The 72089-nt window shown below is 40.6% G+C and overlaps 1 long non-coding RNA gene across 1 annotated transcript; it reads right to left on the bottom strand.

The window, feature by feature from the left end:
- Nucleotides 1–39062: 39062 nt before the first annotated feature.
- Nucleotides 39063–47064, bottom strand: LOC115600560. The gene is made up of 2 exons (XR_003989047.1): nucleotides 46841–47064; nucleotides 39063–40494 (listed from the first exon to the last, which is right to left on the bottom strand). It is a non-coding gene; the product is annotated as an uncharacterized LOC115600560 (long non-coding RNA).
- Nucleotides 47065–72089: the final 25025 nt, after the last annotated feature.

Raw genomic sequence — 72089 nt, 5'->3', positions numbered from 1 at the left:
AATGCCATCCCAAAAGCTAATGTTTAAAAGTAGTCTTTGTAATGGAAATGACAAGGCAGTCCCCGATGTCAGAGCAGAGCGATTCATGAATGAGCATGAAAGTTCCATAGATTTCAATGGAAATATTCGTTTGTCATTTACAAAGCTGAACAACTAATGACAAAGAGAACATAACAGCTTTGAGTCCCCCCACACCTTATTGGAACTTTGCTGTAGTCACTTGTGTTATCTGGAGATAGGTTTGTGTTTGAAAAGACTTTCAAGGTCATATAGTAGCTCCGTGTGACTTTTCCAGGTTAAATGCCACAACAGATTTTAGAAAAGACTATTTGCAAGCACAATATTGTTTAGCTTATCTATGAGCCACTAAGAGAATTATATTTGTATTACTGTAATGTTTTCCGTATACTATAAAGGAAAGGAGTAATATTTGTTTTGCATCTTGAAAATGCAATGTTCATACACAATGATATATACATAATACTAGCTTTAAGTCCGAATTCCTTCTTTGCAAAATTAGATGTAATCAATCGGATATTTAACAAGGAATCATGTTAACTTCAGGCTTGATAGTATGGGTTGCTTAAAGTGGGGGATGAATAATTTTAACTCTTAATAAATTCCACTCTTTTCAGTTGTAGTTTGTCCTTTATCAACCCTGTTGCATAGAAATCAGTTATTTACATGAGAGACTAAATGAAACGCTGTAATACAGATGAGAATTGTGTAACTCAGGCTGATTAAAGGGGGAGTTTTCTGTTATGTGAAAAGACAATCTAAATGACCTTCTTGCTGTACACCCTGGAGGAGGCTTTGCAGTTAAGAATTACAAGCAAAAAAAAAAATCTCTTTCGAAAAATCTTGAAGGAGCTTTTTATATTATCAAAAGCAGCTACACCAGTATTGATTTCCATAATTATACATGCACTACAACCACTTGTGGGACTTAATCTGACTAATCTGTCCTGTGATTTTGAGCTGCAATTCTAAAATCTCATAAATATTTTGCTCTATTGTAAACGGTGAAGGAGAACAGAAATACCAACATTTGTCAACAACCTCTTCGGTATGGAAGGGTTATTTCATTTATGCTCCCTTAACCGCCAGCCTGAGGTCTGCTTTGCAAAAACTTAGGTCTACACTGAACTTCATATACTATTTTCTCTAACATCAACATAGGTTCAAATCTGGTATAAAATCATTCGAACCTCACACTAATTTACACTGACACTACTTTGCAGTGTTCCAGCATAAAATTTACTTTACCTGTTATATCAACTCCCTCTACATTACCAAAGCTGAGAGACACTTTTGCAGTGGAAGCAAAATGAATGCCTTGCTACCTCAATGTGTAGCACCTGATTTATTTATCACAGGTGCTAGATAAATTAGAAGCAAATTTGTTCATATTAACCATTAAAGTTAAATCTTTGGTTAGAGACCAGAAATAGAAAGTGTTAATTTAAGAAGTTTGTCTGAAGTTTCTTAATGAGAGAACAAACTGTGGTCTGCTGATGAAAGTGATACTGTCCTTGTGAGTACAGAACTCCCTTGGACGATGAACGGACTGTCATCACAGAGGTCACATCTGCAGAATGAGCACCTACTGTGCCATTAATTTGATATAAACTAAACATACGTGACATAGTTCTTCATCCTCAGCAAGGACTTGCGATTGGAAAGACATTATTAATGTACAAAGCTCTTGTTTACGACTGTTGTTCAAATGCCAGTTAGACAAATCAGTCAACCAACCTCCTTTATCCTTCTTTGCCTTTTGCTGTTGCTGCTGACCTGCTGATGAGAAAGAAAGAGACAGTCACTCAGGGTAAACAAAAGAGACTTTCTGATAGGTACAAACTTCCTCTTTTCTTTTGTTTTCCAATGATGATAGAGAGTTTTGTCTTGAGTCTGTGTGTCAGTAGCTGCAGACATGCTGAGAAGTTGTGTTTGGCTGTCACAATTAATGGCCGAGATGTTTACTGATCTAAAATCCAGAGACCTTAGGCAGTGGCATAACCTGCAGGAAAACAGAGCTAAAAGCAGAAAGCAGTTTCTGAAAAGTTATAATAAATGGATGAGTTTATAATGCTTACATAGATAAGGAGAAATAAAAACCCATAAAGCATGTAGAACTGATGTGAAGCTAATTAGAAATATTTTAATACAGTGAGGATTGCAGATCACAGAAGAACAGATTTCTGGTGGGAGAAACACTCTATTTAAAGGTAGGACCAGTTCTTGAGGTTTGATTTTTTCATCCTTTCAAACTATAAAGAAGATTTGGTGTACCAGAGCTGAATCTGGTGTCAGAAGTTTGAGAATAGGATGTGATAAGAGGACCATTGATTTTTCTCTCTGCAGAGCTTTCCTTTGACTTTGATTGGAAGTAGAAGTCCTGTTTTACTAGAAAGTTTGATCTTGTTTTGGTGCAAGAAAACAAACCAGTTGTGGTGGGTTCTAAGAATTCTCGTTAATTACTTTAATGTTTTGATCACTCCTGTGCACATACAACATTCAAAAATCATTCATGATTGTACTCAGTGTTTGGCAGATATTTGGTCTTGAAGGAAAACTTTCCATTAAATTTTTCTATCTCTTTTAAAACTCACTGTTGTTCCTTAATATCAAGAGCTAGGAAGTCAAAGTGTAGAGGAAAGGGAACAAGAGTATTTATGGTAGCAAACAAATATATTGTCAGAAAATATCCCTAAGATAAAATTAGAGTTTCTAAGGATTCTATTCTCCACTTTAAAATTCGTTGCCAATGCTATCACCCTAGTTGGTATCAGATCTAAAATAGCCTCTCCTAGGTAGCTTCAGTCATGCAACACAAGAACAATGAACCCATCCCGCTCCAAGAATTCCACAAATGTTCCCTGTCCTTCAGTCTTGTTTTTCTGGTATCTGAGAATATTAAATCCTTCAATCACATATTAGTTTTGTTAAGAAAATAAATATAACATGTATTTAAAAGCATAAGAAAGAGGTTTGTTCATCATTTCCTTCTCACTAGTTATACACAGATGATTCTTACCTAACTGTTCCTTTTTTTCTGCTTGCTTTTTATATTTCTGGAATAAGTATACTAATTTCTCAGACACTTAGAGGGCATCCCATTATTATTATCCATATGCAGCTCAAAAGCTTCCCCTTTTTTCTGCCCAGGTGTTAACCATCAAAGCCTAAAGTCATTAGGCTTTCCCTTTCTCTTTCCTTTTCCCCTTCCCTTTTCACTCATATGATCGCTTCTTTTCACATTCAGAGGCTTTTATCACCTGTTCCTCTCAAAAGTAATTAAGGGCACCTTTGTTAATTCTGTAAGATGATGTTTGAGGGTATTCTTTCTGTTCTCTGAGAGGCATCTTCCCACTATCCTTCCCTCACAGGATGCTATTGCTTGATGACAGAGGCTGTTACAGAACTGCCAACACCATCGGTGGAGCCAGAGCTCCAGAATTTATCAGTGCTGGCCTGAGAAACTATCTCTAAGGTGGAAATATCAGAATGCGCACATGCTCTTTGGCTCCCCATGCTCACAGATCCCTTCTGCTGTGCTTAGGGTCATTAGCGGTTTTACCAGAGAACTGAGCAGATGTGGCAAACCTTCAGTGATACTTTGGGCTGGGACACAAGACAGTAATACCCTACCCTTGACTAATGGTCAGTTTGGCAGAGAGTTTTCTCCACACCCCTTAAAAGACTCTACTTTTTGGGTGGCATCTGCTCACATTCAGGCATTTGTGGCTCTAAAGGGGGCCAAAGATAAGACTCTTTTTTTCCTGATAAAACAGGTGATGGTTCCTTTGTCCAAGAAAACAAAAACAGTAAAAAAATCTTTTGACTGAAGTAGCTTCAAGCGCGTACTTTGAGAGAAAATTACTTTCCCACACATGCTGTGCTCTCTCTCCTATACTGCTAACAAAATCACAGTTCTTGATGCACACAGCCCAAGGATATTTTCATGAATAACTCATAAAAAGCACAATAAGCCTCCTGACAAAAGTAACGTGTGTTTTCTAATATAACCAAATAGCTTGACTTTTTAATGTTTTGCATTTGCCACTGAAGCCCTGTAAGCAGTACTAATTATTGCCAGTAGGCAAGGTATTTATGATCAGAGAATTTCAAATTTACATGCAATTTCCTTGTGGATAACTGACATAAAAAAGAACAGATATTTGGAGAGTGTAGTATTCTAATGTGGTTATGTTCAAGATAGGACATATAAATACAATACGTCTCCTTTGTTTATTTGTTTTAAATATATAGTTCCAAATATGTATAAAGCTATTTGACATAAAAGATCAAAGATTCAGTGGTAAAGATCTGTCTAGCTTCCTGGGCCTCCATTCTGGTCATCCAGAGACATAGGGTACTGCTTCAAAAGTCATTTTTCATCCAACAGTTGAAGACATACACTCAAAGGCAGCAGGCTGCCCTCTTTTTGTGTCATCAGCAAAAGAAAGGAAAAGCCTTTTCTTTCACTTCTCAAATGTCAAAAAATAGGTGTTTTTCTATGCAAATTAGGATGACTTTTGCTGGCATTAGTAATACTTCACAGGGACAAAGCTGATCAAGATTTCTGCAGTTTTACAAAATAGCAGTATAAATGCCACAAAGAACAGAATAAGGACAGAGGTTTGATCACACCACACAACCCCCCAAAATACTCTCTCATTGAAGTATTGAATGAATCACAGCTTTATCCAGAGTCCAGTGGTGCCACCTCACCCTGTCAGCGTGCCATCTTGCAAATGCAGACCATGTCAACCCCAAATCTGATTCTATTGTATATTTTTATGCACATTCGTGTGCAAAACAACAGCACCACGAGCTGCAGCCCACACTGTTGCTACTGATAGTTCTAGCTGCTGTGTGTTTCTGAATGCAACTAAAGGGAGAAGCACACTGTTTTAACAGCAAATGAAAACTTGACATGTTCTGTACCAGTCCTCCTTGAGAAGAACTGCTAGCCTGGCTGCATAAAAACCTCCTGGAGACTCCTCTTTTCATTGATGACTGCTCCAGGCTGGCAAAGGACAGAGCGCTGCAGGGTAATGCAGACCTCCTTTCTCCTTGAAGATCTGCATGCTGCTGGGCAGCCTGTGATACTGGCATCACAGCTGATGTCTTCAGAGATCCCCTGGTCAGGCATAAAAAGTGTTCATCTGATAGAGCTTCTCAACTTAGTGGTAACAGTGTGAGCCTTCAAGGGAGATATCAAGAGGGTAATGGAGGCAGCAGCCGGTCATATTTTAGTCTTGCAAGGCCTGTGTTTATGCTTCATATCGTCTGTGTCACAAGTGTTGCCAGAGGTGGTAAAAAAAAGTAATCAAGATAACCCCCCTAAGAGATTGGGAGAAGACATATTGCAAAGCTGATTTTGAGAATGGTTTGGGAGATCTTTCAAACCTATTTTGAATGCACAGGAAAAAACATGTTATTCAACAGTAGCACAATTAGTGAATCCTAAATCTCTTCAGTCTAGCATTATTGCCCGTCTGTGTCTTATGCCTGCAGCCCAGTAAATGTGATGGTTTGGCATTACTAGTAGCATTATTTTTGTATTGGCCTAACGCTGCATGGTCTCAAGACTTTTCTGGCTATACCTAGCCTAAGCTATTGTAACATGCCTAGCCATGACAGCAGCTGTCTTGCAAGCAGGTAAGCATAGCCTCAGTTTGATGTAGTTTCTCTTCAGATTATGGTGACAGCAGGTTGATATTTTGTGTGGACTGAACCATCCATGACTGTGCAGTAAAATGTGGTGTGGCAGACTGCAGAGACAGGATGGTGCCGGAGGTCCCAGCGCAGATCACAGCAGTTGTTCAGGGGTTGCTAAGGCATGTGGCCTTGCGTTGGTTGGGTAAAGACAGTTTTAGAGACAACAAAGAAAACAGAAAAACTGAATTACTGGGAACCAGCGTGGGGAAAAACGAGCATGTAGGCAAGACTTGGCTAAGAAAACCTATAAAAATAAACTCAGTGGACCCAAGGCCAAGAAGGAAGATGTTATCAACATCAATGTCTTTATCCTCCCAACACAGAGGAGGAAACCCCCATCATTACCATCACACCCCCTCCCAGCAAAAACCCAGGACACTGATGACTCCCTGTACCAACGCCCAACAAGAATAAAACTGTGAACCATGGGACTTAGGGAATCATTTGAAGGGTGAGCATAACAGCACAAAGATATGGAAAGTACTAGGAAGTGTTTCTATATTCAATTCTAACTGCATTGAGGCTTTTCAGTATTAAATCACACCATTTTGACTGGCACAAGCGTGCTGCAGATATAACACTACAGATTCTGCAGATTCATCCCAAACTTAAGACATTTTCTCTGACACTCTTTTTCTTTTTGGTATTAATGAGAGTGTTTTGATGGTGATTTGTCACTTTCTAATAAGTATGCTGAAGTAAGATGTAGACAATAAACTACGAAAAAATACCATAATTATATAATAGGTTCCCAAATTAAGACAATTAATATCTATTGATTTCTACTCCTGTTCTTTGCACTGAGATTTGACTTGCCCTCCATTTATAAAAAAGACAAAATAGCTTTTCCAAAGTTCTTTATCTTTTCTCAACAACGTTTTGCAATGTTTTCATTTTAAGCAAAACTATCTGCTCTTTGAGACCAAAACATACTCTCATTCTGAGCACAATAATGAGTTGTCTGTATCTTAGATCACATGAGATCTAAATTGTAAATAAAAGATATGTCATCTTCATTTATCATTTTCTGACTGCAATGTGACTTGTTCAAAGGCATCATAGAATTATAGAATCATAGAATAGTAAGGGTTGGAAAGGATCTTAAGATCATCTAGTTCCAACTCCCCTGCCATGGGCAGGGACACCTTGCCCTAAACCGTGTGGTCCAAGGCTCTGTCCAACCTGGCCTTGAACACCGCCAGGGATGGAGCATCCACAACCTCTCTGGGCAACCCATTCCAGTGCTTCACCACCCTCACTGTAAAGAACTTCTTCCTTATAGCTAATCTAAACTTCCCCTGTTTAAGTTTGAACCCATTACCCCTTGTCCTACCACTACAGTCCCTAAGGAAGAGTCCTTCCCCAGCGTCCTTATAGATCCCCTTCAGATACTGAAAGGCTGCTATGAGGTCTCCACGCAGCCTTCTCTTCTCCAGGCTGAACGGCCCCAACTTTCTCAGCCTGTCTTCATACGGGAGGTGCTCCAGCTCTCTTTATCATCCTCGTGGCCCTCCTCTGGACTCGCTCCAACAGCTCCATGTCCTTTTTATGTTGAGGACACCAGAACTGTAAGCAGTACTCCAAGGAGGTCTCACAAGAGCAGAGTAGAGGGGCAGGATCACCTCCTTCGACCTGCTGGTCACGCTTCTTTTGATGCAGCCCAGGATACGATTGGCTTTCTGGGCTGCAAGCGCACACTGCTGGCTCATGTTAAGCTTCTCGTCAACCAACACTCCCAAGTCCTTCTCTGCAGGGCTGCTCTGAATCTCTTCTCCGCCCAACCTGTAGCAGTGCCTAGGATTGCCCCGACCCAGGCGTAGGACCTTGCACTTGGCTTGGTTAAACTTCATAAGGTTGGCATCGGCCCACCTCACAAGCATGTCAAGGTCCCTCTGGACGGCATGCCCTCCCTCCAGCGTATCAACCGAACCACACAGCTTGGTGTCGTCGGCAAACTTGCTGAGGGCGCACTCAATCCCACTGTCCATGTCGCCGACAAAGATGTTGAACAGGACCGGTCCCAACACCGATCCCTGAGGGACACCACTCGTTACAGGTTTCCAACTGGACATCGAGCCATTTACCACAACTCTTTGCGTGCGGCCATCCAGCCAGTTTTTTATCCACTGAGTGGTCCATCTATCAAATTGATGTCTCTCCAATTTAGAGAAAAGGATGTCGTGCGGGACAGTGTCGAATGCTTTGCACAAGTCCAGGTAGATGACGTCAACTGCTCTGCCCCTGTCCATCAGTTCCGTGGCTCCATCGTAGAAGGCCACCAAATTGGTCAGGCAGGATTTCCCCTTAGAGAAGCCATGTTGGCTGTCACCAACCACCTCATTGTTTTTCATGTGCCTTAGCGTGTTTTCCAGGAGAAACTGCTCCAAGATTTTGCCAAGCACAGAGGTGAGGCTGACTGGTCTGTAGTTCCTTGGGTCTTTCATATTTCCCTTCTTGAAAACGGGGGTTATATTACCCTTCTTCCAGTCATCGGGAACTTCGCCTGACTGCCAGGATTTTTCGAATATGATGGACAGTGGTTTATCAACTTCGTTCGCCAGCTCCTTCAGGACCCATGGATGGATTTAATCAGGTCCCATGGACTTGTGCACGTTCAAGTTCTTAAGCTGGTCTCAAACCTGATCCTCTCCTACAGTGGGCCTAAGGTCTTCATTTTCACAGTCCCTGCATCTGCTTTCCAAGACTTTCATGGTGTGGTCAGAGCATTTGCTGGTGAAGACTGAGGCAAAGAAGTCATTAAGAACCTCAGCCATCTCCAAATCCATGGCAGCCAGTTCTCTCAATAGCTCCCAGAGAGGGCCCACATTGTCCCTAGTCTGTCTTTTATTTGCTACGTACCTATAGAATCCTTTCCTGTTATCTTTTACATCCCTTGCCAAACTTAATTCTAGCTGGGCCTTAGCTTTCCTAACCTGGTCCCTAGCTTCCCGGGCAATGCTCCTATATTCTTCCCAGGCCGCCTGTCCTCGCTTCCTCCTTCTATAAGCTTCTTTTTTCCCCTCTAAGTTTCCTCAGCAGCTCCTTGTCCATGCATGGAGGTCTCCTGGCCCTCCTGCTGCACTTTCTTCTGATTGGAATGCAACACTCCTGAGCACGTAGCAGGTGATCCTTGAATATCGACCAGCAGTCTTGGGCCCCCCTGCCCTCTAGGACTTTATCCCATGGAACCTTACTAAGGAGGTTCCTGAAGAGGCCAAAGTCTGCTTTCTTGAAGTCCAGGGCAGTGAGCTTGCTGCCTGCTCTTCTCACTGTCCTGAGGATCTCAAACTCAACCATCTAGTGATCACTAGAGTCAAGGCTGCCCTGGGGCGTCACATTTCCAACCAGTCCCTCCCTGTTGGTGAGCACGAGGTCCAGAATGGCACCTCTCCTTGTCGGCTCCTCTATTGCTTGAAAGAGGAAGTTGTCTTCCATACAATTGAGGAACCTCCTGGATTGCTTGTGCTGGGCCGTACCGTCCCTCCAACAGATGTCAGGATGTTTGAAGCCCCCCATGAGGACAAGGGCCTGCGGGCATAAGGCTGCTCCTATCTGTCTGTAGAGCACTTCATCCACAGAGTCCTCTTGATCAGGCAGCCTGTAACAGATCCCCACCGTAATGTCCCCCATTACTGTTTTCCCTTTGATCCTGACCCACAAACACTCTGTTGACTCATCAGTCATGAGTTCCATACTCTCTAGCCTATCACTGACATAAATAGCAACGCCCCCTCCCCATCTGCCTGGCCTGTCTTTTCTAAATAGCCTGTAACCTTCCATTCTGACACTCCAGTCATAGGAGCCATCCCACCATGTTTGTGTGATACCAATGACATCATATCCCTGTAGCCTTGCACACATCTCTAATTCCTCTTGCTTGTTCCCCGTACTACGGGCATTTGTATAGAGGCACCTTAGCTGAGCTCCGAAAGAAGCCGACCCAATGGCTGGAGCAGCTGGAACATCTCTACATCACTCCAAGCACTTATTACAGGTGCTGGCAACTGACCAGGAGTGTTGGGATGGATCAATGCTCCCCTCCCCCAACACATCTAGTTTAAAGTTTTCTTGACCAGCCTGGCAAGCCTCCTACCAAAACAGCTCTTCCCCTTCTTTGTCAGACCAGCTCCACCAGCCTCCAGTAGATCTGGCCTCCCAAATAGAACCCCATGTTCTAAACAGCCAAACCCCTGACTATGGCATCACCCTTCTAACCATTTATTAGCCTGCCAAATGAGCCTAGCTTTTTTAAGGTCCTCCCCTTTGTCCTGGAGAATCGATGAAAAAACTATCTATCTGAGCTCCACAGCCCCTAACCATCAGGGCTCTGTAGTCCTCCTTAATGTTCTCCAGGCTACTGCTATCTATATCCCTAGCACCCACATGGACCACTAGAAGGGGGTAATAGTCAGCAGGACTTACTAGAGCAGGCAGCCTCTCAGCAACATCCCTGATCCGAGCCCCCGGCAGGCAACACACCTCCCTTGAGACTGGATCAGGCCAGTAGATGAGTGCCTCTGTGCCTTTCAAAGTAGAGTCCCCTAGTACTATGACCCGCTGCTTTTTCCTGGAGGCACCAGTAGTGATCCTCTTTACTGGTGCATCAGCAGGATGCGCATTAGGTGTGGTGGGTGCTTTCTCGTTAGCCCCCTGCAGAACTGTGAAGTGGTTCTAGGTGGGGACATCAGGTTTAAGTGGAAGTCCCTTGTTGTTAATTGTCCTCTTCCTCCTTTTTTTGTTGCTTTTTCTTATAACTAATTCCCAGCTTCCTGGGTTGCTGCCCTCCTTCTTTCCTATATGAGCAATGCTGGGCGTTTGCAGCCCCTGTACAGTTTGGGCCTGGAGCAAGCAGCCCAGCTTCCTCTCAGCTTCCCTGGCATCTTTTAGCTCACCAACAGCCTCCCGCAGCTCAGCCACCTGCTGCAGGAAGACCTCCACTAGGGCGCACCGGGTGCAGCCCTGTCCATTGTGCACCCTTGCCTCAAGAGACCAGTTGAGGCACTTTCTACACTCCGAGGTCTGCGCTGCAGCCTCCCCTGTCATTGGCTCTGTCTGCATGCCTACGCTGGCCACCACCGGGGCAGAGCTCCCAGAGCGGGCCCTGGTCCTGAGGCGAGTGCTCACCATCCCGCTTGCTGCCCGCTCGCCCTGCCTGCGTGAACTCGTATAAACATTATTTAGTGCATTGTTATGGAGCATTCATGGACTTACAGATTGTACTCATCATTGCCAGTGATTAATGACAATCTTTTAAACTCAAGCTGAACATTTCTTGTCCCATCAGTTGAGCAACAAGAACTGATAAAACCAGCATTAAACGTATAATTAATAAAAAGGCATCCTCATCATTGTTCTGGTGATTACAAAGAGAAGATCATGTCCTACAGGGACGGGAAATAGTGTAGACTGGGTAGTGGATCACACTGGATCACCAGATTACAGAGGCACTACAAATACCTGAAAAGGGCATGCTCCATTCCTGTGTATGCTTATGTTCCTTCAAATATATGGACCATAAGCACTTGGCTCTTATTTACAGCCCAGCTGGGTGTGCATCCTTTTCATACTAACTATGAAACAACATGAATCCATCAAGGGAATGTGTGAATAGTCCTCAAATCTGAAGAACAAAATTGGTCACATTTTTCTTTATCTTTTTTACCTCAATATTATTACCCTTTTATAGGAAAGTATGCATTTTCTCTTCCTCAGCAGTGGCCATTCTCATTTCTTTATCATCAAGATCAGCTTGTCTTACTCTGTGTTATTTACTTGTTGAACTTGGAAATGCCAATATTGAAGAAAATTAATGACATATCAATTTATCATGTCACAGAGGCTGCATTTATGTATACTTCATGTATTAATATTGATTGAGTAGCTCTGCTTTCGTGTTATCTAAATGGAGATAAACCTGTATGAAAGAAATAATATCCTTGGAAAAGCTGGGCATAGCATGGATACATGTTATGTTAATGTCCATTGCTCTAATTAATGACTGTTAAGACATCATTTTGACTATATTACAGAAAAAACAACCATACAGAAAAACAGAAGAGATTTTACACCAGTTTAGCTATTTCATCCTGTGTGCCTGGTAGCAAGTTGAGACAGTTTAATATGTATTGTAATATCATATTTTACAGTGACAGTACAAATTTGACATACAGTAACACCTAAAATATTTTCCAAAAATGGCACCCATGAAATTTTATTATCATATGATCGTAGAAATTAAGGAAAAAGTAGCTTATTACAAAGCATCTTATTGGATTCTGGTGTTGTCAAGGATACCAGTATTTATGGTAAACGCCTTCATAAGGAAGCCCTGATTTTGCTGTAACACGAAATAGTCACGGAGTTTGAGCTACATGTTCCTACAATAAAACGAATGTCTCTTTAAGCCCCATAAGCTTTTGAAATCATACCACCTACATAAGAATACAGGTAATTTTGAGATCTACTTTGCTTTCACAGTGTTCTGACTGCTATATAGCAGCTGAAAGAGAATGCTATCTCATGAATAAAAATTGATGTCTGAGCCTGTGCATGCATATCTACTACCAACAAATGTTAAGGCTTTCATTCATCATTAAAAAGGTGGCACTGTTGACCAATATTCTGTATTCTGCATCCTCACAACTTATTTGCTAGAAGTTTGACTGTCCAAGAGAAGTTTCCTTGCTCATCAACCAAATATACCAATGTCCAACTACCAGCAAAACTTCTTCTGAACTATTGAATATTGGGAATTCCTACATGCTCATATTTTTAGGGAATTGACAGTAATTCCGACTGTAGCTAATGTCAATTCACACTGTGCAGCTTGACTAAAAGACAACAAAAACCTGTGAAAGAACAAGTAAGTCATAACGGAGCACAAAGAGCCAAGGGGAAATTCCCCTGAAATCACAAACCTCAAACGTAGTAGGTTGAAGGACAAACCAGTTCTGAAAGATGAACACTGCTGAGGTTGTGGTTACATCCACAGGTGCCCTGGGTTCAGCTATAGCAGTCGTTTTTCTCCTTCTTAGTAGCTGGTGCAGTGCTGTGGTTTTTAGCTTTCAGCCTGGGAACAACGCTGATGACACTGATGTTTTTAGTTGTTGCTAAGCAATGTTTATTCCGACCAAGGACTTTCTCAGTCTCATGCTTTGCCAGGGAGGAGGGGAAGCCGGGAGGAAGCAGAGACAGGACACCTGACCCAAACTAGCCAAAGGGGTATTCCATACCACAGCACATCATGCCCAGTATATACACGGGGGGGAGCTACCCGGAAGGCCAGATCACTGCTTGGGGCGGGCTCGGTATCGGTCGGCGGGTGGTGAGCAATTGTATCCTCTCCCCTTGTTATTTCACTAATCATTATTCTCATTGGTGGTAGCAGTAGTGGTTTTGTATTATACCTTAGTTGCGGGACTGCTCTTATCTCAACCTGTGGGAGTTACATTCTTCTGATTCTCCTCCCCGTCCCTCCGGGAGCGGGGGGAGGAAGAAGGTGGGGAGTGAGCGAGCGGCTGTGTGGTTCTGAGTTACCGGCTGGGCTCAAACCACGACAGTTCTTTTTGGCGCCCAACATGGGGCACGAAGGGTGGAGATAACGACAGATCTGACCAGAGTGTGTTTAATCATATTTGTGATAAGCATTCATTGTTACTACTCGTCACAATGGTGATTACTTGGCTCTCAGACTTGTTGCGCTTGATCTCAGAGTTTCAGCATGTGGTACCTTACTTACAGCCACTATTTGCTGTTTTAGCGTTTATCGGCTGGGGGGCCTGGGCTAAGGTTCTTGTTTCACTGTACTTCATGGTAATGACTTGTAACACAATAGACTCATTGATCATGAAACTGGTCTGGTTTGTGCTTCCAGCGTGGCCATCACCTCTATACTTTGGGAGGTATATAATGAAATATTTTAGCAATTGCATATCTCTTTTTTCTCCTCGGGGGGTCAACTTACGAAGGAGGCATTCTCTTTCACCCCCCGTTCCCCCACCAGCCTATTTGCAACAGCAGTTGAGAGTTCTGAAGGTTTTAGATGGCCTTTGAATACCCTTGAAACCTGCCTGCTGATTGTGCTGGGGATCAGCATGTTGGCACACATACGGAGTGTGTTTTACCCACGGCCATCCCGTCCTAGGAACATCCTATTTCGTTTAATCTCAAAAGTTAAGCAGTATTGGGTTCAAATCTGGTCTAGAGTTAGACGACGATATAGGAGGACCACCAAGAGATTTTCCCTGAGGCTGGACAGTCAGGGTGTGTGGGGTAGTATGGCCAAGTATCTAGGCCAGTGGGCCCCTCCAGTGCTTTGGAACTTCACCACTGAACAAGTGCAACATCCGGAAAAACTAGTAAAACGCTTAAACGAGGTGTGCTGTCGTTCTGTTTATACCAGAGAGGGACAACTCGCTGCAACGTGCTGGGGCTTGACCTACACCTACAGAGCCCTGCTCGACACTATCCAGCACCTTCAAAGGTAAAAAAATGTCTCTGGATCTGATGGCAAAGCAACAGACAATGCAGCTACTCCAAGCACCGCAGCCACACCAACTCCAGTGACAAGCACAGTAGCTACCCAAACCCCGACAGCAACAGACAATATAGCTACTCCAAGCACTGCAGCTACACCAACCCCAGTGACAAGCACAGAAGCTACTCAAACCATGACAGCAACAGTCAATGTGGCTACTCCAAGCACCGCAGCTACACCAACCCCAGTGATAAGCACAGTAGCTACTCAAACCCCGACAGCAACAGACAATGCAGCTGTTGGTGTTACTCAACTCCCAAGCACAACAGCTGCACCAACCCCAGCAATAGACATTGCAACCACTCCAATCCTAGTGGCAGACACTGCAGCCACTCTAACCACAGTGACAAACACTGCAGCTAAACCAAATGGCCAGTTTGTGACAATGTCTGTTGCCCCTGTAAGCAAAAGCAAACGAGAGGCACAAAGAGCAACCCGCGAAGCGAAGAAAGATGAAGACCCAATGCCATTACTACACAGAACAGCATCTGAACAAGAGTTACTACTACGTGGGTCAGAGGAAGAGGAAGAAGAAGAGGTGAGTTCTTGACCCCGGACCTCAACTGAGCTGTGGAATATGCGAGAAGATTTCACCCGTCTTCCAGGGGAGCACACTGTCACCTGGTTGCTCCGATGCTGGGACAATGGGGCCGATGGTCACGAACTAGAAGGTAAGAAAGCCAAGCAGCTGGTGTCACTTGCTAGGGAAGGAGGAATTGACAAAGCGATTGCAAGAGAGAAGCGAGCCCTCAGCCTTTGGAGGCGGCTCCTGGCAGCTGTGAAGGAAAGGTTTCCCTACAAAGACGATATTACAAGTCGCTCAGCCAACTGGACCACGATAGAGAAAGGCACCCAGTCCCTGAGGGAATCAGCCATTATAGAGATGATCTATCATAGGCCGGATGCCAGGAACACATCCGTAGATCCAGAAGAAGTCGAATGTACACGACCCATGTGGTGGAAACTTACACGGAGTGCGCCATCATCATATGCCCACACATTGGCATCAATGACCTGGAATGATGGAATATCACCAACAGTGGATTGCCTGATTCGTCAACTCCGAGAGTTCGAAGACAATCTCACCCCTTCCATCATTTCAGCTGTGGAATAACTGTCCCAGGAGTTCAAACAATTGAGAGACGACTTATCCGATCTATCCAGCTCCCCACACGTACCAACCCATGTCTCAGCTATTAACAGAAGGCGCCCTACTGCTCGAGAAAGAAAATATAGGAGGTACACGTCACGGGCCACCCTATGGTTTTTACCTGCGGGATCATGGAGAAGACATGAGAAAGTGGCATGGAAAACCTACCTCAGTTCTGGAGCAATGGGTGCGTGAACTGAAGAGGAGAACAATGGTCGAGGATGATCCTCCCAGGAAAGCTGCTGCTCCAGTCTCTGGTGAGCAGTTTCCCAGGTGGAGTGGAAGAGCTGATTTTACTCCAGCTCCTGTGATAAGGAATACTAATCTCTTTCTACAAGACATAAGAGAGCAATCTTGTGATCACTATTAGAGTGACCCTGCCTCCAGCCAGGTGGAGGAGAGGGATAATCAGGTTTACTGGACTGTGTGGATCAGATGGCCTGGCACATCAGTCCCACAGAACTATAAGGCTCTAGTAGATACCGGTGCACAGTGTACTCTGATGCCATCAAGGTATCAAGGGGTGAAACCCATTTATATTTCAGGAGTAACAGGAGGATCCCAAGCGTTAACTATACTGGAAGCTGAAATCAGCCTGACTGGGAGGAAGTGGCAAAAGCACCCCATTGTGACTGGTCCGGGGGCTCCATGCATCCTTGGCATAGACTATCTCAGGAGAGGGATATAAATATACATATATATATATATATATATATATATACCCAAAAGGGTATAGATGGGCTTTTGGTATCGCTGCCTTGGAGACAGAGGAAATTAAGCAGCTGTCCACCTTGCCCGGTCTCTCAGAGGATCCTTCTGTTGTGGGGTTGCTGAAGGTCGAAGAACAACAAGTGCCAACTGCGACCACAACAGTGCACCAGCGGCAATATCGCACCAACCGAGACTCGTTGATTCCCATCCATAAGCTGATCCGTAGACTGGAGAGCCAAGGAGTGATCAGCAGGACCCGCTCACCCTTTAATAGCCCCATATGGCCAGTGCAAAAGTGTAATGGAGAGTGGAGACTAACAGTAGTCTAGCATGGCCTGAACGAAGTCACACCACCATTGAGTGCTGCCATACCGGACATGCTAGAACTTCAATAGGAACTGGAGTCAAAGGCAGCCAAGTGGTATGCCACAACTGATATTGCCAATGCATTTTTCTCAATCCCTTTGGCAGCAGAATGCAGGCCACAGTTTGCTTTCACTTGGCGGGGCATCCAGTACACTTGGAACCGACTGCCCCAGGGGTGGAAACACAGCCCTACCATCTGCCATGGATTGATCCAGACTGCACTGGAACAGGGGCAAGCTCCAGAACACCTGCAATACATTGATGACATCATCGTGTGGGGTGATACAGCGGAAGAAGTTTTTGAGAAAGGGAGGAAGATAATCCAAATCCTGCTGAAGGCCGGTTTTGCCATAAAACGGAATAAGGTCAAGGGACCTGCACAGGAGATTCAATTTTTGGGAATAAAATGGCAAGATGGATGTCGCCAGATCCCCACAGATGTGATCAACAAGATAACAGCAATGTCTCCACCAACTAACAAGAAAGAAACACAAGCTTTCTTAGGTGCTGTGGGGTTCTGGAGAATGCACATCCCAAATTGCAGTCTGATTGTAAGCCCTCTCTACCACGTGACCTGGAAGAAGAATGATTTGAAATGGGGCCCTGAGCAACAACAAGCCTTTGAAAAAATTAAACGAGAAATAGTTCATGCAGTAGCCCTTGGACCAGGCCGGGCCGGGCCAGATGTGAAAAATGTGCTCTATACCGCAGCTGGGGAGAATGGTCCTACCTGGAGCCTCTGCCAGAAAGCTCCAGGGGAAACATGAGGTCGACCCCTCGGCTTTTGGAGTCGGGGATATAAAGGATCCGAGGCCAGCTATACTCCCACTGAAAAAGAGATACTGGCAGCCTATGAAGGGGTTCGAGCTGCCTCAGAAGTGACTGGAACTGAAGCGCAACTCCTCCTGGCACCCCGGTTGCCTGTGCTGGGCTGGATGTTCAAAGGCAGGGTCTCCTCTACACATCATGCAACTGATGCTACATGGAGTAAGTGGGCCGCACTAATTACACAACGAGCTCGAATAGGAAATCCCAGTCATCCAGGAATTCTAGAAGTCATCATGGACTGGCCAGAGGGCAAAGATTTTGGGATGTCACCAGAAGAGGAGGTGATGCGTGCTGAAGAGGCCCCACCATATAATGATCTGCCAGAGAGTGAAAAGCAATATGCCTTGTTTACTGATGGGTCCTTCCATATTGTGGGAAAGCATCGGAGTTGGAAGGCAGCTGTGTGGAGTCCCCTGCGACAAGTTGCAGAAACTGCTGAAGGAGAGGGTGAATCGAGTCAGTTTGCAGAGGTGAAAGCTATCCAGCTGGCCTTGGACATTGTGGCGACACGGCACCCCAGAGAGAATTGAGTGAGACAATGGGACTCATTTCTGGAACAACCTCATAGACACTTGGGCCAAAGAGCATGGCATTGAGTGAGTATATCACATCCCCTACCCTGCACCAGTCTCTGGGAAAATCGAACGGTATAATGGGCTGTTAAAAACTACACTGAGAGCAATAGGTAGTGGGACTTTCAAACACTGGGATACACATTTACCAAAAGCCACCTGGTTGGTCAACACTAGGGGATCTGCCAACAGGGCTGGCCCAGCCCAATCGGAACTTTTATGTATTGTAGAGGGGGATAAAGTTCCTGTGGTGCACATAAAGAATTTGTTGGGGAAGACAGTCTGGGTTATTCCTGCTTCAGGTAAAGGCAAACCCACTCGTGGGGTTGCTTTTGCTCAGGGACCTGGATCTACTTGGTGGGTAATGCGGGAAGATGGGGAAGTCCGATGTGTACCTCAAGGGGATTTGATTTTGGGGGAAAACAGCCAATGAACTCAATTGTACGCTGTTGCCTGCTCTATAACGCTTTGATAGCCCACCAGCTAGATATCTTCAGGCCACCAGCAACTGACCCTGACTTCCCTCTGACCATCACCTCAACAAAGAATGAATTTTGAGGAAACCAGATGAGCTCAGCAGTGACCAGACGAGTTTGGCGATGTCATCAGCAGGCAACAACCCAGCAGTACACACTGTCCCTCCTGCCCTGAACGACTATTACATGAGATGGAGCCTGACATCATGGACTGGATGAATTCAGCAATTTTACAGAGATTGGTCCATGGACTAGGGAATGATATCTTTCTCTGTGTGTGGGTGTGGGGGTATATATATGTGTATATATGCGCCAGGGGCGATGGTGTGTTGAGAGATGTGGGATCTGAGCATGACGTGAATGGTATGGAATAAGGGGTGGATACTGTCCTGGGTTCAGCTATAGCAGTCGTTTTTCTCCTTCTCCACTGTACCTTACATAGCTGGTGCAGTGCTGTGGTTTTTAACTTTCAGCCTGGGAACAACGCTGATAACACTGATGTTTTTAGTTGTTGCTAAGTAATGTTTATTCTGACCAAGGACTTTCTCAGTCTCATGCTTTGCCAGGGAGGAGGGGAAGCCGGGAGGAAGCAGAGACAGGACACCTGACCCAAACTGACCAAAGGGGTATTCCATATCACAGCACGTCATGCCCAGTATATACACCGGGGGGAGTTACCCGGAAGGCCCAGATCACTGCTCGGGTCGGGCTGGGTATCGATCGGCGGGTGGTGAGCAATTGTATCCTCTCCCCTTGTTATTTCACTAATCATTATCATTGGTGGTAGCAGTAGTGGTTTTGTATTATATCTTAGTTGCGGGACTGCTCTTATCTCAACCCGTGGGAGTTACATTCTTTCAATTCTCCTCCCCACACCTCCAGGAGCAGGGGGAGGAAGAAGGGGGGGAGTGAGCGAGCGGCCGTGTGGTTCTGAGTTACCGGCTGGGCTCAAACCACGACAAAAGGTTTAACAAAAAAAAGGAGGTTCTACATGCTTTTTCTACAATCAGATACTCCTCTTAATCTCTTCTATGCATTGCATCTTTACTAGAGTTAACAAAGCTGTGTGCTGAGCAAGGCAAGGAATCAATTTAACTGAAAAATAACCTGGAAAATTGGAATGGTGAATGCGATTGTCTTTAATCACAGATTCACAGAACAGCACAGTTGGGAAGGGAACTGTAAAGATCATCTGGTCCAACTTTTTGCAGGCAAGGGAGGGAGCCTAGGTGAAATTTCCCAGCATTCTGTGCAACTGCATCTTGAAAACCTGCAGCAATGGGGGCTCTACCACACCCCTGGGGAGGTTGTTCCAATGAATGCTTGTTCTTACGATAAAAAATTTCTTTCTTATGCTGAGCTGAAACCCCTCCTAGTGTAATTTGCCCCTTGTCTACTGCATGTGGCTTTTTGTGAAAAGAGATCCTTCATCCTCTTTGTAGCTGCCCAATATATGCTAGAATATTGTGATGAGGTACCATCGATCAGGGTAAGGACTACTGATCAACAATTAAAACGTTGGTGTGTTATCAGCACTATTCTTAGACTAAAGCCAAAACACCAGCTACTAGGAAGAAAATTAACTCTACCCCAGCCAAAACCAGGACAAGGGAGAAAAGACCTAACTCCTTCAGTCTTTCCTTGCAAGGCCAGCTCTCCACCTCCTTCATCATCTTTGTGGTCCTCCTTCAGACCCTTTCCAGTCTATAAAAGCAGAAGATGAGAACAAACGAGAGACTTGAGAACACTGCAGAGAGAACCATCCATCCAATTTTGTTGGAAGCACAAACCTATCATCAATTAGTTTGACATTGACTGTTATAAGGACACGTTCAGGAGATATTTGGAGGAAATTAAAATGGAAAAGGAAGCAAAAAAAGGACATGGAAATGAGGAAGAGAAAGTAAAATAAAAAGAAGCTGAGAAAGAAAAAGGAACATGTTTGTAATCTATAATGACACTTTTCAGAAGTCTACCTAAACTTCTGACAGTGAAGCATATCACAGAATTAGTAGCAATATTTCTGCAACATGAACTTTATCTGTGTGATAACTCTGTTCTTCACTGTTTAGAGTCCAGAGTTACTGGCTTTTTTGTAAATTGTCCAGTTTTCCTTCTTTCTAAAAGAAATTGATTACAGGACATGTGGGTATCAATTTCGCTTAGACAAAAGTGAAATAAGCCTCTTCTTGACTGAGCTGATTGAGTAGGGAAGGGATCTGCTCTGAAAATTACATAATATTAGAAGACCTCCATCACTCTTTTTAATTGTATCACAGCCTGAGAATGTAATTCTACTTCAATGTTTAGACAATGTGCTTACAGACTAATAACCTTTCTTCATCAATGCTTACATCTGAACATAATTTACGTTAGCCTTATACAAAAAATTTACAGAGAAAAGCAGTTTAAACTATATCTTTTGTACTCTCAACTTAATGCTTTTCTTACCAAAATGCCACAACTTTTTTATTCTTTTCGTAATAAAAATAAACACGCACAAAAAAACCCCTACGCTTATCTGTTCTTTCTCTACACAAAGATGTAGAAATCTTCCCTGTTTGAGAAGCAAAGAATATCCACATCTCTCTTCATAGATTTTTGAGATGTGAAAAGAAAAGATAGATTCATTGTCATTTGAGGGACCAAGTCTTTGGAGCCTGACCCCGCAAATGCTCATCTACCCAACCTAGTGCATAATTTTGTATTCCAGCTAGCAACTATGGCAGAGCTTCCCAAGGGACATAGGACATCTTAGTGCCATTCAGGCTTTTAAATCCTGAAAGGGAACCACCTCTATAACATTGCAATAGATAGAAATCCTTCTATGACAGCTTATTATGTATGGCACACAACAAATTCTATAAGACACTTTGGAATCAGGATGTGGAAGTCTTCCAGCAGCCGCTGAACTAGGTTTTGATTTCGATGATGCTGTAGTGATTTGTACCAGCTGAGTTTCTAACTCATTGTCTTTTGTAATCTAGTCGTGTCTGCAATTTTGATTAATTCAGTCTTAAAGAGTTTCCTCAATATGCCTTTCTGCAATTTAGCTGCTAATCAGCATTAATGCAATGTTACCACTTTTACCACTGGATTACTTGAAATCTTGTGTAGTTCTAATAATGACATGTTTAAATATTCATCCCAGCTGTTTCAATAACCTTTCTTTAGAGGAGGACCCCCAAAACTCTGAACAAGTACAACTAATCAATTTTTTTAAAATCTATTTATGAACATAGATATGTCTCACATGGGTTCAGTGATGATCCTTACCCTAACCTTTATGATACAGAGCAATCCTATGACTTGTATGTTTCTTACATTTTTTCAAATGCAAATAATAATATGAATATTTTCAAACAATATTCTTCCCTTTCATCACAACCATAGGGTAAAAAGAGATAGTATAGAACTGTAGGTTTCTTAATCTGATACAAATACAAAATAGAAATACCAGATTGAAATTCTGTATTTCATTACTAACTTGCATTAGAAGCAAGAGAACAGAAAAGGTTTAAAATATACAGCCATATCAGCTGCTGTTCAGGCTGATTTCCTGATACATTCCCTAATTTTGTCTGCACACACCTCAATTCTCATGCATCTTTTGGTCTAGAGGTAAAATCTTCTATTTTACACTGATGCAAATCCAGCCTAATGGCACCAGCTTCATTCAATTCCTTGTGGTTTAGGCAAGACATCTATAAAATGGTACTAGTGGTTTATGTTTATAAAAAAGGTTAATGAAACCTTTCTTTTGTTTAGGTGTATGTGTAATCACCTTACCTTTAAAAAGTGATGGAGAAGTGTACTGATCCTAGGTTTAAAGTGGTGTGTGCATGGGAGATGAGCTAGAAAAGATGAAAAATGGCATGTAAGAGTAAATTTTTCTAAGCACAGAATATAAAATGTTAAAGAACATAATTAATGTCAGAACATTTACCATTTTCAGTCCATTAGAGACAAGAGAAAGAAACATAAATTAAATTATCTATATATCAAACAGCCCAGAACAAGGGAGGATGTATGTGTCTTTGCAGTGGCCTGAAGCTGAAACTGTGGAAATAAAAAAACTGAAAATGTGCAAGAAAGAAGGGGACACTGACAAAGAATTAGATGCTGTATCCTCATCTGGCATAGATGTCAAGACTCATCAAAGACAGCGAAAGTTTTTTCCTAAAATCTGTCTTTAATGAGAAAAAACAACACAGATGCAGGATGATAAGAAAGATTTTAACTCTATGCAAAGCCTTTGGAAGCCACTTAAAAATCTAAAAGGTTAGCTCATATTGTTCACTGCATTGAGGAGAGACGACAATGGGCCCTACACGATTCAATGTGAATCAAGCAGAAGCCACTTTATTGTTCCCACGATCCCTTTATATACAGAGTTTTCTATCTCTACATGCGGTCACGCGCCTTTTGATTGGTAAAAGCCCTCTTGCATGAGGCAATCACGCGGCTCGGTAGGTGTCTTTATTGGATCACCTGGTTCCTGGTGTTCTTCCCATGTATCCGACTGCAGATGTTTTCTTCCTCTTATCTTCTTCTTGGTATGCGGCTACATGTTTAGAAGAAGCTCTCTGATGGCTGGTTCACATCCTCTTATCTTCTTAGGATCAGCTGCATGCTTAGAAGAGGCCCTCATATGGCTGGCTCATCACATGTGCACTGTCCTCCAAATACGACCCCACACTGCATTATACAGCTATTCATAGATACTTGCTTGCTGATTTAAGCAATTGCCTATAGGAACTGTATGTTCGATCAGTAGAACCTCAGAAAATTTAAGATGTCTGCCATGCTTTGTCACTACCTGCCTCACGTATAAGACTGAGGACAGCAGCCTTCTCATAGTCAAAGAGATAGGAAACAGATCATAGAATCATAGAATCATAGAAGAGTTAGGGTTAGAAAGGACCTTAAGATCACCTAGTTCCAACCCGCTGCTATGGGCAGGGATGCCTCACCCTAGACCATGTCACCGAACACTCTGTCCAACCTGGCCTTGAACACTGGCAGGGATGGACCATTCACAACTTCCTTGGGCAACCTGTTCCAGTGCCTCACCACCCTCACAGCGAAAAACTTCTTCCTTACATCTAACCTAAACTTCCCCTGTTTCAGTTTGAACTCATTACCCCATGTCCAACCACTGCAGTCCCTGATGAAGAGTCCTCCAGCATCCTTGTAGGTCCCTTTCAGATATTGGAAGGCTGCTATGAGGTCTCCACACAGCTTCTCGTCTCCAGGCTCCAACATTCTCAGTCTCTCTTCCACTTAAAAGAATTACAGATTTCATGCAGCAATTTTTCAGATGTTCTTTGAATCCTGTCAGATGCCAGCAGACAACAGGATACTGTGATGTAAGGGATTCCTTGGTGACATTTTTTGATCAGTTTCCTCAAACAGAGAAGACTTTTCTGACTTTTCCTCCCTGGACTCTGTATTGAAAGAGCTGGGATTATTGAAACATCTTAGGTATCCTAGAAGGAGCAATACAATCAGCAAAATAACTTGCAAAGCTGTAATGGGCAGCTAACAGGAAGAGAAGAATCTCTTTTGTCATTTCTACGACTAAAAGCACAGAACATAACATTCAGCAGAGGAGGTTTAGGTTCAGCAATGGGGAACATTTTCTGACAGTCATAATAACAAAGTGCTCAGAGAGATTTTCATGGGAGTGTGTGGAGTCTCCAGTGGTCCAACATGTGACTTGTTCAAAGTTACATGGTGACAGCTTACTGTTTACTGTCTGTCAACAGCAGCTCCTAGCTCACTTTTCTGGTACCTGCTCTACTCTATTTCTTCATCCCACTAATTTTAATGTCTGAGTCCACTAATTCTTCACCTCCTGACTGGTCTAAGGTCCAGGGCACTGCACTCATCTCCTAAACTGTATATGCATTGGACAGACAAAACCATTAGGTTTCTGTCACTTAAGATGAGATGTCTAACACTGCAGGCTCTTCATTCTATAGAATGGAATGGAAAGGAATGGCATGGAATAGACTGGCATAGAATAGAGAAGAAGGGCATACGATAGGATGAGATAGGATAGGACAAGGTAGCATAGCACAGCATAGCACAGCACAGCATAGCATAGCAATAGCACAGCACAGCACAGCACAGCACAGCATAGCACAGCACAGCATAGCATAGCATAGAACAGAATGGGATGGGATGGGGCGGGATGCAATGGGGTGCAATGGGATGGGATGATTGTGGGATAGAACGGAACAGGATGGGATGGGATGCAATGGGATGCAATGGGATGGAATGGGATGGCGTGGGATCAGACGTGATGAGGCAAGATGGGATGGGATGGGATGATATCATGTAATGATATCATGGGGTGTGATGGGGTGGAATGGGATGAGATGGGATGGGAGGGGATGGGGCAGGATGGCATGGAATGGGATGGGATGGAATGATGATCGGATGGGATGGGATGGAATGGGATGGGATAATCGTGGAATGGGATAGGATCGGTAGGATGGGGTGGGATGGGGTGGGATGGGATGGGGCAGGACAGGATGGGATGGCATGGCATGGCATGGGATAGGATGGCATGGCATAGGATGGGATGTGATGCGATGGGATGCGGTGGGATGGGGTGATGGTGGGATGGTATGGGATGGATGGGATGGGATGGGGTGAGATGACATGGCATGGCATGGCATGGCATGAGATGGGATGGGCATGAGATGGGATGGGGCAGGGTGTGGCAGGGTGGGATACGATAGCATAGGATAGGATAGGATGGGATATTTGCAAGGGAGTTACAACAATCATCTGATCCAACTGTGTGGCCACTTCAGGGCTGACCAAAAGTTAAAGTGTGTTATTAAGGGCATTGTCCAAATGCCTCTTGAGCACTGACAGGCTTGGGGCATTGACCAACTCTCCAGGAAGCCTGTTTCAGTGTTTGACCACCCTTTCTGTAAAGAAATGTTTCCTAATTGATCTATTGGGTAAATATAAACTTTAATCACGGAATTAACATTTAAAGTACAGTTTCTTAGACTACTACTGTGAATTAAATGGAAGAGTGGAAACAAGGCAATCAGAAGGCCGTCAGATGATCAAAAGGCCTCCTTAGGCCTGTTTTGACTTAGTGTGTAGTGCATGAAATTCTGAGTCGTGGTCTGCAGGGCTGGGCAGGTGTTCATGATCTCCAGTGTTGTGTAATCCTAAATTGTCATCTTAGGAAAGTTTGTTTCTAAGAATCTTTGTCTGGTGCAGAATGATTTCATTTGACAGCCTTTTCTTTGTCTCTTTGGGTTCATAAGGTGAGTTGTCAGGGCCCTATGTGCAGGCCCTGCAGGCTTGTCTCTCTGTGCTCCAGCCCAGCTCTGAAACCTGGGGTCAGACTTATGCAGAAACAGCTGAGGCTTAAGAGAGCCAAGAAAAGTTTCACTGAGGCCACTTCCCTTTGCTCAGGGGCTGTATTTAGGCTTCAGAGCTCGATTCTGCCTTTAGCTTGCTGTAGGTATGCCTGTGCCAAGGAGCCTGCCTCATTGATCTTGTCGCTGAGGCAACAGTTTGACCTGCTGGCTCAGCTTTGGACCTGACTTGTCACTGTGGGTTTGCCTGGTGACCACTGAACACTTGGCTGAACCTTGCTGCTCTCAGGAGAGATGGTCTGCTCAACTTGCTCAGGTGCTATGGGGCTTGTCCTGTTTGGTGGGGACACAGCTGCTCTGCCGCCTTATGCTCACCATAGGCTCTCAGTAGCTGTGGATGTTTTGTGGATACTTCATAATTTTATGTGACAGAAGAGTATGATTTATTCTGTAAGTCTTAGGCATGAGAGGCTGGAGATCTTTCTGGAAGTGGTAGTGGTCAAGACCATTTACTTACCCCCTGTGTCACCTTCGAAGGATGTTGCATCTTGTATCTATCCTGCGGTCCAAGCACTTGCTAACCCACACTGCTGAGCTAGGTGTACATCAGCTATCTTGGTCACTGCTCCAGCTCAGTGCGACAGACCTCAGACAGGGCAAGACTCTCCATAACTCCTAAATAACTTGCCCTTGCTCTCTCTATTGCACTGTGGATATCACCTCCATTCATCGCTAGGAAAGCTGAATGACAAATGGATCACTGTCTTCCAGGGCAAAGTCTCATTTGCAGTAGCTGACTCCTTGCTCAAGCAGGAGTCAACACTCAGGAGCCAAAAACAGAAAAGGTAAACATTTAGAAATGAAAGAAAGCTCAGACTCCATGCAAGAAAGCTGTTTAGTATTAAAACATGTTATCCACAGAAATGTGGGTTTTTTCTTCGCTTGGAAATGCCATGCTGTGTACTGCCCATTATCCAACTGGTTATACTGGGTGATGCTAATGATTTTAGTTTTTCATCATAGTTTTTTAAGTGGGGGAAAGATATGTCAAGCCTGAGTGGTTCTATGACGCCTACCATCAAGCACCAGTTCTGCCCATTTGTGCTGTAAATTGTCATAAGCAAAGACTGTGCTCATGTTATGTTGCTTTACAGCCCAGCTGGTTCTTAAATGTGGCTCCCCTGTGCTATGACTGCTAGAAAGCAAAAATCATTGTTATTTATTTTTAACTGGTTTTATTCCTACAGTAATACAGGGAAAAAATAAAATAAAGGTAAGTTATAAGAAGACAAAACACTGTTAAGAGAAATGGCAACATGGAAACAGCACTGAAGGGACAAGGGCTCGCTCCTTTCTTTCTCTCAACTCTCCTGTTTTTCCATTGCCTCTTTCAGCTACGTCACCCTCTACCCTGCCCCAAAGTTGTCAAGATCCCATTTCTGCAAATGAACCGAGGCTGGAGCACCCCTTTTCCTGCACAGAGCATCATGATGTTCACCTGCATGGCCACCTCCATCAGAGGTAGGACAAGACCAGCCAAAGGCAAGGCAGGCAAGCCATCAAAGTGACACTGGGAGAACTCATGGTGGATGGTCCCCCTTTCTGACACTTCCCCTCTCCTGCATGGCTTCCAGGAAAGTACTGCATAAATATATGCCAGTGCCTTAGCCTGCAGATCTTCTTGAAGTTAAAAGGAGTTTTATTATCGGTTTAAATGGGCAAAGATTTAAGACAGTGCTGAGAACTCTGACAGTCCCACCACTCTTTTCTATGTAAGTCCTGCTAAGTCTCTTTTCAGATTCTTGCAAGACAGCTCAATGCTTCTATTTAAAATGTTTCCCTTTGGAGGGAGGCAATTTTTATACTGCCACAGTGCAGAAGGGAGAGGAGGACAGCTTGGCATTTATCCTGAATCTACTATTGCTGACTGCTGACCGGGATCAAATACAGCAAGTGAATAATCAATGCCCTGGATTGCGCCAAACTTTTACTACACTCATGCCACTTTTTCAAAAATGACTAGTGCAGCAGATTCAGATTATGTTACTCATATGAGTATGCAGGGGATATGTCATTGGGAAGTGCAAATGAAGTATTATTCACTACAATTAACAACATTTTGCTGACTAGCTGTGATGAAACATCCTAATGCTTTACAAACCTGCCACAGACACACGTCACATATTCCCTCCCTAGCCAGTTTTGTCTTATGCTATTGGCCTTTTAAATTGTAAGCTCTTTAATATGGGGACTTGACATTATTTTGTATGTCTCAATTCTTCTTGCTCCATAGATATAGGTCCAGCAATTTGTCGGTGCTACAATATACATATAGTAATAAAATGAGGTTGTATTTACGTAATATGGATCATTTCTACATTGCTGTAACACAGTCAGTACCAAGAGCCAGCTAAGCCAGAATGCCAAGAACTTTGATCTTCTCTGGCCAATCTAGTAATTTTCCATACTCACTTATAAAATTCTTCCTTCTGAAAAGGCAAAAATTATGTAGTATATAAATGTTTTCATGGTCAAAATCCATAAAGCACATTAACCCACAGGAATGTTTTAGCTGCTAGATAATTTTTGGCCACAGTTAATACTTTAAAAATTGCTGATGCAGATGCAGTCTGGGAAGACATCCTGTGACCCTAGATGATATCTTATTCTTACAATTAAAGTTTTAGCCTTGGACCTAAACTTCGCTGTTATCTAGAGGAAGTGAGGTGAACATTGGATTTGGAATCAACCTTCATGTCTTGGGATTTTTTATACTTATAGATAGAACTCCTCTCCAGAAGTCTATACCAAAATGGCTCCCAAGGCTGAAGTTTCTGTAGTATGAGCAAGAAATTTGCTTTTGCAATGCCAGTGATTAGTTCTTAAAAATTTTTACAAGACACTATGTTTGTGAGACGATACAGGAAAGAATTTTTAATGACAGTAAAACAAAATGTAAGCAAGATTAAGGTTTCAGCAAAGCTACCTATTGCTTTGATTTCTTGCACATGATGACAATTTGCTTTGAACTCCTTATAAACAGACTAAGCTCAGGAGCTGCAAATGAGCGCAGTATTAACTAGGTCATCTGTTTGCTCTGAAATATATCTCTCTGTGCCAAGGAATGCTCAAGGCTGGATGGGAAGGACTATTTCTCCTGGTGCTATAAGAAGAAAGCAATACACACAGGATGGATCAATCAAAATGAAATCTTGGCCAGTCGTGCATCACAACTGTTTTTTTCTGTGGGGGCTCCACTTCATTCTTCTGAGCATCTGCACAGCTGCACCTCCAGCTCGTATCCTGTCCTCCACACCAGGTAAAGGTAATAACAATTCCTGATTCATCTCCCCCTCATTCCCCTATCACCTGCACTGAAGCACTGAAAGAAAATAGCTTCAGGGAGACAACAGAGAAACATAGAAAGGAAGACACATGGTCAGTATCAAGTCCAGGCCCTGACATTTATTGTCAGTGCCTGACAACAATCACAGTACAGGAAACACATTTAGAAAATGATAAGCATTAGTGTTTCTTATACTGTTTTCCTCTATTAGGCAAATTTCAGGAGGATATGCACAAGCACTTTATTTCATCATTTCCATACTGGTTTTTGATTTATATATCAAAGTTCTTCCACTGGCATATTTCTGAATAGGCTCTGCTACTTTCATTAGAAATAAATGCATTCATCAAATAAAGAGAATTACAGCTCCTTGACCTGGTTTATTTCTTAACCCATGGACTTAAAATCTTGAATGAACATGTCTTGTCAACCCATCTCAAAAAAAGAGTAGCCGTTTCCTTCTGAACCTAGAGTTCCTCCCTGTAAACAATGCATTCCCTTTCTGTATTATTTTACAAAGAAGACAAATAAGTCACTAGATCCAACACCGCTTTCTCATTGACTTTCATAGATCTAACAAGTGCTAAATTTGTCCAAAGATGGATGCTTTCTTTTGCTGCTTCTGCAGTAAATAGAGAGAGACAGAATACAGAAAACCCTATGTAATTTTGTGTGCTCAGAAAGATTGCTTGGAGATACTTATTTTTCTCCATTAGTTGTCCAGGAAATACAGGAAAAATGGTTTTCTATATAAAATACAAAAGGTTGAAAAATACAAGCTGAATTAGTGCAGAACAATCATGCTGTACAAATCACTCAAGCACAACACAGTCCTACAAAGGGAGCAGGAAGCAAGCATCCAGACATTTATTTCTTCTGGGTTAAAGAAGATACTAAATTTGTCTGCAAACTAAATTCTAAGGGTTTACTAACCTAGAATTCCTGCACAAAAACACCTTTCATATGAAAGGGATATGTTACTGACCAGAAAAGGGTTTTTACTAAGGAAGAGTAAATGACACCATTATAGTGTAAAGACTGAGAGAATTATAGTATTCAGAAAAGTTTCCTATCCTTTGAGTTTCCAATTATAATTCTCACACTTACACACAGAGTGGAAGCTTTTATTGCTTGTTATTTCCTCCGAGCGCCACTCCACTACCAGCACAGGTGAACATTCTTTCCTCCACAAAGCCATTTACTTTATTCCAGGTAGTCACCTGGCTAGAGGCAACACAGAGTTCAGTAGCAGCAGTTCTTCTGGTGTCTCTCCAAGCCAGTGCAGACTGAAAATATTCATTCACTCCAGCAATTTCAGAGAATGGCTTTTCTATTGTACAAAGAAAATAGCTGTAAGCATTTCCAAAATTAGTTTGGATGAGTCTGCCTTTTCCCATCACCTGCAAGGCAAAAAAGACAAGAAAGGACTACTACGTGGTATCCCACAGATGGAGAATCGAATTGTTTCTCCATGGTTTCCCATATCCATAGCCCATGCTAAAAAACTGCCTTCTGAGATCCTTTTGGTCATCTATCAGACAAAATGCTGATAGATAGCCCTGCTGAGTCCAGTTCAGTGCTCTAAAACAGAGCAGTTATTTCTTAGGACATACTCTGCTTTACTTTGGATGGCATTTCCCACTCTGGGCTCCCCACATTGTAACATTTACACTGGATGGTTTTAAATCTGTCTGGAACATCCAGTTCTGGAATTTTCACCTAAGCTGGAAAGACATGAAAGCACTTCTAGTGAGCTTAACCTAGAGAGAATAAAATGCTTAGAAATGAGACTGTGGGAAATCACACAATTCTTTCTTCCACAGCTCAGAAACAGAATGCGCCTACAGAACAGAAACTAAACAATGAACTGTCAAGCTGAATAATGGTGTAAATGAGGACAAGAGCTACCACAGAGTCATCTAGTTTCCTGAGGATCCTGTCTTTTCCACACAGAGCTATAGAGTCAGTTGAATATGAAAAGACATATTAAGGGCATGGTGATATAATCTCCCATAGCCCTCCTTGCCTTAGGTACTGTACAGACACCGCCCCACACTTCCCATGGGCTGCATTACAGTGCATCATTTACTGCTACAAGGCCATGCTACAGGGCAAACTTGCATAATTACAGCAGCTAGTATTTGTCCTGATACGTCTGTTTCTCAGGCTATCGATTTCACCATAGTCAGGGAACATCAGATGATGTACAATACTCCAAACTAATTCAATCTTACTTCATGTTTTATGACTGTCAATGTCCTTGTTTCCAGCATGCCTGAGTTGAAACTTTAGGAACTGACACTATCCAGGGGAAAGAATTGTAAACAGAAATAATAATAAAGGGGGGAAAGGATAAAGGCAGGGATGATCATCCATTGCATTGGAACCACCAGTGCGCCAAAGGCTCCCAAGCCTGAAACCATGCATCACCAAATGGAGGCTTCGTCACAGCCTCCATTATTAAGAATGCAATGCTAGTGTCAGTGGATATTCAGAAGTTGATTGAATATGCTCCTCTTCTCCTGGAAACTGACTTGGCTGTTCTTTTTCTAAGCATTTCAGAAAATAGGACTTCTACCAAACTCACCTTCTATATCAACTTACTTTCACCTTGCCATATCCAGACTGTAGGATATACTGTACCTTTTACCAGCATCTCAGCAGCAGTCTTGTGCCTGGATTTAAAAGCCAGAGCAACTGATTCAAAGAAATCCATAATTAAATCCATATGAAAATCTCATGCATTAAAAGACTGAATGTTTATGAAGAAGCCAGTGGAAACCATTTTACAATGTTCCTAAGTTCCTTTAAAAAATTACGGTCAAAAAAAAAAAAAAATTACAGAATTGGTTAAAAAAAAAATTATAGGAAATTAATTTATTTAAATGAATGCACTCTACAGTATTTCATGACACAGGCAAATACTATCGAAAGTCTGTATTACTAGCCATAAGAAATTTCTTACTTTTGACTCTTGCACTGTAAAACAGTCCAAAATCACAGTATTTTTACTATGGATTCTGGACATTTTAAAACAGTTCCCATATTTTATTGCTGTTCAAATTATTTTTTTGATGAAACATTTGAAAAACTTTTGAAAAAGCAATTATGTATGCCTTTCAATGTCCAGTGGACTTTTGGAGAAGGACATGAGTTTCGCTCTATTAAATAAGCCAGAAAAAATCCTAATGGGATTTGGATTTCAAGTCATCCTTTGCTACACGTTTTACTCAATGATTTAAATCTATGCCAAAAAAGTAGTTCTGTAAAAAAAAGCTGTTTAGATTCTGGTGGCACATGCAAATAGGTGGCACAATGGTTCTAATGCTGCAGGTGTTTCTGCTTTTGTAGTCCTTTAGAAGAAAGCAACATTTCTGAACTAATGCGTAGTTTCAATCTGATTGTCAATGACTGAATGGAAACATCACTGAATAATGTAACATGCCCCCTAACATGAAATTACTTCATTTCTCCCATCTAAATGCACATTATCTAGACATTGATATAATCTGAAAAACCTTCTCTCCCCGGGCTTGGTCATAAACAAAATATGATCTCAGGTCTGGAAGCTATTTTACAGTATGATCATGTTCGATTATTCTTAAAATATCTATTAGGGGTGAGGCAGGGGTGTGTGTGTGTATGGAGATAAAAAAGGAGAAATAGGCCCAAAAAAAGTCACCAAAGAATGTGAGAACTATACTCTCTTTTGTCCTAAGAGTATAAAAAATTATGTCATTTTCATGGCAAAAGGGCAACCATAAGTGTACATGATAAACAGTGACACATACGTCAAATAGATACATATCTATATATGTGTCTTGCACATGTGTATGCAAATACATATATTTCTGTATGTAAACCTATCCAGAAATGTATGCACACACATTTATGTAATTATACATATTTAGACACACTTAAATACATATTCGTATTATTATTCATATCTAAATTTGTACATACTTAGACAATTTAGACATCTATATGTGATTGCATATTATTATTCTTTATAAATATATATATGTCTGTATATAACAGGCATGTGTACATTTCATGAGCAACTACAACAAAATTTCTCCTTCTAGTGTAGAATAATCTTTAGGGTCCAGTTCATGTTTCCAGTTTGATACTGAGTGTGAGTGATTCTCTCAGGCAGCTGCGAACATCCATTGTATTACATCCAAATAGAGCAGAGTATCTGTATATATGGATTGAAATATATCTGTATAAAAACAGCTAAAAGAAAATGCTATTGAGTCAACATTTAAACTGTTTGATTTTATGATGTGCAGGCAGTTCCAAACCATTTAAAGTCGAACTAATTGCTGTATCCTTGAATGGTTTCTCAAGTAGAAAATACTGCTGAGCCTCACAAAGCTGGCTAGGGCATGACGTGAAGGAAACATTTTATTCCTTTCATTTGCCAGAGAACAGTTCCCAGTTTGTTTTCTGTATAAACTGAGCATGCAGAATGCCAGCACTAGTGATCTATTCATTAATCCTGCAAAGGCACCATCCAGAAATTGGCACTTTCAACAAGCAGAAACACAGGCAGAGCACTGAGCGGTTTCTCAACAGTATAGGCAGAAGTCTTAACATTTAACTTTAGCGCAAACCGCAGAAGCAGGAAAGTCTTTTTCACTGGTAACCATCACTTACTCTACAATTCCTGTTTCTGGTGAAACAAAAAATACACATTGCACTGCATCTTGGACATAGGTCTCTAGAAGATGTTATTGCAGAACTATTTTTTTCTCAACTACCTCTGAAGCCCAGTTCTCAAAAAAAAAACCATTTCATTAAGTAAGAACCCAGAAATACTCATATATAATACCCAGAAATAATACCCAGAAATACAGTTTGTTTGGAAAACAAACTGTAAAAAATGTCAATGGAACTGATACAGACATCAGCAGTCTCCATTGAAAGCAATAAATAAAAACCACAAATGATTCACTTGAGTGTGTGCGCTTAAAACACCAAACTGCATGCATATCTGCAATGGTTTAGCCATGGCAAACAGCCAGACTCCCACCCAGCTGCTCCCTCATTCACTCTCCCTGGTGGGATGAGAGAACTGTGGGTCAAATTAAAGACTGAAGCATTGTTTATCATTTACTATCCGATGCAAAACACATTTGACTTCGGGAAATTTTTTTATTTTTTTTTACCAAATAAAATAGATCTGAGCAGTGAGAAATGACGACAAACATTAAAACAGATTTTCTGCCTTAAATCTGTTTCAGAAGAGGTGCCTCACCCACAGCAGAGGGGCTTGACTGGCTTGACTGTGTCTTGTCACTGGGTCTGCTGGAGCTGTCTAGAACCAGATGGAACTGCCATGACCATCCCAGAGCACCCCCTGGCCTCCTTCCACAGAGACCACACTTGCAGTCCCACTGCTACTTTGCCTGACATCTTATTGTCCATCAGCTGCAGACAACAGCCACGACAATGAGACTATGACCTCATTGGCATCATGGACTTGTGGTGGGACACCTCCTATGACTGGAGTGTTGGAATGGAAGGATCTAGGCTCTTCAGGAAAGACAGTCTGCGAAGATGAGGAGGCGGTATCACCCTATACATCAGTGCACAGAGCCCTGCCTGGGCATGGATGAGGAGCAGACCTAATTTCTATCACTCTTTCCAGCATCTTTCTCAAAATTTTGCTATATCTGTTAAAAAAAAAAAAATAATCAAATGTTAAATAAATCCACTATCTAACCAGTATTTACCATACTGTTTACAATTTTAGTTTATTCCCCTTACATATTTTCCTCATCGGTCAGTCACTATTTTGAAACGAACAATGGCTTTCACCATCTGGCCTCGAGTGCTATCCACAAGTTTCATCATGTGATTATATTTTATTCTACTATTCATCACTTCATGTCCCATTTTAGTGCATATTATGTTACATTAAATTTACCAGTGCTGAATTAAACTGCTGATGGAGTTGTCCAGTGACCATACTATGAACTCTGTTGTTGCTTTGTCTTGTCTTGGACAAGCTAAAGAATGTACAGCAGTTCCCATCTTATTGATTGCAGCCTTTTTGTTGTTGCTGTTTGGGTTGGGGATGGGGTGAGGAGAGCGTTTATGAATTCAGGAAAAAAAGCCAGATATGACACAAGCTTCAGCAGTAGCTGCTGCTGAGCTTTAACCAAGCTAAAAAGCAGTCATTTGTCTTTGTGCTTTTTTTCATGGTTCTTAGCTTTGAATCTATGAAAGCACTTTACATCTCATCTATAACTATACATCTTGTTAAACAGCCATTTATGTCGGACTTGGCCAGAAGCTTGTTTCCCTTCTCCCCACCATTGTTTTGATTACAGTAATAAGTTATGAACTCCTGTTGAACAACACACAGGTCCGTGTGGCTTGAATGACAAATACTGAAAGATATGAGGGGTGAGTAAATTATTTCAGACAAAAGTTTCCATTTCAGCCATTTCTGAAAATTTCCTGAATTCAATTTGAATTTAGTTGATAGTTTCAGCTGGGGGAAAAAAAAGAAAAAAAAAAAGGATTTTTTTTTTTTTTTCTGTCCAAGCTATCGGGTGAAATTGCTAAAAGCCAACATGGTCTTAACTACAACCACACAAGAAACACATGTTTAGTCTGGTGATTTCTCTAGTTCCAACTTGCTAGATGCCTGGATTGCAGCAGCATCTTTTCACCCTCCTGTAAGACAGGGAAAATAAAAGCATTATTCGGAACACATAGAAAATACTTATCTTGTGCTTTTTAAAGGAATCTTTTCTTGTGCTTTTTAAAGGAATCTTTTCTTGTGCTTTCTAAAGGAATCAGGAGGAATTATCAGAAATCCTCTGATGGTTGCTGCATTGTATATGTAATGAAGTGTATATTTCCATGTAGTCCTTCAAAATTCAGGATGTTTTCTTTTTTAAATGTGATTCTCCAGAGCTGGAAACAAATACGTTTCATCATTATGAATAAAAATACTGTTTTATAGTATGTGTTTGTTAATGTCAAACATTGCCCAGACTAAAGGCATTCAGTTTGCATTAGCAGATAGGTAGTAGGGAGTGAACTTGGCTGTGAACTAGAAATTGATAGGCTATTAAAGGAAAGAACAAGTAAGTCATTTTTGATTGTAAACATTGCACAAGGCTAAAAAAAGCCCAAAACTCTTAAATAGCCAGTTTTGAAGAAAATACAGAAATATCATTCAGTTTCATGTTCAGAATCTCCAATTTCTTATTTTTGGAGTAAAATATGTTTCTCTGTAACTGCTAGGTAAAAGATCAGTTTCACTCCAAAGCTTGAGTTTAAAAACTAAAGAAGATAAATATTAAATAAGAAATGAAACATGCGATCTAATCAAGCTACTGTCGTTAAAAATGCTTCACTTAAGCTATCACTTTAAGGAGGATTTTTTTTTTTTAATAGAAATAAAGAGATCTTTTTGATGATAAGAACCTAATAAAAAAGAACTGATATCACTTTTTCATAATCAAATGCATCAATGAGTCTTGCCTTCACAGAAGTTAATGTGGTGACAATATAAATACAGTTTAATCTAACAATTAGGAATATATCATACTGAAATGCACGAAAGATTAAAATTTATAGGTAGCTGCTAGTTACAGTGTTTAGAAGAGTGTAAATGGAGGGGTGGAGATTCTTTTCTCATTATGAGTAAAGAGGCATGAATCTACTGCATGACTCCTAAAGGAACATGCACATAAAAGTTGAAATCAGAAAAAGAGAAAATAAAAAATTTTCAGCAAAGTACAAAACCTAGACTTCAGGAGAACATGGTTGGACTTAGGCAGGAGGAACAGGTAGGTGAGATCCATGACAGACCACTCTGAAAGGCAAAGGAGTTAAAGGAAAAATGGCAGACCATTAAGGAGAGCATCCTCCAGGCATAAGAACGGTCTACCCTGATGTGAAGGGAGACAAGCAGGTCTCTCAGGATTTGGCTAGAAGGACATCCTGATAGAACTCCAGCACAAAAATGCAGCATACAGGGGTGGGAACAGGGACAGAGTGCAAAAGAGGAATTTAGAAAAGTTGCCTGGGCATGTAGGGCTGGTGTCATTCAAGCCAAAGCTCAGATGGATTTAAGGGGTTCAAGGGACATCAAGAGCTTCTACAGAAGAGCTTTGACAATTACTTTAGTAATAAAACCGTGAACAAGGAAAATGTGGGCTTATTGCTGAAAAGGTTGGGAGATTTAGTGACAGCAGATACATTTGGGGCTGAAATACCCTGACCTGAAAGGATTCAAGGGGAAGGAGAAGGACCAGTGGTGGATGCAGGCTGAGTGAGGGATTACTTGTGAGCACTCAACTGACACAAGTCAATGTATCCCAATAGGCCATACCCAGTGTGTTGAGGTCTGGCTGATATCCTTGTGACACTGCTCTCTATCATCTTTAAAAGATCATGGAGGTTGGGACAAATTTTCAAAGACAAGAACAGTTAATCACACACGTCTTAAGCCAAAGAGATGACCTAAAGAACTATAGATCAGTCAGCCTCATATTCACTCTTTGTAAATTCATGGATTGGGTCCTCTTTGTGACATATTTCCGGGCACGTGAAGGAGTAAAAGCAGAATGGAAACAGTAAGTGTGGATCTACCAAGGGTAAACCACGCCTGACTCAGCTGTCTACCTTCTGTGATAAAATGACTGAATTTGTGGATGACAGGGGAGCAGTGGACTTGACTTCATGTCCTCGTTTTAGCTAAGAGAGAGTTAATTTTCTTCCTAGTAGCTGGTGCAGTGCTGTGTTTTGGTTTCCGGCTGAGAATAATGCTGATAACACACCAATGTTTTATTTGTTGCTAAGTAGCACTTACCATGATCAGGGACTTTCCAGTCTCTCATGCTTTGCCAGTGAGGAGGTAAACAAGAAGATGGGAGGAAGTACAGCCAGGACAGCTGACCTGAACTAACCAAAGGGATATTCGATACTGGTATATAATATATGCTCAGTATATAAACTGGGGAGAGTTGGCTGGAAAGGACCAATCGCTGCTCAGGGATGGGCTAGGTATTTATTAGTCAGTGTATTGTGGGTGATGAGCAACTGTATTGTGCATCACTGCTGTCTGTAGGTTTCTTGTTTTATCTCTCTCTCTCTGTTATTTCCCTTTCCATTATTATCATTAGTATTAGTATTGTATGATCAGGGGGATGGCACACCTTTCCTCTGAAGACAGGCTGTGAGAGCTGGGCTTGTTCAGTCTGGAGAAGAGAAGGCTCCAGGGACGCCTTAGAATAGCCTTTCAGTTCTTAAAAGGGGCCTATAAAAAGTCTGGAGAGGGACTTTTTACAAGGGCATGTAGTGACAAGGGGGAATGGCTTAAAGCTGACATAGGGGAGATTTAGATCAGACATTAGAAACAAATTTTTCACTATGATGGTGGTAAAACAGGTTACCCCTTCATGGCAGGGGCGTTGGAGCTAGATGATCTTTAAGGTCCCTTCCAACCCAAACCATTCTATGATTCTATGATTTCAGAATGGTACATTTGTTTAAAAACATAACTTTTGTGATATTGGCACTCTGTTCATTTTATTCCATAAAATACAGTATAGTTCCACTGTAACTTTTCAAGACAAGCCACAGTAATTCAGAGGCTTGATCTCATTTCAAAAAATTACTAGGCCAACTTCTGTCCCATAATATAACTCATTTTGATTGAATTTGGTGCCTTTATGCATCTAGCTATCCTAAACCCATGGATCTGTACTTTAGACTTGTGGCATAAAAATGAAGTTTAAACTCAAAGTCACTTCTCAATTTTGACAATTCTTTAAAAATATTTCAACTTCGTAGGATCTTGCAATTCATAAATTAAAATAATTACTTCACAGAGATGTATTTTGAAGTATTACTTGGATTTTTCAAGTATATTTAATAACTGCAAAGTGTTAAGTTATGCATCACGTTTCACAGTTGAATACCCTGATGTTTTCAAGACTTCAAGTGGGTTTTCAAAACACTTTCAACGCTTTAGCTGGTTTGTATTGTGATTTATTTGAAAGTTATCACAAGGACACGATAGCTTAAGTAAATTTTATGTGGGATCACAATGAATGTGGTGGGAACACAGTGGTACTTTGACCTGCAAATAGGTAGAAGGGGAATCAAAGAAAAAAAGAGGGTTTATTGATGCCTAAAACATCCAGCCTCTAATTCTTTTTCACATGTTCTCAATCACCCTTGATTAACAATATCAACTCAAATGCAAAGTCAGTTACATTAGTGGTTTTTATCAGAAATTCAGGAATGCATGTATTTAGGACCGTACTAAAAATACTTAGTGTAATAGTCTCAGAGGTACTCAGAAAGAAATTTCTCCTTCTGCCCATAAAATTTCAGCTCATAATTTCAAACGTATTTAAATTTTCCACAATCAGTATAAATAACATGGATAAGATTTTTTAAATGTTTTCCTACATACCCACAAAAGCAGACATCTCTGTGTTGGACTCACAAAATCATGCTGTTCAAAATGACAACTCATTAAAATACTTTGTGTCTTTCATTTATTATTTTTTGCCCCTGTCCCCAACCATCTTTCTTTTCTTCCACCTTACTCTTCTTCCTCTGCACATGCCTGTTCAATTGGCAGTCAACCAAATGTTGTCTTTTTCTAGGCAGAAATGTTGTTAAATGTTGTCTTTTTCTAGGAAGCCAAAACTGTACTTAAAGATGGAGTTTCATTCCTGCCTCATAGAAACATATTAGATGAAACGTACTACTAATATGAGAAATTTATCGCAGTTTTTTAATCTGTCCTGAGTGCAGAAGGAGGTACTCTCTTTTTCTTCTTTCCTTCATCTTTCCAGAATTGTATCTCTCTTGACTGTTATTCTCCTTTCCATTATCATGGTGCAGCTCAGAAACCAAAAGGCTGGAAATAAAACAGGGCATCATGGCTTTGAGGCAAAGCAGCTTCACATCCTGCTTCTTCAAAATCACTCGCATTTTGCAAGTTAATTTTGTAGAGTTTTCACTATGTATCATACATGAAGCAATAATTCCTTTGTGAATTAAAACATGAGAATCTATCTCCTCTGGGAACAGATTCCTTGCCGGGCAATGCCACCATGGTGTTCAAAGCAAGAGAGTAATAAATGGGACTGAAAACTATATTTGTTCTCGCAGGATGGTCCCACTGATTTCCATGAGACTGCTTCATACAGAATGCACTCACTGTGAGAGCATTGTGGTTTTTACACGCAAACCAGCAGCAGTATGTGTCACATATCCTAAGGAGCTCAGCTTGTCGATTTGGTGGTTTAGAAATTATTTTTCTTCTTTAATTCTTTGGATTTCCCTCAATTGGCAGTTTAAAACTGTCCTTGTAACCAATTGCATCATCATCAAGGAAAGTAAGGAGAACTATATGAAGACACTTTCACTCCTGAATGTTTCCCTATGTCCCTGTGATAAAAAAACATCAGGTATCAACAGCAAACAAAATAAAATTAAGCATAAGGTGCCTTATGGTTATTCTAGAAGAAGGCTATTCTACAAGGTTCCAATATATGATATATTGACATAATTTGTAATGAATAGTGTAGTGAGTAGATGAACCACTGCATTTTGTCAGAGGCACTTAGACCAACTCCATTATCTGTATCTATCTTACCAAGTAGTGTCTATCATCAGTAATAGTTAATAGGGGCCCTTCATTAATTCAGACATTCAAACACTGTTTTATCAGAACGAAAACTTGCAAGAAGTTCACTTAACACCCTATGCATCAAGGTTAGAAGTTGCGCATAGTGTCTGTGGTATAAAGAAACAAAATGATATCAAACTTATGGATAGAAAAGTATTCCTCCTTTGAATTTAGAATAGACTTTCAGAAGGGAAGCAAAACATTTTCCCCATCTGCAAGAATTCTTGACTTGTTCACTGGCTTGAATCAAGTCAAAATTTCAAACCTTCAAAAAAGCTTGAAAAGCAAAATTCCTGTGAAATCAAATCAAAGGGTGTCAATTAAATACTTTGTTTCAATAATTCTGACAACTTGTGATATTTCATCTATAGTACTTACTATAGATCATGTTTCAATTCCTAATAAGCATATTTTGCATATCCTCAAAGCTGTTCTTTAAATTGAAATATGCATCTTTACATATTTTTTTGGTAATGGTAATCCCATTGAAAGGGACCTTTATGCCAAATCATTTTGTGTTTTAATGACTCAAGTATTTTCCTCTGAAAAAGTAATCTGAAGAATATTCAGCCAGCTGTGCTTCTATTGATGTCACTGCAGGGTACCTTCTTGCAAGGCTGGTCTTCTGAAACATCTACCCCATGATGAAAGGATATTGAAGGAAATCTTACATATCAAGTGAAGTGGGAGGAAATGTAAGTACCTTCTTCATGGCACAGGCTTTACAATTATCTTATCATATCTTGGCATTCTTAGAATTTAGAATAACAGTGTTATCAGGTACCTAAAAAGTATTTTTATTCCAGAGGTACAGATTTGCTATAGTTGCACATCTTTGTATTGTTAGCAGTCTCCAGGGTACAGCTTCATTTACTAAAATGTGGATATAGCACATCTAGTCAGTCCAACAAGAGTTCTGTAATCAAATGCCATTCACAACAAAATTGCCCAATTATTTCTTTGAATAGCTGATCGTGTTTGATAAATGTTCATTGTGTTTGAAAATAGAAATAAGATAAATACACAGAGGAATATCACATTAACGGTATGATGACGTTACTGTAAGGGGCAGAGTCAGGTAACTGAGTCATTATCCCACATCACCTACACTCTGAAGCAGCATTGCTGTCTTTGCTCTTTCTGACTCAGTTCTTCAAGATTTATCTGTATCTTTTCAATTTCCTTCTCATTTTCTTCAAAACTTAAAAAGGAAGACACTACAGTATAAATTACTCTAGCTTTGCCCTCAAATATTTCTTTCTTCTTCTGAAAAATAACCATTTAAACAACACCCAGGAGTAACTTAATCGCACAGTGAATAAGTCTGAAGACAGGCTGAGAGTTGAGCTTGTTCAGGAGATGCCAGGGACACCTTAAAGTAGCCTCTCAGTACCTAAAAGGGGCCAACAAGAAAACTGGAGATGGTCTTTTTACAAGGGCAGTGATAGGACAAGGGTTAATGGCTTTAAACTGAAAGTAGGTAGATTTATGTTAGATACAAGGAAGAAGTTCTTTCCTGTGAGGCTGGTGAGATACTGGAACAAGTTGCCAAGGAAGCTGTGGATGTCCCATCCCTGGAAGTGTTCAAGGACAGGTTGGACAGGGCTTCAAGCAAACTGGTCTAGTGGAAGGGGTTTGTAACTAATGATCTTCAAGGTCCCTTCCAATCCAAGCCATTCTATGATTCTATGAAGTCTTTAAAGTTCTATCCTTCTGCTTAAGTTTAGAAAAAAAAAACCAATAAGAATAGAGCAGTTAACATTGCTTCTAGGGTTTGGTATAAATTGAAGTTCTGTTCTGGGAAGAGTCTGCTCAAAACAGGGATTTTCAGTGTTCCTTTATGTTTTCAATTACTACTGTGTACATATACATTGTTATGTATTTTCCTTAATCCAAGTGTAAACCACTAAATAATTGAAATATTAATCACCCAAATAATTGAAATAGCAGAGTTACATGTATAATCATGTTTTGTGGGTTTTTTTCTCACTTTATGAGTCAAATACTGATAAAATTGTTCAGTTCATTGGTAAAATTGACTGATAAAACAAAAAACAGCCCATAAGCCTACGAAAATAATAAATTTCATTTTTTTTTATTCTGACTCTCGTCAATATCTCTCTGGTTTCCTGTTTTTTCTGGTTTCCTCCCTAGAGAGAGGACAGAGTTGTATAATTCTGCATATAGCAAACATATTAAACAGTCAATTAGAACAGACATATCAAAGGTTAATTCCACATAAGAGCATGGTAAATTTGGTCTAGTTTTTCAAATCTTTAAGTTGATAAAATGCCCAAGTTATGCTTAAGCACTAAAGAAAAAAGCGAGGAGATGGTCAGAGTCTGCTGGAAGTCTGCTAATTAATGATCCTTTCACATACTTAAATCATTATTAATTTAATTCTCAGAAGCATCCATAGTTTAAACATATATTTGACTAGGCAATAATTAAAGATATTAGTAAAAGAGTTGTAAATTCACTCAATTTTGTATATAGTCACTGAATAGAGGAATTTAGAAAACCTGTGGAAAGATACAGGGGATTATAAAAAGAAATGTGACTGGTTAGCCAGGTGTATGTTATAGACATTTTGCATTGAATAATTATAATTAAGGCCTTCACAGACCATGTGATGGTAGAGGTTCTCATGTCCAATTTTATACACTAGAAAGGTACCTAGAAATTAGGACATTGAAGTTATTTGGATAGTCATCTTGGGTCTAATTTGACTGTCAATACAGGAAAACATCCTTTTCCTGGAACCTTAAATCTTTACAATATTCAAGAATCACACAATACATTTGTGTTCCAAACAGAACAGGCAGGTTTGGATAGCATGGGCATTTATAGACCTCTCATAAATGTTACTCATATCTCCTGTCTTAAGCAAGATTAACCACACAGGAAGCCAGGATCCACACCTGGATTTAGTATCTCTGATCATGGATCTAACATCTTCAGAGTCAACAAGCTAGATGCAAAGGACAGAACCACAAACAAATGCACAGAAATACAGAACAAGGGAACTTCTCTAAGGCTCAAAAATGCTTGTCTTTTGAATAGGAGCTTTAGATTTCCTTTTAACCAAAAAGTTTCAACTCGTCCAAATTTGAAATCTGAGAGAAATTTTATTTTTCCTAGTAATACACATCTTTTTTTGCCAGATCTTCGTGCCTATGAATTGTCTGCTTAAGGACACTTGTGAAAAAAAGACACCTGAGCACTTAGCAATGCTAAAGCTCAGGGATAAGCTTTTCCTTGACACTGTTAATTAAGATATGGATTAAGAAAATTTCTCAGTGTTTTGCAAAATACAAAATGTTCTTCTAATTAGAAGTTTCAGAGAGATGCTAATGATACATATCCATGGAGGCACTGATGATTTTAAAGGAAATGGCAGCAGCCAAAATTTAAGCAGCCAGACTCCTTGTTTGGAAGTCAAAGGTAAAATTTGTGGTGATACCAGCGAGGATAAGATCAGGCCAACAGCAAGTGCTTTTGAAAATTTCATCCTATGAAATCCCTGCTGAGTATATGACTATACCATACAGAACTGGTACCCAGTGAACTCCTTGGCAAAGCACCAGGTAAGTAATGGAGGGGTAGGAAAAGAAAAAAATCAGTGATCAGCTAGAAAAACAAAGGATTTCACATCTTCCAAGCATTATATCAGGAATGACTTTCGTGTGCAGAACCCTGAAGTGCATCTTTCTGTCATTTTTCTCCATCCAGGCAAGTACTTCTTCCATCAGCTGCAGAGGGCTGAAACATGCCTTACAAAACTCCCTTCTGCTAGCTGTTTTGTGCACTGCAGTCTGCAGCACAAACTGTACATGTGCCTCTGGTTCATTACAGGACACATTTTGCTCTGTTCTCATCACTACTTCTGGTCTGAAGAAATTGTGTGTGTCTAAGGCTACCAGAATTAAAGTGGCATCTCTCTGATCTATTCCTCAAACCCTCTGCCAATCAGCAACAGATGAGGCACTGTTTATCTCTACTTCTTAATATCCTGGACAAGGATCATCTGTCCCATATGTGAGACTGAACCACAGCAGCGATTTACCCCTTAACTAGTGAGCTTAGTCGACATGGGCCACATATGGAGACTGATCCTCTCACCACATATTGCTCCTTGCACAACAAATTGGTTATCTTATTTGACGGAGCTGTTGGAGGAGAAATGGGTTGTCCTTAAAGAGAAAAAAGACTCTCACTTTCTGTGAGTAACTGCCTGATTCGATATGAAATAGTGGCTTCCTTCTCAACAAAGTGTTGTGCTTTTAGTTTATGAATTTGTGTGTTTTGTACTGATTCTGCCTTATTCTGATTGCCAATAATTTTATCTCCCTCAATTTATTATCGCTGTGACTGATGTGAGCTCTTGGAATAGATTTCATTTATTTTTACTATTCCTATTACTTTCTTCTTAATTTATCTGTTGCTGTGCTAAACAAAAATCACAAAAATATTGAGATATTTAATTTATATAGAGGCATGTCATGGAATTAATATCTCAGTTTGACAAAATCATAGAGCTGTCCACTAAACGTTATACACGTGTACATAAAAAGCAATATGTTCACCAAAACCGAATGACAGAAAGAAATATTCATATAATGCACACGTGCCAGCTGTAGGGGAAAAGTATTTATGTAATCAAAGCATAAATATAATTTATCATTCTTCATATACTAAAAGGCATTCAGTACACAGAATATTAAGTCCATACATTCATGACAATTAACATCCTTCTCTTTCTCCTCTGTCTCAGCCTCCCCCAGTTCTTTCCAGCTCCTTCAGAATTTAACTAGAAAATAAAAGTAGATCTTCCATGTAGATAAATGAATATTATAGCATGTGTAATATGATGCAATCATAACGATAATGCAGCTCACAAGTCTGATTTCAGAGGGACAGCAATAGAATTGTCCATAAGTTTAGATTTATGTTTATTGCAATTACCGCCATCTTCTTGCATAAAGAAGACTCAAATAATTTTAAATCTAAATACTAAACCATACTTCCTCAAGTATAAATGAAAATTAACTGCAAAAAATCCTCTGAAAGGACAAATTAGGAGCTGTTGACTTTAACATTTGACTGTCACTCTCGACCATGCCTAAGAGCTAATCAGTCTTTTTCTAAAACTGTTTTTTTGCCAGGAACTTGTTCCCCTTGAATTCAATGACAGTTTTGCCACTGGTTTCATTAGCAGAGGATGATGGCTTAACTCCTTTTCACTTTTGATACAAAACAACTAATTCCGTGGGTACACAAACATTTTCTTGGACATAGCACAAAACACAGATCAACACGTTAGGACACAGGACAATGAATTTTATGTGAATCTCAGTTGTAAAAGTTAGAACTATATGTACTCTTTTCCACTTCTGAGGAAGCTTCTTTATTTGCACAAAAAAGGCACGATTAACACCAGAAATATGTTTTAGTAATCTTTATCCCACAAAGTGTATTAAAGACATGGTACCATGACATGATGAGGTTAGACATGTGAAAATAAAAACCTTGAGGGCAAGGCTGGGACAACATAAAGGAAACTCTCACCTTATGGGCTTAAATATTGTAATATAGAAGGGAAAAATCTGCCTGTGTGGTACCACAACCCTTTGGCCTTACAGCAGATGTTAATCTTGCCTGCATAAAACATGAGAAACTAATTGCTCTGGTTTGCAGTCTTTCTTCACCAAATTTGAAAAATGACTGCTGAATACATTTGCAATAGGATCAATTTGTCTTTTCTTACTCACTGCATCAGGAAGTTGGGCAAAAATACCAGGAGTCTCTAATATTCAGATGCTGGAGACAAATGTGTGTTTCCCATACTTGTAGTTTCTCTAGAGCCTCAGAGTCATATCTGCAAGACCTAGCCAAAATGATCATGTCCCTGACCTACCTGTGAAATATTTGCTGGCAAAAGGACTCTGTGCTATTCCTCAGCACAGGTAAATGAGAAGCAGAATCATTTCCTACAGAAAGATATCCTAGATTAACGTGTATAGCTTTAAATATCACTGGCTATGGTTCAGAAAATCTGTAGTCACCAATACCAAGGACAATAACTAAGAAATTGCAAATACTGACCTTTGGAAGATCCACAGCACCCTGCAAAATGGTGAGGCACCATATGGCCCTTGAATGAAGAGGTGAGTGAAAGTGCTCCTTTCCCACCAAAAGCAACTTTTTTTTTTTTTTCCTGTGAACTAAGGGTGGCACAGGAAAGAATCTCAGAAGCACAGGAAAAATCGCAGTAGCACAGTGGTATGTGAGTGCGGGCACAGACTCTGACCTTCACTGATCCCACAGAAATCTAGGATTAGTCCAGTGAAAATCTTCAAGCTACTTCAGAAGTATTGCAGTGTAGATAGCAGCAGAACCTGCCCATGGGGTCAGTGAAATTCCACATAAATTTAAGTTTCCTGTGGTGTACTGATTTTTTAATGAGAAACTGACACTGACACAGTTGCTCTGCCACTATAAATGGGTGCTTCATACGAAAATGAAGGCTGACCAATGTAAGAAAAATGTTGTTCAGAAAATTTCCTTCTGAAATCTGCAAGCAAATCTGAATGGCAAACATGTAGAATTAGAAAATGATGCTTTGGCTAAACAACAATGTGTAATTCAGCAGCTGTGAGCTTTTTCTACCTAGATTGCTACCAAGTATCTAGAAGACATCAGGAAGGTCATAATCAGGAAGCAGAATTGAGATTAATGTGAAGAAGTGGGGAAAGGATTGCATAGCTACCAAGCAAGTCTAAAGTTACTCATACGAAGGACAAGCCCATCACAAAACACTCCAGAGAAAGCACAGCATGCTTACTAATGGGCTGCAGCAGCCACTGCCACCAGTGCTAAAGCCCTGTGACTTGGCTGAAGGCTGAACAGTCATTAGTTTCACATAAGTGCCTTCTGCTAGTAATGGGAAGGCAAGTAATCTCAGCACCAGATAAGGAGGATCAGCCATGAGTCACTCTCGTTTGCCGCCTTATGCCATACATGTACACACCACGAATCAAGCATGTCAACACCATTAAACTGTGAACTTTTAATGCAGCACCAGTGAAAAAGTGTGTGAGCAAAATCCTGTGTGAGAAAAGTGGAATGAGTACTGTGTATTGCACAAGGGAAGAAGAACTGTAACTGCTGCTGCCTGCATTAGCACAACAGCACTTGTGATTAGCTCAGTCAATGGATTCAGAATTACTGGGGGAGGGGAGGTAAGAAGTGTTGCAAGTGCAAACATCAATTGAAAAAAAAATTAGGATTTCCTGCTGTAAAAGAAGGAGACTTAAAAATAGGACCAAATGCACAAAAATAATGAATGCCGAGGGAGAAACACATCACATATATCTGGCATCTCTCTTTTCCCTGTATCTGCCTTTAGGAAAAAGATGCTGAATGAAAAAAAAAAAAAAGTGTCAGATTTTACTTTTTATACCAGATTTAGGCTTCCATTCCCTAATGCCACCAAAGTTAAGACTTAACCACATTCAGAAACTGTCAACTGAAAAGAAATGTGTATATCTCATTCTCAAGGGTTAAAGCTACATCCAGCTACTATAGATTTTCAAAATTGTAATGTCACTTTTCAAGAAAATGTTCTGCACTATGACAAACACTAATATGGAAATTTCCAATTCCAGTTATTAATTTTTAAATAGTTATGTCATTAATAGTTCACCGCTTCTGTTTTCTTCTTTAGAGAAGAATGACTTGATTATTTAGAAATACCACAAACAATTTTCACCAAAATTACTATTCAGAAAACACTTTAAATGTTCAAACATCTAGTGGGATGCATCATCTGAATAATAAACTAACTCTTAGGAAATGGACCATGTTTAATATTCAGTTGTCAGTTCTTTCCACTGTCTCTTCAATTTCTGAACTGCACTATGACTGACTCTATACTTTTGCAAGGGTAAAGTGTTAGAAAGCTGACCTGCAGAACCAGATTTTTGAATTACTCAGTTTCTTTTTGGTGACGTTTTTAGAGTTCAAAGTTATATAAGAGATATTGGGATACTCCCCACCCTGATACTAATTATTGCCACTTCAGCAGAATCAATGGAATTATACCTTCTAAAGGTCATCTTCTGAAAACTCAGCAGCTGGCAGTACAACTCAAGAGAAAAAAAAAAAAAAAAAGAAATGAAATCCCTTTTAAACATGGCTTTGTTGCCCCACGCTCTTGAAGGTGCAAAGCGTCACAAGAACAAGGATAAAAATAAAAATATTGTCGTGGTTTGAGCCCAGCCGGTAACTCAGAACCACACAGCCGCTCGCTCACCCCCCCCCCGCCTTCTTCCTCCCCCCGCTCCCGGAGGGATGGGGAGGAGAATGGGAAGAATGTAACTCCCACGGGTTGAGATAAGAGCAGTCCCGCAACTAAGGTATAACACAAAACCACTACTGCTACCACCAATGATAATAATGATTAGTGAAATAACAAGGGGAGAGGATACAATTGCTCACCACCCGCCGACCGATACCCAGCCCGACCCGAGCAGTGATCTGGGCCTTCCGGGTAACTCCCCCCGGTTTATATACTGGGCATGACGTGCTGTGGTATGGAATACCCCTTTGGCCAGTTTGGGTCAGGTGTCCTGTCTCTGCTTCCGCCCGGCTTCCCCTCCTCCCTGGCAAAGCATGAGACTGAGAAAGTCCTTGGTTGGAATAAACATTACTTAGCAACAACTAAAAACATCAGTGTTATCAGCGTTGTTCCCAGGCTGAAAGTTAAAAAACACAGCACTGCACCAGCTACTAAGAAGGAGAAAAATGACTGTTATAGCTGAACCCAGGACAAATATATATTCTGGTATACTACGATGTATTTATTTGTTTCCTTATTTTCTTACCTCCAGGAGTTCCAGCCAGTGATGTTATCTAAGTGGGAAAGACATAGTCAGGCATGTGACTCCTCTGTTTTTGTGTAAATCCTTCCAGTCTCTGGCAGATTTTTTGCCATGTGTCCCCTCTACTCACCTTCCTTAGAAGCAGTAGTATCTTCTCAGCATGGTGAAACCACCTGAGGTAGCTGAATCTTTTTTTTTTGTGCCTTCCAATCTGTGCTCCAGAGATTACTGGAAAACTTTCATCTTTTCTGCATTATACCTTTCAGGAGCTTTTCACAGCTGTTTTTGTTTAATTCTTGGTGGCCAAATGAATGACAGACATAGCCTGACTTAGAACGCAGGTGGTTTCAGTGATGGTGTGCAGGCAGGAGGGGCAGGAGGGCTAGAGCATGAAGGGATTCTGGACATCCCTCTGAAACCTACTTCAGTTTCAGCTGTTGAGAATTGAAAGGGGATTCACACTCAATGGAGAGAGAACAGAGCCAACCAAATGCTTAAACTCCTCCTTTTTAAAGTGCACGCACGCATACACACGTGCACACTAAAGCACAAAGTACATCTTGTCTTTTGCAATGCTAGTAAAAATCTGCTGTTCAAACAGGAAGCCTTGAGGCAAAATTATGACACTAATGTAGCCTCTGCTGGGTTTTTACCATGCTTGACATTGATCTACATCTGTAACACAGCATAAAATGCAGGACTGCTGCCCATATTTTCATTTCTTCTAATAGAGAAAATTTCATCATGCATTTAGTCATTCTTGTAGGCCTTTGGGTTGGGGGGTTATTTTTTAGTGTGAACTATATCTTTCTTTAGTCTGGCCTCTTGGAAGAAAAGCTCTTCACCTTTTCTGAAAAACAGAAAGGAAAAAAAGAAGGAAGAAGGAAAAGGAGGAAGAGAGGAAAGAATCTTTGTATTTTTTACAAGATAATAGAATTGAAATTCATTTTGAATTTAGCAGAGCTCTGGTTCTTCAGGGAAAGATGGCTAAAATGACCTGTAAGTTTCACAAGGACAGCTACTTAGCTCGTGTTCTGAATGTACTGCAAAGTGATCAGCACAGATTGCTGTATGTCTACCATGGGACAACAGTCCTAGCCTCATCGCCATGTCTTTCTGCTGTAATACCTCTGTGATGGACAAATCCTGATGCCTTCCAATCCTGATCACAGAATGGTTTGTGTTGGAAGAGACCTTAAAGCTCACCTAGTTCCAACCCCCCTGCCATGAGCAGGGACACCTTCCACTAGACTAGGTTGCACAAAGCCCCATCCAACCTGGCCTTGAACACTTCCAGGGATGCGGCAGCCACATCTTCTCTGGGCAATCTGTTCAAGTGCTCACCAGCCTCACAGTAAGGAATTTCTTCCTAATATCTGATCTAAATCTACCCTTTTTCAGTTTAAAACTATTGCCCCTGGTCCTTGTAAAAAGTCTCTCTCCATGTTTTCTGTAGGCCCCCTTTAAGTACTAGAAGGCTGTTATAAGGTCTTCCCTGAGCCTTCTATTCAGGCTGAACAACCCCAGCTCTCTTAGCCTGTCTTCATAGGAGAAGTGCTCCATTCCTCTGATCATCTTTGTGGTCCTCCTCTGGATTCACTCAAGCAGGTTCACATCCCTCTTGTGTTAGGGGCCCCAGAGCTGAATGCAGTACTGCAGGTGGGGTCTCACAAGAGCAGAGCAGAGGGGCAGAATCAGGTCCCCCTTCAGATACTGGAAGGCTGCGATGAGGTCTCCATGCACCTTTCTCTTCTCCAGGCTGAACAGCCCCAGCTTTCTCAGCCTGTCTTCATACAGCAGGTGCTCCAGTCCCCTTATTATCCTCATGGTCCTCCTCTGGACTTGCTCCAACAGCTCCTGAAGAAGCAACAGTAGTCTTCCAGTATGCAGAAGATGGTTTCCAATATGCAGAAGATAGCTTCTGATGAGAAAGTAAAAAACTTCTCTGGAGAGTATAGCATATTGGAAAAGAAATCAGGAATTAAAACTGAAGGAAGGTCTAGAAAAGAAATTAAGGAGAAACCTAAGGTATAATTACCCAGAGAATCTGTGTGATTGCTGTTTCTGGAAGAAAGTGAGGAGTTTCACTGAATGATCGCTCAAAACATGCTCCAGCCTTCTTTTTCTTGACTGCAGTAGGCTCAATAAGGAGTTGCCTGGGATTTTTTTGCTGTAGAAACTGCTTATCGACAAAAAGGGGTCTAAAAGTTCTGTTCCACCTCACTATTTCATTGCAGGCCAAAAGAGTTAGAGAAGAAATAGACAAGCCCGCAGATCTTCCAATCTATAGCTCTTGGTGTCTCATTTATCTCTGAAAAATCAACTCATTTGGATAAGATGCACCTCCTTCTTCATCTATTTCAGGCTCTAAAAACCACAAAGGCCAGAGAAGTAGGCCAACGGCTTGAAGCAGTAAAAGAAATCTGTTCTATAAATCCACTTGGAGACCCCAGCTATATGGACATAAACCAAACACAAAGACCTCAATCTTTCTGAATAAATAAACCTTTCCATCTAACCCAAGTGACAAATGATGCAATGAGCTGATGAGGAGTTCCCATATCATAGGCCCATGTGAGCTCACTGTTCTTCTATTATACCAAGCTGTCTGGGATCCCACAGGTGCAGGACTTCATGGAGATCTTTCTGAAGGTCATATACACTGCTTCTCGGGAGAGGACATTGACCAGAGCATGCTGCCAGCCAGGTCAGTCACCTGGTCTTTGGGTCCTGTTCCTCCTCGCTTTCCATGCAGATGGAAATACATCTGGGGTGGGTTTGAGAGAAAGTCAGGAGCAGCTGGCAAATTCAGACGCATGTCAAACGCTTGCATTGTATTTCTAGCAAAGGTAGCAGAACATTGTCTCCTGGGAGAGCCTGACAGAGTAACACTATTGCTACTTTTGCTTTCTCATTCTCTAAACTCCAGAGCAGCTCAGATACCTGCATGGAGCACCGACATTTCGTGTGAGGCCAGCACTGTGTCAACACGGCATTCTTTTCCTGAGAGCAAGGTGTCTGTAAACCATGAAAATTTACGGCCTTGCCTCAAAACTAGACCTACTGGAAACAAAAGACAAAGCCCAAAGAAAATGCAAGTCTGCTAATCCTGTAAGGCTAAATTTGTAGCCTGTTTATTTCTAGATCTAGGTAATAATCTATGCCCACCAAGGTGCTGGTCTGTGCGTTTTGTCTGGGTTTCTTTTGCAAGGAGACAGAAGTCTGGAAGAACCTGACGAAAGCCCAGGTCTTCCCTAATTGAGATGCTCTCACATGCCATGGGATGCAGAAAAATCCCCTGCATCCTATCACACAACCATGACCGTGTTCAGCCCAGAGCTAAATTACAAATTTAATTGAAGGCAAATGAATTTAAATACCCTGAAACCTAAGCTGTGTAGCAACTTCTGGCAGATACAGTCATCTGTTTATTTTATAACCATATTCCTCTCAGTAGCCACTCTGGGTGAAACAGCATCATTTACTGTCTATGAACGAAACCTTTGTCTGGGCTGAATCACTACAGGGAAAGCTCTTCTCCAGAAACCACAGCACAGCTTTTGTTGTGTGGCCTTCATAATGTACACCAAAAAAAGTGATACAGAGATCATGGAAGGAGAGTTGTGTTATCAACAGGAGGGAATAAAAAGAGCAATTTATATGCGCAGTTAATTTTCTGGCCCAACAGGAAAAGCATGAATTTCTGCCACGCTTCCTATTCTAGTGCATTGTACCACTGTTCATTTATTGATTGAAGGACATTTTAAGAGACAAGGATGACAGAGTTGCAATAAATCTGTGAAAGCAGATCCATCAATCATTGTCACAGACCTCAGCTAAGATATTTACTTTGTTCAGTTCAGAAATGATGAGTAATATGTTCATTTGTGCCTGTCATCATATGCCCAAGACACTTGTCAAGCTACAAAAACAGTAATTTTAAGTAGCAATCTCCTGTGCAACCTCATCAGACCTGTTCTTTAGTGCATATGTGCCTTTGTTCTTTTTTCTCCAAATGTTTTGAAATGAGCACAAATTAGAAATACAGTGAAACTGGCAGTTCAGAAAAAGGTTACTGTTCTCAAAACATAAATAAAATGATGACGTTTCAGTAAACAGTGTATTTTGTTGCTTAGAGCACCAGTTAGAAGTAATTACTTCATAACCTCTCATGTCAGGAAATCAGTTCAGCAAAAGCTATTTTCAGCTGACAATTCTGAAATAAGAGATCAGAAATTACACCCTAAATTCAAAAGTCCAATAATAGTAAAAAGATAAATTCGTGTGGAGCTGATCCAAAAGTTCTGGCTGTAAACATTTTTATTGTTGAAAAATGCCATTGAGAAATGAGAAGTAATATTTTTTGCTGGACAAAATGACTGTGAAGATAAATAAATAAATAATACAGATTACACTTTTTTTCTATCAAACAAGAAAAGCAAAAAGCAGGCTAACTGGACCTTGTATATTTTTTTATACCTATCACAATGAATCTTTTGAAAGATAAGTTTTTCTGCAAGCTTTTCCTCTTAAAGCTGTCTTACCCTTGTTACTTTATTCCCTCTTAACAAAGCAGAAAATGGAAAACCTCAATGGATTACATGCTCTGTTTTGTCTCCACATCAATATTTCATAAGTGAATTACATTTAGTATGTTCCACTCCTCCTGCTCATTATGCATGAACACAAAAGCAGGAGAAGGGCAATATCATATCCCACAGTGATGTTCACCAAATAACACTAATGTTAGATAGTTCTTGCAAGCCTAAACTGCTATTATTTTTCACTTTTTTCCCGTTATCCTTGGCCTTCTCACTCTCCCCACCTACACAGCATGAAAAATGTAACACTTAGAAATATAGCTTTTTAGATCTGTGGGTTTTCCAGCAGCATATTTTGAGCAGTTGGCATTTAACGTCACTAGCACTGAAATAACCACCTCTTTCACAGCACTTTAACTCCCGAAGTCCTCAAGGACACATGATACTCTCATGTTTTTAGATGAGGAAAACAAGGCACTTGTGGATGTGAGATTCAATAGCTTACACCAATGCTGAAGCTGCAGGCAAAACAAGGCGCTCTCAACTCCTGCCCCTGCATTCTATGCTGCGTGGGCACAGGGAAGGCAACTTCTCCTTCCGGAGGTGGAGTCTTGCTAGAATAACTGGTGTACACATTATTAACAGTCCCAGACACCAGCAAAAAGAAGAAATAGTCCTTTCTCTAAAACAGCAGTCTCAGTAAAGATAGTCCCTGCCTTCTGCAGGCAGAGAAACTTTCAGGTCTCGACTGTATTTTTCATCTTCATTCCCTCTCAAGCAGTGTGCCAAGCAAGGGGACTCTCCTCCAGGATTTCAGTCCGGTGCAAAAATATCTTGTTCCTTTTCATCCAACCCAGCTACCTAGCACAGAAACCTTCTTTCTCCTGGCTGCCGGCTGCTGAGAGACCCCCAAAGGGCTCAGGCCAGCAGGCAGAGACAAAGGACAGGCAGACATTACTTACTAATAGAAGTATAAACAACAACGGTGGCCACTGATGGAACACCTCAAATGGAACAAACATATAAAGTTTTACCAGTCCTTATCCTACATGACCTCTACTTGAGAAGAAGCTGTCACATGCACAGCCCACTGCCTACTGCCTTAAAAACGCACAGCCCTCTAATTAGAAAGCGCTTAGCCACCAGCACATTGCAATCATCAACTGACATTGTCTCCACATGCAGGCTGTACTATCCAGCAATGTCCCCTGGGTTGCAGGAAATATGTAAAGCTCGAGCCTGTTATTACTAAGGGGCAAACCCATGGCTACAGAAGAGTCCCTCAGAGAGCTAGAGCAGCTTGAGATGATTAAGATTAGTGCATATTTCTGTTCTCAAACCTGGAAACATAGCAGTTGTGCAGCACCGTCTATTGCAATATCTGCTGTCAATGGCAGGTGTAATGAAGCTAACCATTTCTATTTGGCAGCGCTGTCATTAATGTACTTAAGTTCTGTTACCAGTTTCAATCGTTTGTAATCATGTATGTGACAAATTAGGTAGGGCTACAGGAATTAAAAAAGATTCAGCTCTGAGAAATGCAAAGTAACTTGTCAAAATCTGGACTGCCTCCACATCCCACTGAACTACAGGTAGGTGTTTGTCATTTGCTGACAGACTGAAGGTTTGCACAGCTACCTTTTTGGTGCACAGCAACTGCTGCCTAACTGAAATCTCAGAGAGCTGTTGTTATGTCTGTGAAATAACTTAGGAAAAAAAGAAATAAACCAAAATCTACGTAGCTGAACATATGGTGTGAATGAATTACGTGATCTATGCATGGTTAAAAACAAGCACGGATGCTGCTGAGCATTTGTATGCAATTGTGGAAAGAGACTTACTCTCCTGAAGATGTTTAAATTGCATCTGAGCCAGATTTGTCAATGCCAGAGATATCATGTGGAAATGGTACGATTTTAAGGAGCAAAGACACCTGTTAAGAATTGCACACAACCTAATGCTTAATGGTCTAGATCTTCTTGAAAGACCCTTCTAGCTCCATAAACTAAGCCAAAGCTGCAAATCAAAGTGCTCAAATTCAGGGAAAAGGAAAAAGCAAAGGAGGCCCTTAACACAAAGCTGGTAAACACACACACAGGGCAAAATGCTTGCGAATTATTAAATAAACTACTAGATTAACTTTTAAACTGCAGGTTTAATTTCAACATATTCATGCTTTCCAGCATGACTTCTTTATTACACCTGACACTAAAGCACAAGATCTGGTCACACAGGTAATAATAGCTGGTGCCAGATGAAGGCAGCTGCCTTTGAGCAGAGCATGGATGTTACCCTCCTTCTTTAGCTTCATTAGAGATTGTCTTGAAAGCAGTAATCACAGGCCTTTTCCAGGATTCCCGGGAACATGTGAAAAACTGAGTACCCTTTCTGCAGGCTAGAGAACAGTTCTCAAGACAAGATTCTTTACTGCAAGGTTGCTTTCTTTCCTTATCATCATTCCTCCTGTGGGAATTTGATCCCTAAACCCTTCGCAGTGTTTGACATTGATAAATCATCCACCACTGCAATTAACAGAATATTAATCTGCACTATGAGTCCTCATATTCATGCCAAGGGTTGGATTTGGTATTTAATCCAGCAAAATGCATCTGAGGTTATTTTATTTTTTTTTTTTTTTAGTGCTATGCAGAGGTATCTGATTAGTTTACTGAAATGAAAAAGAAAGCAAGATGTTTTGTTCTGTATTTTGTGCTAATGGCTTAATCTCATCAGGATATCTGTTCCACGAAAGCTTTGCACGGCATACCAATTCATTATATGTAACACAGAAGCCATTGCAATTTCCACATCTAATTAGCAAAATGTGGCAACATTCACAGTGATATGCTGTTCACCATAATCTTCCTTGCAAGAGTTTGTTTTCTGCTTTCAAAGCAATGTTAAGGAAGACAGCTGATCTCACAGTTACACATCAAGCCATAAACATTTATCAAGGTGTCGGGAGACAGTAACTTGTAAGTTGTCAATATTTAATCTGCAGTAAAATTAAATCATAGAGCATTAGACCCAGTTCATTGAGCCAAGAGTTCAATGCAGATGCTGAACTGGATGTCAGGAAGCTTCTAAACAAAGCATAAGCAATCTTCTGCCGCTTTTGATCATGGAAACACCATACAGTATCTGCACCTGCACACTACATAGGCACAGCATCACCCCACCCCACCACTAATTTTTAACAACAGGCTGCAAGAACACTATCATTCCTGAGAAATCACCACACTGCACTTGTAAGTCTTCACCCCATTGCTTACGTGACAGAGTCCAGCAAAGGACCAAAGGCCGCCATATGCTGGGATGACTTCCATGGGTTCTCTCTACATGGGATCTTTACATAAATTGATAGTGAAAACCACAACTGCTATTCAAGGATCACTGCCTCTTGCTCCCCTCTCTCACCTGTAGACATATGCCCAAGACATCAAACAGTAAAAAGGAAAGACTGACGATCCTCTGTTAGGAGCTCAATGTGGTAGTCACGCTCTTCATTGTATGACTATGAAAATGGTGTGCCACTGTGCAACCCTGCTTTTCCTGCATCCTCTTCCCTTCTAAAGCCAGACAACAGCTATTTCTGATTTTTTATAAACTCTCAGCACTCAGCAGTGTGGAAATGGCAACACTTGTTCACCAGGTTAGTAGAACTTCTTTCATTTCAAAGATCTCTCTGTGCTTTCTAAAGTTTGACAAACTTGGCTTGATGGAAGCTCATTCCTCCAGACCATTCTGGGAGGGGCATTTAAAAAGAAAACCTGCCCTTGGGCTGATATCAGCAGCCATGCCTTCACCTCTTTATTCAACTCAAACATGAGACAAACCTCAGGCCTGAAGCCAGCTGCCTATCTAGACTAATGCTAAAGCAAAGTGTAAGGATTGGAGTCAAGCCAAGACCCTGCGTTGAACCTTCACCTGAACTGGCAATACAGCCATAGCCTGAAACACTGCAATAACACAATGTGTATCTATCTCACCTGCTCTTAGCTGATAATATTATTCAGCTTTAGGAGGTTGAGCCACTGGGAGATGTAAGGCAGTGGTGAAGACTGAAGCAACTTGTTTGGCTAGATCTGATGAGAAGACAAAGATTCCTTTGCCTACTGCTGTAGCCTTGCCACAGATGTCTTCTTCACCTTCTTGGCCAAAAATGGCTAAAATACTGAGAATTCACAGGCAATTTTCCCAACTTGCAGCCAAGCAAAGGTTTTTGCTTTTTCTATACATTCATCGCATATAAGCAAAAACATTTCTGGTTTTATACAAACATAGACCTGAGGGTAGAAAGTAACAGTGAATGACCTGCCCTGCATGTTTTCCATTCTTTCCCATTTGTTCTAGTTCTTTCTTTCATGGGCAATTTTCTTCCTAAGCTTTCTGCTTCACAGCACATTACTGCTCTGATTAATCCTCATTCAAACTTCTTTTCACAACAGATAGCACAGAGAGAGGTATCATCCGTCACCATTGTCATCACAAAGATGTTTGGGTAACTGCTAAGGGCTTTGGAAAGCACCTTTCTCAGAACATCAGAATCCAACCTTTTCCTTCCACTCTACTAATTTATATTTTTTTTCCTTGCAAGGTCAAAATGCTGCAAACAAGTGTCATCCAAAAATTGAAAAAAAAGCCAACAAGGTGTAATTAGATGACTAAATTGTTTGGGGCTAGATTTCTCTTTCGCATTGCATTTCTGTTTGTATTACAATATAATTTTCACCTGCTATCACATGTAATATGCCTTTCAATTTGATATGTTTTTTACCACATCAAAAAAGGAAAACTAGAGCTGCTTTCTCCACTTGTTCTGTTAATCTGTCCCTATCCTACTTATTGCTCATGCATCTAATTTGTCATAAGGTGACACACATCACTGGCATAGGCATTCACAGTTTTACATTACTGTGGCTTAGCAGTTAATTTTTAACTTAGGTGTATCCTTCCTAAATAAGCAGCTAATGGAGGAAATTCACTGATTTAATTACTCATTTAATCTCATGAGTCTCAATTTGTCATAATTTGCTGTGTTTATTTCACTTCTTGTAGCAGCTATTCTCCTTGGAAGTATTCTGCTGCTGAAAATTGGGGTTTTTTTTTCAAAGCGTAATCTCTTTGAAAAAGAGTAACTTGGGTTTTTTTTTTCAAAGAGTAATCTCTTTGAAACAGGCTCACATTTGTTATCAAGACCTCCACACACCTCCCAGCACTCAGAAGAGGAAACACAACTCTAACAGATTTCTGTAACTGAACTCTGTGCATTCTGTAACTTGGCTAATGTTCCTCTAATTTTCTTTTACCTTTTACTTTCTCAAGAAATATTAATTTCTGTCTATAGACTGCTAGATGCTGGGGGATAAAGCCTGCAGGGAACACAGAGAAACTGCTGAAGGAAAACTTGACAATAGTTCCCTGCTGAGAAAGCATCATATTCTAGGATCGGTGCAGACCTCTTGATACCATTTTATTTAATTAAGTCTCTGAGAGAAAGTTATGAGGTGAATTTAAAGTGAAGTGTTACTTGGTGGAGGTGGCAGCATAAGGAAAGTATTTTGCAAAAAAGGTATACAAAAGTAGTTTTATAAAGAGTGATGAAGAATTTTTTTGGTTTTGCTCTTAGAAGCCTTTGCCCAGTGACACTTTCAGGCAGCACTCACCTATGATGGTGTCTGCCTGGGGGCTGGGAAATGTATGAAAAACTAACAGAGGGTTACAGTGCAAAGTAAGTAGCTGAGAGAAAAAGTACAGAAGGTAAAGGCAAACCCTTAAACAGCTCTGGATGTAACAGCAGTTCCATCCCCATGTTTTGATGATGCAAAGACACTGGGTTTTTTATCTCCTTTAAGTTCTTCACCTTAAATATTTGTTTTAGCCAAACCCATCTTACAAAAAAAAAAAAAAAAGACAAGGAAAAAATAAAAAAACACACCAAACTCCCCCCAACATTTTCTTCCTTTATTTTTCTGTTATATTTGTATTAATCTTTTTCATATATGCTGCAACATTGATGTATATTCCAAGATAACTTTGAGGGGATTGAAAACAGAGTGTATTTCCCACAATTTCTTTGTCTCTATAAAAGCTGGGTTCTGGCTCCACTGAAAATACAAAGATTAATTTTCTAGTTGAAGTTTTTTACTGGGACTCAGGAGACCTAATGCTTGCTACATATTTGGATTACTCTGAATGCTTCAATTTAGTTCTGTACACTATGATCTCTTTCAGCTTCAACTTCCTTCAACATCTCTGAGCCCTGTAAGCTTGAGCCCAGGAGAGCACAATAAACTAATCCCACAGATTTTGCTCCTCAACACCATCTGGATAAGCAGAATGATGGAAAATATTACTGAATCAATATTCTGGAAGAGTTGACTATGGGTTTGGGATCTGAAAAGTTAGCTCTTCTAACTGTTTCTACAGCTCTTGTTAGCATACTGTTTGATTATTCCAAAAATACTTCTTGGGAAGAGAATACTGTTGAGTGTGAATAAGATAGTGAGTTAGCAGAAAGAACAAGCTCCAGAGAATTTAGATCCAGTAGTTTGAAATATGAGCCTGTACAGTTTTAGAATTTCTGTAAGACTATTTATATAATAAATTTACAATTTTAAAAACCCTAAAAATACAGAGAACACTAACAGTACAAAGTCACCTTCACATAAGTAATGTTGGTTCACACGGGTTTTTCTTTAAGGCAAGTCACCAGTACCTTGTATTTAATCAGATTGAAACAGAAGATAACACCTGTGTTACTTCTACTTATGGGCTATACACAGGTTTCCTGTGCTTGCAAGAGTTCATGTGATTTTCAGCGGAGCTTGCGGAGACTGACATGAGCATCAAACCAAATAATTCAGCTCATGCCACAGCGGTTCTGATAAGACAATATGAAAAACTAGAGACATGTCCAAGCCAAAAGTGGCATCTGGATTAGGTGTGAGGAGAGGAAGGGAGCTCTCTGGAAATATGACAGAATCCCTCCAAAATAACAAACAGCAGAACACCATAAGAATAATAGAAGAAAAAAACACCATTTCAGAAAGCAAGAAAGAAAGATGTGTCTCTATACAGGAGAGAGACACAAGCAATAGAAAGACACCACAGCTTTAAAACCTGCTGCAAGCATAACCTACTCCATCACAAATAGGGTCCCATCACAAATGTAAAGCAAAGGTGTGACTTCATTTAAATACAAGTTGAATAGAATATCATAGTTTTCAAATGTGCCTAGCACTCTAAGCATCATTATCATTAATGGGAACAGTTGAATGGTGAGTACATCTCAAAGTCTAGTAAATTTTGCACAGTGATTCAGTTGAAAAGCAAGGAGAAGGAGGAAGCAGAAGACACTGGCTTCTTTCTAGTCCTATTAAGTCAATGAGACCACAATGTCTTTCACTTTTCAGAGTCAAGTAAATCTAGTAAATGCTTTATCCCTTAATAGGAGGAAAGAGAATGGAAACCACAGTAATAAAACCCCAAACAGATGTTCAAAGTGTCTAGAAGGAGAAATGGAAATCTATAAAGAAGTGCAGTTTTATTACAAGTTCTCTGTTATTACCATCATCTAAGTATGCTAATGCAAGATGTATTTATTTAAAAAAAAAAAAAAGACTGTAAAAAAAAAAATCAAACCTTCTACACAGACCTGATTACGAAACTTGCTGAATTAATTCTCAGTAGTGCAAACAAAACAACTGGGAATGATGCTGCAACTTTAACATACCAAAAGAGAGTATGAAAAGTCCACATGTAAGCCTACACAAAAAAATAAGGAACAGAAATTAAATAAAAAATTACTACTGAAGTTCTATATGTGTATTTTTAAATTTAATGCTGGGGACATATAAATACCCCTGTGCACGCTTAGATTTGTCCAAGACAGTGATTTCATTGTAAAATTGTAGACTACAGGTGCAGTCCTCCACTGCTGAAGCATTGGGAATTGCGCCTTTGACTTGAGCAAGCATTGTAAGCTGAAGCTGGATCTCTCCATCATCCACCCCATATTCAAGCTCTGCAGGCATGCAATGACCCTCACCACAGGATGGTGGTCTTGGCTGTTTATCATGAAAAGCTAGACACACTGCATGACTCCCAGGATAGGATAGAAATCCCATGGAGAAAGGTGGCAATGCCACACTGATGTTCCTCCACATCAGCCAGTTCTTCACCTGGTTTCTGGACAACCACCTGTGTCTATTCCCAGGCACAGTGTCAAGCCCCAGCTCAGGCTCTCCCTGCTGTGTTCCAACTGTTTCCAGCTGCAACACACACCATCTGTCTGGGACTGGCACATATGAATTCTAAGTGAAGAAAGCTGAAAATAGGACAAAGGTGCAGTGCTTCAGGAAAATCACCCTCCAGCCAAGGCAGAGCCCAGCTGTCTTTCTTTGGTCTGTCCAAGTGTAGGCAACAAAGGCTCAGGACCATTTATTTCCAAAATTATTGCTGGTGTGTTGAATAAAAGCTCCATTTCAAATATCCTACTATTATTCCTTATTTTTGTAAAAAGGTAAAGATCTCTCTCTGGAGGATTAGCAATACGTTAATCTATAGAATTAAGTGTGTACCTTTAAAAGATGCCTATGCAAACAACAAAAAATTCAAAAAGGGGAAAATATAATTTAAATTTAATATTAAATTAAATTAATATAATTAAATTTAATAATTTAATTAATAATTTAATTTAATAATTTAATTTAATAATTTAATTAAATTAATATAAATATTAAATATTAAAATATAATTAAAACATAATTTAAATGCCATAACTAATTTTCCTTGATCATTATTAGCAAATCACAGAATATAATAAAATTCAGATAGATGGTAGTACAATGGAACATTCTGTTTGCCTCAAATTCATCAATTTGTTGATGAACTGTGAGACTCATTGGAAGACTTGAGGTGGTGATAGTTAAAAGAGTATAGTCTCCCAAAAAACCTGTGACAAATACACTCTCTTACTGATGAATCAAGGCTTCAGGGCAAGTTATGACAGACAACGTGGAAGCTGCAGCAGACTCACAAGGGGTAAGGTGTGCACAGAACCAGGAGAAGGAGGAGAAAGTGTCATGGGTGACGGCAACAGCAATGCCAGCTGCGCTGCTTGTAGTGAGAGACTTAGACTTTTCCTGCAGTTTTCATAGCTTTATTTTTTTCTTCCATAATTAGATTACTAACAAGTGCCTTCAGTTCACCTTGGGGCCAGCACAATGCCAGTTTTTACTACAGGAAACCAATGTCCAAAAAGGTTTCCTGACTTTCATTTCCTATTCCTAATATATAGCTTAAGTTAAATTTCAATGGCAGTACAAAGAAAAATATGTTTGCCTCAAATTCATTGATTTGATAATAAACTGAGACACACTGGAAGTAAGACTTGAGATGGCAATAGTTAAAATAGTACAATCTCCTGGACAACCTGTGAGAAATACACTCTCTGGCTGATGGATGGGAGCTTCAGGACAAGCTATTGTAGACAATATGGAAGTTTCAAAGCTGTTTGTAAGAGGATTTAGCACAAACCAGAGAAGAAAAAGTGTTTTTAAAACAGATGGATTTGAAAAGGACTATTGGTTTTGCAAAGTTATGCCAAGTTTTGAAAAACAGTTAATGACTGAGGTGGGCTGATGCTAAACTTATGAAGTTTAACCAAGCCAAGTGTAAGGTCCTACACCTGGGTCGGGGCAATCCCAGGCACTGCCACAGGCTGAGCAGAGAAGAGATTCAGAGCAGCCCTGCGGAGAAGGACTTGGGGGTGTCGGTTAATGAGAAACTTAACATAAGCCAGCAGTGTGCACTCGCAGCCCAGAAAGCCAACTGCATCCTGAGCTGCATCAAAAGAAGCATGACCAGCAGGTTGAAGGAGATGATCCTGCCCCTCTACTCTGCTCTCATGAGACCTCACTTGGAGTAGTGTGTACAGTTCTGGTGTCCTCAACATAAAAAGGATGTGGAACTGTTGGAGCAAGTCCAGAGGAGGGCCACGAGAATGATAAGAGAGCTGGAGCACCTCCCGTATGAAGACAGGCTGAGAAAGTTGGGGCTGTTCAGCCTGGAGAAGAGAAGGCTGTGTGGAGATCTCATCGCAGCCTTCCAGGATCTGAAGGCGGCCTATCAGGATGCTGGGGAGGGACTCTTCCTTAGGGACTGTAGTGATAGCACAAGGGGTAATGGCTTCAAACTTAAACAGGGGGAGTTTAGACTAGATATAAGGAAGAAGTTCTTTACAGTGAGGGTGGTGAGGAACTGGAATGGGTTGCCCAAGGAAGTTGTGAATGCTCCATCCCTGGCAGTGTTCAAGGCCAGGTTGGACAGAGCCTTGGGGCACATGGTTTAGTGTGAGGTGTCCCTGTCCATGGCAGGGGGGTTGGAACTAGATGATCTTAAGATCCTTTTCAACCCTAACTATTCTATGATTCTGTGATTCTATGAGTCACTTTAACATCCCACTTTCTGCATTTCCAAGCTATGACACACATATCACACCAGCCAGCTTGTGTGTTGTATCACACACACTCCCAGCTAGCACAGGGAGAGACACTCGCCCTTCTTTTTGAAATATTCATAACCAGGGCTGATACATGTGATATCTGAAACTTTGCCATGGGTACCACTCCTTTTCTGAGAAAATAAGGTAAATAAGAAATCCCTGTGGGAGAGAGACTGTAGTAAAATACCTCATAGAAGATTTAATATTTTCACCATGTTTTCCCTTCAGGGCTTTTTGGTATACTGTAATGTAGGGCTGTCAATAAAAACTTACTGATCTCTGAGTTCCCAAGACAAAAAGGGAACAGAGCTCACAGTTACTGTGTAGTTACAACACCAGGCTGGTTTCCTGTCCTGGTTTCCTGCACTCTCCCTCTACGATTTTGTGTTTCTCTGCCAAGAACATAAGCAGGACAATACTAGCTCCTCTACATCATTCCTACTCAAAATTCCCCCTTGGAGCTTTAATTTCTTTGTAGGAACATAACTGAAAATGAGCAATAAAGGGCCTTGTAAATGAGAGTGAGAATGAGTATGTGTTAATGCATTCTCTATTAAAGTTATCCCTTTTCCTCTCTCATACCCAGCCAAAGCCGGCTACATAACTTGCTGACACTATGAACTCAGTGCCCAGCCTACTAAGGTAGCAATTAACTTAAGAGCAGGTAGATGGAAGAGTAATTGGTGGTAAATATTTCAGTGTTATGTCTCTATGGGAAAAAGATGGAAATCAGATACCAGTCCAGATACAAAGTTTACCTGTGCCAAGGAAGTGCTGGCTGTGAGAGATAGAGGCTTCTGCATGCGCAGCTCTGGCCTCTGCAGCTGCCACAGCATCAGCGGGGTCAAGAGCTGCATCTCCTTTTCAAGCTGGATGTGAGAGGCAGGGTCAGGGGAGGCAGAGCTGGGGTCGAGGTTTCTATGAGAGTCTGCTGACTTCTCTGCATCTAGAAATAATCCTTCTCCACTTTCCTTAATTATTTCTTCCTTGGACTTCAGTGATAGGTTAGGGGCAGGTCAGTGGCCTCATCCAAGGTTGCAGTAACTGTTCAGAGGTTCCTTCCAAGGCCACTGCAGGAGTGGGTGGCGTCACCTTTGACTCAAATGATCTCTAGAAGCCACGCACATATCCTGCTCTTGATAGCAGCCTAAACAGTGGCCATGTAACTTCATCATCTGCTCTGAAAAGCTCGTACTAAGTCAAGCTACACACTCACAAATGCCAGTAATGTGTTTATACTAGTGGTGGTTAAACAGTGTGCTGGATGAACCCAGATAGTGGTACACATCTTATTGAACACGCAAGAAGGTAGCACAGAAAGAGCATACATAGAATCATAGACTCATTTAGGTTGGAAGAGACCTTAAAGATCATCCAATTCCAGCCCCTCTGCCATGGGCAGGGACACCTTTCACTAGACCAGATTGCTCAAAGCCCCATCCAACTTGGCCTCGAACACTTCCAGACATGGGGAATTCACAACTTCTCTGGGCAACAGAGAAGATGTTCAGAGGGACCCTCCTGTTTTTCAGTTTGTGCCCACATAGCCAGTCACTGACTATCATGCAATTAGTGAGAAGCTTATAAAGAACACTACAAAACCAAACAAAACTGTACCTTTCAAAGGCTAAAACTTGAATACATCACAGCAAGAATATGTCACCTCTCAATGATATTGTTACAATATTTCAATTCATTTGTGAACTTTACAAGCCTTCAAAGCAAGCCACCCCTTCCTGAACATCACATTCCCTTTCTTCCCTTTTTCTGCTGTATCTGCATTATATACACCTCAAAAAAGAACAGCCATAGTATAACTAATTACATCCAGAAATCACTTGTGCTTATTTTCCAATTGTGTTAATTAAATATTCTTGTTGTATGCCTAGAAACTACACTGAGAAGTACATTAGAAAGCCTGTTAGTGCTTAGATAAGCTTTACCTAAGGAGTGGCTGAAAGACTGTCATTAGCATTTGCAAAAGTTCAGTACTACATTTGTACCATACTCAGAGGATTATTTACTGTCAACAAAAGTTCAGTACTACATTTGTACCATACTCAGAGGATTATTTACTGTCAACATAAACTTAAGGTACAGCATTTGAATACTTTTGAAGTGTCTGACACCTTTCTTAAAATGAAAACATGACCACTGAGAACATTAAATTATTTTATAACCAATGACCTTAATGTTTACCCTATGTACTACATCAGGACAACTTTATGCTAGTTTTTTCTCTCATTAATAAGCTGCCTGTCTGAATGTAAAACAAGTCAATCTTTATGATAAAGTCTAGTGTTTCCACAGTGTTGAAGGAACATAAAGTTGTGTTTCTCAGGTTTGCAAAAACATGAATATATAAAAAGTCTGAATCTAGAAATATATCTTTTAAATCATGAACTGCAGCCATTTGAATTTAAAGCATTTTATAACTATGATGCAGATAAATCACATTTAGAAGAAACATTTAGAATGATCATAACGGAGTTTGAAACTCTTCTCTTTCACTCAGATGTTTATTTCTCTTAATTTTTCTCACAGTAACGAGAAATGTATCAGGAAGAAAAAAATAGTGTTTGGTTTGGGGCATTTTTTTGATTGGTTTTTTTCATAAAATTAATTGTTTCCTGTTTGTTTGGGGTTTTATTTTCTTAATGCATACCAGCACTGAAACAATGTTAGTGCTCTAAAGACTGGTTTGAAGTGTAATAAGTTTATTGTAATAGAATTTTTTTCTGTTATTTTAGTCTGTGATGCTTGCATTTTTACCTGTGTTCTAAAAACTAAGTGAAACATTAGGAACCATGAGAATGAAATAAAGGGACAAACCGGATCACTGAGAAAGTGGATCTAGGCCTTCATTTTTACTCACGGAAGCCACCCTTTCTGACTTAGGTAAACTGAGGAATCCAAATAGATACCAATAATAAAAGTTGAAAACACTTTTTGATGGAAATCTTAAGAAAATTGAACCAGCTGTAGCATCTCTAAACGAACCTAAAAAAATAAATACAGGGAAAGCACATTTAAGCAGCCTTTAATGATATATTCATCATACTAATTTCCAGCATGACACGGATAATTTTTTTCCTCAAGGAACCAAACACAGAATTATATACACAACCTGAACAAAAATTAAAATATTTTAACCTGTTTAGAAGCTGTATTTTGCGGTTACTGGCTTGACGTACACTGTGCGTCAGAAGACACCTGCAATCTATGACAAAGAACAGTATGAATCCTTTTTCAGTTTCAAGTCTCCTTATGCAGAATTCAAAGCTGGCTATTCTGAAGCTAATATACATAGTCAAATCAATGACTTAGTGACAATCCATAGGTCAGAATGTTCTCAGTTGATCTTTTATTACTGGTCCATTTTGCATTCTATGAATACAAATCAACAACAAGGCCAGAACTCTGCAACACCAGCTAGTAGCCATCAGACCTTGGTCATTCCTCTGGAAAAAGGGAGTCATCCATCTGCACATGCTCGACACAGAAGAGATCTGAATTTGGGTCTTCCCTCATTGTATTTGCATGCACTGACTCCAGCTTAAAAGTGGCAGGGGGGAGGTGTCAGTAAATTCAACACAGTTTCATTTACATTATAGTCAGTCAAATAGGATCCTGTCCTTACTCACCCAGTTCTAGCAATACTGTCTGGAAGATGTCAGTGTGAAATCATGCAAATGGTCACATCAAACATGTTAAAACCTGCAATTTTTAAAATGAATTTTTGTGTTCCAAAGTAATTTAAACACGTCTCACGCAACTACCGTAACGTTAACCAGAGTTCTGTAATTAAAAAGGTTTGTCCTTACTCTGCTGTTAACATCTTCCAAGTTCTAGAAGGAACAGGCTTTGAAATAAGGTCTGCTGATTAAATTTAAAGATTTGTATTCTACCATAACCAGTATGAATATTTGCTGAATCACAATTAGGTTTCAAAGGTCTATTTACTCTTGCACTTTCCAAGAGAGACTCCTCTCTACTAATGCAGATCAGCCCCTAAATTTGCCCTTGCAACTATATAAAAGTATATATGCCAATGCTTGAGATTCTTCCCTCTGCCCAGAATGTTTGCATGGCAGACACCTGTTGAACTACCTTGAATGCAATCTCTAGGTCCTGCTGCAACAGCAGCTTTTGACTAACTATTGATCACAGACTATAAACTATGCTTACTACTAGAAAAATTCTAAGTTTAAGAAGTATTTATTGAATCTCTCTAAATAATTCAACACTAAAAAAAACAAATCCCCAAAGAAAACCCAAGGCTTGAAAACACATTAGCCTTCTGACCATATCAGAGAACCATGCCAATTCTACCAGTCTGACATCCTCTTTATGCAGCATGTGCTCCCTGTCTCCTTTGGGCAGGACTATGCCCTGCAGTATTTGAGTTGCTATAAGAACATGAGCCAAAGCCAGAATACTCAACATAAAACTCCCCTTCCCTGGGTCTTGTAGTTAGAATTTTTAATGACACTCTAGAAAATTCTTGTAGAAAAGAATGTTTCTAAGTGATATTCTAAGTGCCAGAAAGCTTTCCTGCATACCCTTGCGCCTTAGAAGGTGTTTCTTACTCTCTTAATACTCATGTCACCTCTTTAGCTACTCACTTCTATTAGGACATATCTTGGCACCCTTGAGACCCTCTGTGCAATGTGCAGGAAGGCAGCTAGAGCCCCAGAGTCCTGGTTTATAGGTTCACTGTGCTGCTGTGTCAAGAATGTCTTACCAGCCAGTTTATTGTGAGACCATTCTTAACTCCAGACAGGTTACAGTAAAATGAAAATAAAAGTATTGATACCATTCAGTATACAAGTCAGCTAGAGACTTAACTGAAGAACTGAAGGAACAAATACATTTAAATTACTTATGGTTAAACGAAATCAGAAGTGATCTCCCTCCCATGCATGGAGTCATGCCAGCAGACTGACCCAGTATTTTTTCCTAACACATAATTTGCTGGAGAATCTCTGGTTATTCATTACAGAAAGTCTCTTTCTCATGGTGTATTCCAGCTTGTACAGCCAACGTGGCCTTCTGGAAACTTGTAGGTCTGAGACAAGTTTGATCTTTCTTTCCAAAGCTTGGTCATTCCTTTCTGTTCATGAAATAATTCATCTTTTCCTCTCAGCTGAAAGAATTTTACTTTCTTCAAAGTCTCTCTTTTCAATCCAAGTATCACTTTCTGCGTGTGTTTGATTAATTAACAACACTCTCACCTAACAAGTGAAAATCTCTCATTTTGGTAACACAAGATCTTCCCTTCAGAAATGTCTTCTCTGTTAAACCTCTCATAAATCTCTCTGTGATGACAACAGATTTGGGGTGATAGCCACCAACACCTCACATCTAAGCATACCATGTGCAACAAGTGCTCTGTGGATCTTCTATTTTATGAGATCCACACCTTACATTCCTTTACAGAAGGCTCATTCCTTCAGAAAGGGTGGTAAAATATCACTGATGAGGGACACTAATGATTACCTTTCAAAGGGTTCAAATTAAGCCAATTTCAGAAGTTAAGCAGTATAAAAGTTAAGCACTCTTTGCTATCTTTCATTTTTACTTGTCATTGCCTGTGTGGCTTCATATGGGTTTTATTTTCTTGGCTTTATATTCTCTTTTTTCTTATGAAAGATCTGAACTTCAGGTGCATTAGAAGACATTGTTTTTCTATGGAAATACAACAATTTTGGCAGTGTGTCTGTCTTGAAGAATGGCATCCTTTATGTCTTCTGGCTCATAGCTAATTACTGTTCTTCTCCTATATCCCTCTCTCAGTTTTGAAAAGGAATAGAATAGACTTCACAGTGCCCTGAATAGTTAGGAAGAAGCAGAGGGTCACTAAAAAGGTGATCTGGAATACTCCAGTACGTCCTTTATAAAGTTCTGTGGTATGCCTGGGACAAACTCCAGAACTATTATTAGGCACCAGTGACTGAAGAGGGAGAAAAACAGCTCCACTAAACATGAATTAAGACGGCAATAAAAATAAACATGCTGTAGTTTCCGCTACCAATCAACCTGGTCAAATCTGTACCAACACACAGGCTGCTACTTGATAGCTCACAGAAGCTCACAACCAAGGCAGGGAAATTCTGTGTGAAAAGTAAGCTTAAAAATTATAATAACCTTGAGTTTCTGTTGAGGAGGTTCAGAGAAATGGTGAGCAGACCTATCCATTACATGTTCAGCCATTAAAGTTGATTAATTCCTTTGACAGGGCTCTTGACAGCTCTGACTCATCTGGAGCCAGATTCAGCCATTCTGGAGTAATTGGGACCATTTTGGGGCAGCCCTCTTCCACTCTCATGATGCTCACTGGAACAGGCAGCTGCTGAGTGTCTTGCAGAGCAGGTGGTAAAAGAAGACACATGCAAGTGAAGAGGATTCTGCTGGTGACATATGCTTATAAAGACCCAGAGAACTGCTCTGGTGGAAAAGTGGCATTTGTATACCTCAGGCAGACCTGGAACATAGAGGTAACTACTGTCAGGGGAAAGGGTGCCACCACTTAGAGCCGGTGGGAGAATAAAGAGGAAGTTTTTAGGCAAAAGCTATTAAGTGAGGGAAGAATTATTCTGAATCTCTCAATAAAAGTTGATCAGTATTTTCATCAGAGCAGGACATTTTGGGAAGAAGAATATTTGGTTGGTATTTCATGAAGAACATGATTTTCTCTTCTTTGTTACAAAAGGTCAAAAGGTTTGCAAGAATTATTTGCCCAGCTACAGGTTAGCTCTAGTTTAACATATGTAGATATCTGCCACCTCAAGGTTGCCACACTTATCAAAATAAGCAGGGGGAATTCATACCCACAGATATTCAAGTGTTTTTTCTCCTCTCAAACATAAACATCAGCTCACAGCCACAAGTCAGAGCTACAGTGAATTGAGCAATCCCAAACAATAATTACACAGAATAAACTGGCAATAGGTATGTGCATCAGGAGAAAAAAGTATTCTACCAAAAGGTTTTGTTGCATCTTTAGATAAGCTACCCTTATAGAATTTCTTGTGCTTAACTATCTATTAAACATTTCTAAGTATAGTGACTCTAATTCTCCTTCAAATATTACATTTATGTCTTTAGTTTTAATGCAGTTATTCACTGAATTTGAATTTTGAGTGTTCTGAACTGGTTCAACTAAAACTTTTATTTTAAGCAAACATATATAATACACTGTAAGTATGCAATTTTTTTTCTTCAAATTATACAGTTTATAACATACTATGAACTTGACTATTTTCCTTGCTTCTCTATTTCTGTTTGTCTTTCATGGATACAGCTGATTAAACATAGTGTTTACATTCTCACTTTTGAGCCCTTATTTTTGATACATTTCACATTTCAATTCATTTCTAGTCTGCAGAGAAATTGAATATGTGCTTCAGAATTGTCTTCTAGTG

This window comes from Strigops habroptila, chromosome Z (genome assembly GCF_004027225.2).
Source record: "Strigops habroptila isolate Jane chromosome Z, bStrHab1.2.pri, whole genome shotgun sequence".
Classification (NCBI taxonomy): domain Eukaryota; kingdom Metazoa; phylum Chordata; class Aves; order Psittaciformes; family Psittacidae; genus Strigops; species Strigops habroptila.
Note: the sequence above shows the minus strand (reverse complement) of the source record. Positions and strands in the feature narration are given on the sequence as shown.